The sequence below is a fragment of the Ochotona curzoniae genome, unplaced genomic scaffold (genome assembly GCF_017591425.1).
Source record: "Ochotona curzoniae isolate NIBS_2020 unplaced genomic scaffold, NIBS_Ocur_1.0 contig_4792, whole genome shotgun sequence".
In the NCBI taxonomy this organism is placed as follows: Eukaryota; Metazoa; Chordata; class Mammalia; order Lagomorpha; family Ochotonidae; genus Ochotona; species Ochotona curzoniae.
In genome coordinates, this window is record NW_024466389.1 from 4,529,694 (window position 1) to 4,586,142 (window position 56,449).

The following is a 56,449-nucleotide window of genomic DNA, read 5'->3' on the forward strand; positions in this document are numbered from 1 at the left end:
GTCCCAGGCCAAGCAAAAGGGTTCCTGGCATTGGTTCCAGGCTGGCCAGGGGCCGGAACACATTCCCCTCGCGTTTACTGATGACATCAGCATTGCACAGGGTCTGTAGGCCCCAGTACCCTTGTCCCAGTGCAGTGCAGCCCCCAAAGTGGAGACCCTCCCCCAGAAGCCTGGGGCTGGAAGCAGCACCCACCATGGCAGAAGACCCTCCAGCAGAGGCGCAGGGGCCGGGGCAGCGAGGGGCACCTCCGTCTCCCAGCCTGTGCAGTGTGACATCACTTCCCCCCTCACCCAAGACCAGGCTTTGGCCCAGAGTGGGCTGCTGGGACTCAGCCAGACACCTTTCTTATGCAGCTGGCATCCATACAGAGGGACACCAGAGGATGCTGTTCTGGGGACTTTGTGGACCCCCGAGGGTGGCAGGTTTCCCCGGCCCCAGCCACCTAAGCCCATCACATCATCCACCAGGGCCAGTGGCCGCTAGACCCCACCCCTGCTGGCTCCGTTTTTCCTCTTCAGAAAAGCTGAGCTTCCTTCACGTCCAAGTTCGACCTTCTGGATCCCACTCCAGACCAGGAGACAGAGCCCTCCCCAAGCACTCAGGAACTACTACTGCCTGGGGCCAGTGTCCCCAGAGGACACCCCACCTGGGAGCATGCACTACAGGGTCCCCGGAGGAGCCTTGCTGTTCCACAGGGTGATGGTAACCAGGGTGGGGGTCCCGGCTTACCCTCCAGCCAGAAAGGCTGCCTGGCCTTCCGCATGGCGTCCATGGTTCCGGGTAGCAGGTGCAAAGCCAGGGCTGGACACAGTTGTTGTGGAGATCCTTCAAAGCCTTCCTAAGGCCCTTCTGAAGAGCCATGCAGTTTCCTCCCGAAGCACGTCCACGCTTGGTGAGGCTCAGTAGGCAGCGTCTGCGACAGTGACCATCCCAGGCTGCTAACCGCTGACCGCTGCGGGCACCCGCAGCTGAGCGCTCCGCTTGCCGTCCTTCCCTCGCGCTGGCGCCGGCTGCCCCCAGCCCTTCACTGCAAGCAAGTCAAGTTGTCAGGACAAGGTGGTCTAAATAAAGCCGGGGACTCACTCGCTGCACCAATCAGCGCAGCCTGTGCGGTCCGGTGTCGGCGCGGGCTGCGCGCAGCCGCCAGGCGGCTGTCGGGACGCGAGCGCGGGCAGAGCGCGCCGGCGGCTGGCAGGCAGTGGTGCAGGGGCTCCGCAGCCACCAGCAATGCTGACTTGGCCGGGGCTGGCGGGCGGGCGGGGGAGGACCTGCAGCAGCTTCGGGCCCAAGCGCCCCTGCGCCAGGAGCCCGGGCGCACCCCGCAGCCCCGGGCCAAGACTGGGCCAGTTGGCGGGGGTGGGCGAGCAGAGGGTTGGGGCAAGGGCTCTGAGTCAGCATTGGCGGCGTCCCAGGAGTCCTGCGCACGGGACCAAAGCGGGCACCCTCCCGCGCGTCCCCAGCCGTGCGCCGCCGCCCCCCTCCCATTTCACCCTCCAGTTACTGCACTGCGCCCTGCCCATAGGACTGGGGGGGGGGCGGGGAGGGAGAGAGCCCTACCCAGGTCTATGGAAGCCCTGCATGTTACTGCATAGAGGAGGGGTCCTGGCACCTGGGCATGGGCAAGGACACCTGGGGAAGCTGGTGCTGGAAGTAGTCACCACAGCACTGCATCTGCTGCCTCTGCTGGCCACCCCTGCTCACCACTGCCCTGTCCTGCGTCCAGGCAGGGGCCGCGGGAGTTGAGTGTCAACTGGTCTTGTCCCTCCCTGTGGCTCTCTGTCACCTTGCCTGCTGCCCCTGCTGCCTCTGCCAGCCCCCACGTGGCCACTGTGGCCCATCAAGCTGGAGAAGCCAGAAGAAGGCTGGCGGCCGCCCCTCCAAGTGCATCTGTACCTTTCCTGTGTGGCTTGACCTGCCCATAGGCGACCAGGGGCTCGTGGCCGTTGGCGTTGGTGCAGGTTGCTGCCTGCAGGCTGTTTCCCTGGCTAATTGCAGGGTGAAGGGAGCTCGTCTGTCACCCAGACCAGGCAGGTGGAGGCCCTTGCCTGGGAATGCCAGCTCTCACCCTGAGTCCCCTCACTGTTAAGGTCACAGACAGTCTGCATCCTGTTGATGTGGCGTCAAGTCCACGGACAGCCGCTCCATCTAGCCTGGCAGCTTGAGGAGGGGGGCTGGGGTTGTGGCTGCTCAGGTGAGTCAGCCGGATGGCACCAGGCCACGCTGACCTCAGAAGACCCTGGTGCAGGGACCTACAGACAGCCTGGTGGACACACTGGGCTTAGTTGTTCACACCAAAGGTGTCCCTGTGGAACACCGAAGTTGCTGCTGTCAGCATTATTTCAAACATGAGGGGAGAGGAAGGGGGAGGTGGCAGGTAGGGAAAGCAGCCGAGGGGGGTTGCGCCTCACCTGGGGGAAGCTGGCAGCGTTTGACCCAGGGTCCTTTCTGCCCCAGAAGATGACTTGGTCTGAGACTGCATAAGGCAATTGTCTCCAGGCCGTATTGTGCCTGCAGGGTTTGGGACAAGTGCCTCCTTTGCTCTGCGGAGCTGGGGAGCCTCCCGCCAGCGTGCAGGCAGGTTTTCTGAGGGGGACTGTCATGCAGCGACCTGCAGAGGTCACGTCTTCCTGCGGCCATTGGCCGTCATCACCCAGAGGCTGTTGCTTGGGCTTACCTGGGACATTCATGTCAGATAGGTTTGCTGCACACCCTTGGAGTTCATTTATCCCAGACCCAGAATTGTGTGGTATTAAAACAAAAACAAACAAACAAACAAAACACCTTCTTGCCTTGGGGGCAGTGGTGGGATTCAGGAAAACATGAGGCTTCAGTGCCTGGGACCACCTGGGTAAATGCCCTTATTGGCACTGCAGGACATTGTCCCCATGCAGACCCAGCCCTGAGTGAGCACCATGTGCCCAGTGGTTGGTGCCCCTGGCTTTGTGGAGGCCCTTGGCAGTGTGCACGGGAGTCTGGGTCCCAGGACCTCAGGCTTTCTCCCCAGAAGGAGTGCCTCCCTGAGCTGTGTTCCCAGCTGCTCTGGGAGGGCCTCTGGGGGGCCAGCCCCTAGGGCAGCCCCTCTCCAAAGCATTTAACAACCGCCCTGCGCTCCTGTAATACCGCAGCCCGCGCCCATTCAGTCACAAATCATCCAAAGCTCAGCTCAGTAACCACCGCCCTCCTTGCCCATGAATAGGGCTAGGAGGCTGCACCTGCGTGTTTAAGATAGCGTGGAGACAGAGCTGAGGGCAGCGCAGTGCAGCCCGGCGCTGTCCCTGGGCTTAAAGAGCCAGCGAAGCCAACACAAACGCTCGTGGCAGGAGGATGCGCGCGCAGGCTGAAACTCCCCGGTAAGTCTGCGGTGTCCCCGCCCCCAGCTGCAGCGTGCAGAGAAACTAGCAGAAAGTGATGCTGCCTCGCATTTGCGTGGAGCCCAGCGCTCTGCGGTCCAAGGTCCCCAGCTAGCTGGACCCGTAGCGGGTATCCCCTGCTCCCCGACCTCCTCCTCATCCTCCCTCCCACCCCTCCCCTCCTCCTCCTCCAGCTGTCTCCTCCCGCGGCTGCTGCAGTCACTTGAAGGAGAAAGATTTCGCAGTACGGCATTCTTAAAGCCGCAGTGTCCAAATTCCCCTTCAACCCCCCCAACTGCCACCCACATCCACTCACTTACCAGGGTCCTTGGCAGCGGGTAGGAGGCAAGGAGGAAGGGAACCGGGGGCTTGGAGTCGTCCCAGGGGCTGGGGAAACCGACCCTCAGGCCCCAGCAAGGATAAAGAGAAGCAGAGACCACGCGGTGACAGCCACTGCAGTTAAAGCAGCAGGGACGGACCCAGCGGGGACTGCAATGGAGCCCGTGACTTTTTTTTCCACCTTTAATCACAAAATTCACAGTAAAATCTCCTCCACAAACTTACATCCTCAATGGTGCAAAGAGAAAACCAACATGAGAAAGCACCCCGGTTTTGTTTTGTTTTTTTTTTTAAACCAAAAGATTCCAAATGGTGTTTGCCCAGTATTTTTCATAAAGCGACTCCTGACTGCTGTGGGAAGAACGTGCTGGAATCCTGGAGCCCAGAGTTTTTGTAAAGTGCAGCCCCTTCTGCCCACCTGCCTGCTCCTTGGAGGAGAAAGCTTTGCAAAATCCAAAGCAAGGGCTCCCCCCTACACCAGGGGCATCCCCGGCTTGTGGGGGACGGGCAGAAGCATAGCATCGGCTGGTCCAGCACCCCAAACCCCAAGGCACCCCTCTCCAGAACTTACCTCCGAGGTCTCCAATGCCGGAGCCGGCAAGTTACGGAACTGCTCGCTGGAGAGGCAGAAGCCGAACTAAGAAGTGTCAGCTGGGTCCCTCCACCAGAACAGAGCCAGACGGAGGCTGCAGCAGCAGGGATGGTCGGCCCCCCTCCCCCAGCTTAATTTAAACCCCTAACACTGCAAACCCCACAAGAGGCACCTCTGCCAAGATCTGCTTCCCTCCCTGGCACTTCCAAGTCCACAGCTCTGCTCCACCTCCTAGACTGGTTCACCTCAAGATGCTTTTCTTGAAGAAAAAAAAAAAAAAAGCCTCCGCAGAACCCTTGAGCCGTCATTTTGGAGCAGGTGGGACTTGTTCAGAAGTTTGAGAATTCCAAGAAGGGACGGCAGAAGCCAAGAGCAACCCGGAGCATGGGGTTCTCCCATACCCAGGGCGGAGAGGCAGGGACAGGTTGAGCCCCGGCCACAGGCAGACGCTCCACTGTGGGTGACCTCCCCGCTCTCCTTCAAGAAAAGCCCACTTAGGACACTCTGCCAGCCTGTGAAATGTACAAGATGGCCCCTCAGGGCCCAGCGTGTCCTGCCCCTCTGTGATTCCAGTTTCTATACTGATCTATGGGCAGGTTCCTGTCATTTAAGAGGGAGTCAGGAGTGTGAGGGGGGTACATGGTAGCAGCCAGAAGTCCTGCACAGGTAGGTACGGTTCAGGTCATGCAGGCTCAAGTCAGCCAGCAGCGGCAGGAAGACGCAAAGCAGGTGCAGGCAGAGTGGGAAGATGGTGTGGGTGAGGCAGGGAGTCCCAGGCTCACATTTGGGACACACAGCAGAATGGGGTAGAGGTTGAGAAAGGGGGCAATGTGTGCAGGTTTTGGGGGAAACAGCGGGAACTAAAACTGCCCACCTAAATACCTGGCTCAGAAGGAGCAGTAGGTACCACCAGTTTCATTTCTCTACTGAAGTGGGCCAGGAGTGTGCTTCTGGGTGTCTGAAGTGCCTGGGACACAGGCAAGCTGCATTGCCCCGGGCCAGCCCTGGGCATGGCACCATGCTGGCTGCCCTCACCCTCTCTCCCTCCTTCCTCTCGGACACTGGCGGAGAGGTGAGGCTTGGCAGCACACGCTATGCTGACAAGGTCCAGGCTGCTGTATTCTCTTTCTGCTTGTTCCACCCGCATCCCTCTGGCTGCAGTGGAGGGAGGGCACCCAGATTCACGGGTGTCATTATGGAAGGCACCCCAGCGAGCATGTCATCAAAGCTGTTTCACCCATTAAGAAAACTAAGACCTGAGAGAGAGCCGGGCATCCCCCAAGGTCACCTGCCTGGTGCAATATGGCACCTGTGTTCTGTAGTCTTCTTTCCCTGACCTTGACAGACATCTGCCCCTTTGTTCCTCTCAGATGGAGGGAGGGCAACCCTTTGCCACCTGGGGCAAACCACCTGGAGCAGGACCAGACTCAGACACAGGCTTAGAATCCTAAAGACGTGCAATCAGTTGCCGCCACCGTGCATACTCAGGACGGTCCCCTGCACCTGCTTCTTAGGGCTGCTTATATACTGCCGTCACTGTGGGCCTTAAACAGCTGCAGTTCACTGTCTAAGTCCTGGAGGCCACGATTCCACAGCAAAGGGCTCTGGGGGAGACCCTGTCCCGGCCTCAACCCCCTTTCTGCTGGCGGTGGCAGCCCTCGGTTTGGAGATGATCACGTTCCTGTGTCCAGCTTCTCTGTGTGTGTCCTCTTCCCTGCCGTCCAGTCTGTTCTCGTACACACTTGCCATTGTCCTTGGTCATGGGACCATCTCATCTGCAGACCCCAAACTGGCTCACACCCGCAAGCGTCCCTTCTCCATCCAGGGGTCCAGCTGCGTCTTTCAGGGGGTCCCTAATCAACCCATGACATCACACAGTGCCCATTTCATCTGAGGATCATGACAATGAAAACAAATGCCCAATTCTGTCTGTGTCACTCAAAGCATCCCAGCCCGGAGTCCCTGATGCAGAGGGAGGGGGCGGTCCATTCTGCATCACAGAGAGACCTCAGGCGTCCTCTGCCAACCCCATCCTTGGCTTGATATACTTGGCTCTTGCAATAGTTCTGGTTTTGCTGTCCCCTTTCATAATGAAGGAAACTAAGGCCCATGTATCCAGCCCCGGCAGGATGGAGTCCTGCACCCTGGACCACATGCTCACCCAAGCCACGCACCTGCTTCATCGCGCTGCGGCTCCCGAGTCCGCACTGCTGACCTCACACCATTGATTTTCTACCCAACCCACAATACATATTGGCATCTTTTCCTGGCACTTGGCACTTCTGAGATGCTCACCTAACCTCGGGTATCCTTCTGTGCCGTCTGTTACTCAGCATTCTGTGCTGTGGTGGAAGACCTGGAGCAGAGATGCTTGTTTCCGCTCACCCAGAGAGGAGGCCCGAAGGGCACCACGTGGGCTCTTGGCAGGTCCCCTTGCCCCGTGCTGCATGGTGGTGGGATCAGACGTGTGTTTCCGATGGGTGACCCCTGTCTGTCTTCATCAGGACACAATCAGGGGCTTATTCAACTCTCTCTCCAAAGGCACTCCAACGCCATCATCAGATTAAGTTTCCTCTTCTTTTAAAATGTATTTATGTATTTGAAAGGAAGGGTTACAAAGAGAGGTGTAGAGAAAGAGGAGATCTCTCATCTTCTATCTGTTGGTCCATTCCCAGAGCCCACTAAGCCAGGAACCAGCCAGGCTGAGCCCCATCCGGACGGGTGCATGGTCTCGAGCACTCGGGAAGCCTGCTGCTGCGTTCCCAGGTGCATTAGCAGGTTTCTGGATGGGAAGTGGAGCAGCCAGGCCACGAATCTGCACTCTGCTATGAGATGCTGGCATTGCAGGTGCTAGCTTGATCCATTGTGCCACAATGCCAACCCCGAGTTTTTGTTCTCTTAGAGCTATTAACATGAGACATTAGGGACTAGGTTTCTGCATAGTAGGGAGGACAAACGTACAAACAGCAGCGCCCACCTCACCGGGCACGTCAGGAACGGGAATCGGCATGTAAGATCATCTGGGGTGGGGGAATGGGGAAGGGACCATCCCTGTGCATCTCTGCTGACTGGTGGCAACGAACAGAGCACTGACCAGAGCAGTCAGGAACAGGCCACAGGCCACAGGCCTACATTTTCAAATCAGGAAGGAAGGACACGGAGAAGTGTTGGGCTCAGAGATTAAGATGTGTGTGTTCCATGTTAGGGTACCTGGGTTCGAGTCCCACCTCCACTTCAGGTCCAATTTCTTGCTGATAACATCCTGGAGTGCCGCCCCTAGTAGCTGGGTTGCTGCCATGTCCCTGGGAATGCACGGCTGGCTCCTACTTTTATCCCGTGCTCAACCCTGGCTGTTGCTGCAGGTGTTCAGAGAATGAGCCAGTGGATAGAAGCTCTTTCTATTTCTCTCTGTACCCCCAGTAAATAAACTGTACAAGAGGTCTTCAAAGATCTCACAGTTCACTCTCATGGGTTTCAATGTCTTTGGCATTAAAATGGGCTTACCTTTCAGTTCCAGCTTTCATGAACTCCCTGAAGTGCCTGCATATGTTAGATTTCTTTGTAGTCTGCATTCTTGGCACTTTGGCACAAAACGACCGTGTCCACTTAAACCTCGACCAAAAAATAAATAGAAGTGTGGTGTCTCATTCCTTCCCGGGTCTTCTAAGCCGGCACCCGTGTGGGTGGGAGGCAGGTGCACACAGCACCTTTCCCCCCCTTGGGTGGGGCTCACACCGGACAGTCATGGCCTCTCACTTTCAGTACAGCAAGCAGAGCAATGGAAACGGCCAGGGAAGGACTGTCCAGAGCTGTCTGAGTGCACAGGGTGACCTCCTGGGCTGGGGTCAAGCTCTTTCTCTCTCTCAGCCGAGGCAGAATTCCTGCGTGGCCAGGAGCAGGGCCGCCTGGATCCCAGGGGTAGGCTGGATGAACCCACGACTGCCAGGCGGTGGCCCACATCTTAACGCGTGAGACATCCTTTGACCTTCTGACGTGGGGGGAGCGCCAAGTGGGCCGATCCCGTGACTTTGCCTTCCAGACGACCTCGGTGGCCTTGGCCTTTCTCCACCCACACAGCCCCACAGTCCGGGGATGGGAACAAGATGGTGGCTCCTGCCCCCGTCAGCAGCAGATAAAACCTCACCCTCCTCCTTGCCTGGGTCTCTTACGCAGACCACCTTGATAACTGGCGTTTGTTCCACCCTGAGCAACACAGTGTCAAAGCTAAGTGCATTCTGCGCTAGGAAGAAGGCTTCATGCCCCTCCTCTTCACCCCCTCCAGTCCTGCCTCCCCACCATCCTGGGCCCCTCACACCCCTGCAAGCACACAGAAGCAGACCCCAAATCTATGCCACCTTCCCCTGCTCTCTGATCCTGTGCACGGTCATGGACGATAGGGGCTGCCTGACCTCATCAGAGATTCTCGCTGAGGGGTTAGTGTCCAACAGATCAAGGACCCTCATGACCCCTGAGGGAATGCCAATGACAGGGATGGCAGACCCCTGCAGCCACAGGAAAGGTATCTATATTGCTGGGAAGTCTCCTGGAGATGCCTGACGGCCCCTAGCTCCGGGCTCCTGTCTCTGTCCCATATACCCCACATCTCTGGCCTGTGTCCCAACGTGCCCTGGCCTGAGTAGCAGGGCCCCCATGGCAGTGTGTAGTTGCATGGCCGCACTCCTGCCCCGCTGAGCTCCTGACTCCGGACATGCCTGGAATTCTGAATGGGGTGCATCTGCTTCCCCAGCTGCTTCGCTGGCTGCCATGGCCCCCGAGCTGTCTCTGGTCCACAGTAGGGCTCCATCAGAGCTGTGCCTGACACACAGTAGGGCTCTAGCAGAGTTTGTGATTGAGAGATGGAAGAATGGACAGCTGCCCTCACTTCTCATCCTGGGTCCAGTGGGATGGTTCATGGGCCGCAGGAACCTCAATAATGCCCAATACCTGAGAAATGTGGGTGCCCACCCCAGCTGCCTAACCACGAGGCCTCACACCCAACCCCAGCAGCCACAGGTTCACCATATGCTCGGTTTAAGATGGCAAAAGAGTAAGCAATCCATTCTAGAGAGATTTCCTTCCAAAATGGGTAAAATAAGGTGCCAAAGTTATCTTTTATAACAGATGTAATCCATAAGAACTATGTAAATAACAGAAGCCAGAAATAAATTCTTAAGCAAATTAGAAGTTTGTCTTGTACCTAACCACCTTATGGGGCTCCGAGGTCCCTGGTGGATGCCCACCCGGGGGTCAGCAAGGACCCGGCCCCTCCCACCTGCCTCCTCAGCCTTCCTTGGCTGTGGCTTCCACCTCGCAGCTGCCGCATGAGCCCTGGGAGTTGCTGCAGGCCCAGCAAAAGATGGGGAAGGAAGGTTATGAAAGCGGCACACGGCAGGCATCTGCGACAAGGTCTACCTGACAACTTCCGCTCATTGGCTACAATGCGGCTGCGTTCAGCTGGGAGAGGGGGTTGGGGATAAAGTATTATCATGCACACATTCGCAAGCTGTATCAAATTACAGGTCTGTCACTCACCAAGAAAGGGAAGATGGATATTGAAGAGGACACAGAGTCCTGGATTTTTCTGGTGGAGGAAGTTCGGCGCCAACTTCCGGAACAACACGTGTGATTCTACGGCACCTGCTATTCTGTTTCATCCACTGTGTTCATTAGGGTGCTAAGCCAATGATGGCACAATCTCATAGAACGGGGCGGGGGTGGGGAGCAGGGATAATAAGATGAAGTCGCAAAGTGAAATCTAATTTTTCCCTAAAGAATACATTCCTGGGCTCCTGCTATATATCCTTAGGTGGGAATTCAAATCAGGCTCTGGGCAGATCCCACTGAGTGGTGCCAGGCTCAGGTGTGTGTGTGGGGTGGGGTTGGGGGTGATTCCTGCTAAGGGAAGCAGGTGTGCCGAGCAGGCTGTCCTGCACGGTCAGGTGAGGTGGGGACAGAGGCTGCACCTGCTCTGCAGTCCCCACGAGGAGGCCGCCAACACTGTTGGCAAAACTGAGGCAGCAGGTGAGAACTCCCGCAGATGCACCTCGTGGGCTGCCACTCGTGTTGGGGAGCAACTTCCTGCACTTCGTGTGGTGTCCTCTGCCTCACGCGGTCCCGAGCATCCTGCTGGGAGTCTCCCATGGAGAACAGAAATCCCTGCCTTGCCTGTGTTCCTCTCAGAGAGCGCAGGGGCTCCTGGCTACAGCAGCCCCTGAGCGGCATTCTCCCCCTGTGGCAGGTGCGGGCTGGCACTGCCTGGTGAAGGAGAGGCCTCGTGCTTGACAGCTTGTCTTCGGGAGATGCCATCGCAGGTGAGAGAACCCCTGGGCCCCTCCACCGATGGGCCTCCTGTGGAAGGCGTCTTCAGAGACCATCCCTTGCACCAAGGCCGTGTCCTCTGCCAGTTCTCTGCTCATGGTCCACCAGTCCCTCCTCTGGGACCTCCATGTCGCCCGGCAGCCTGCAAGCTGTACAAGGCCCGCCCGGCAGAGCCCGCTTCTGACTGGACTTCGGAGCAGGAGGCCACAGGAGTCAGGGCTGGGCCAGGGGTGTGGCAACAGGCTCAGGCACAGCGGGCAGAGTATCCTCCAGCTGCTGTTCTTTGAAGCACAGATTAGCACCTGCACTCATTACTGCTCCATTCACACTTCCTGCCTCACCTCGGAGCACCTGCCAGGGTGGAGGCGGTTCTCCTTCCCAGCAGTAGGCATGGGGTGTGGATCTCCCCAGGCGCATAGGAGGAGGGGGACTTCGCACCCTCCTCACCCCACCCACGGAACTCACAGAGCCCTGTCTCTGGGGTGCTTCATCCCTGGAGGGTTAGCGGAATACCTGCAATGGGTGCCCCGGCCCTTGGGTTCCGGGAATGAAGTGTTTTGGAGAGCTTGGTACATACTTCAGTTTCTGTGACAGGAACGCTTGCCCACCACCATCACACACACACACACACACACACACACTGGATGTACACGGAAGGCAGAGTCTGGGCCAAGCAAAGCCATGATTTCCCTTTCTCATCAGGCTGCAGACACGACGGGAGTTGTGCTGGCACTGAGTGGGATGCGCTGTGGAGAACTGGCCCTTGCAGAGGCTCCTGTTCTTGCCGCGTGGACTTGGCTGCTGTCCCGGTTCTGTCAGACAGCAGCCTTAGAATCCCCGTGTGTCCGCCCCAGCCAGTAGGAGTGTGGAAGGATGCATAGTGGCCACCTGAGCTTGGGCAGCACGTAGGAGAGCAAGGAGCATCCTGGCCGGGTGGGACCACGTGAGCCAAGCCTGTTTCAGCTGTCACCCGTGGGAGGCGGACCCAAATGCGAGGGCCTTGTCTTTGCAGTGAGAGTAATAAAATACGCAGTACTAAGCCACCACTGTGATGCTGGCATCCATGGGCGAGCCAGTTCGAATCCCGGCTGCTCCATTTCCCATCTAGCTCCCTGCTAATGTGCCTGTGAAAGTGGAGGAAAATAGCCCAAGTGCTTGGGCCCCCCACACCCACATGGGAGACTGTGACGAAGCTCCAGGCTCCAGGCTTCTGACCAGCCTAGTTCCTGCCATTGAGACCACTTACGGAGTGAACCAGCAGATGGAATAGCTCTGTCTCTCCTCTCTGTAATTCTTTAGAATCAATACAAAGTCATATTTCAAGATAATTGGCACTTTGGTCTTGTTGAGTTCAGTGGTATCTAACATTCAGCTTGGAAGGGTCAGCACCACCGTCTTCTCTGGAACTTTCTCATCTATAAACACAGAAGCTCTCCCTCAGCCCTGGCTGGAATGTCTCACTTCCGGCCCTGCCCTGGCCCAGCACCAGCTACCAGGAGCATCTGGGGAGTGGACCAGCAGATCAGCACACTCTCTCCCCAGATTTGTTTATTACCTTGAAAGAGAAAGGGAGAAACAGAGACACATCTGCTTCGTCCTCCAGATGGCCACACAGCCAAGGTCAGGAACTTCTTCCCGGTCTGCCACGTGGGCAGCAGCGACAGAAGCACTTGGGCCACCTTCTGCTTTCCCAGTCCATTAGCAGGAGCTGGGTTGGAAGCAGAGCAGCCAGGACGTGAAACCTGTGCCCATGTAGATGCCAGCTCTATACCACAACACCAGTCCTGGCTCTGTTTATCTCTCTCTCTATGTGTTGTTGTAACTTTACGTAGATTACGATACATAAATAAGCATTAAAGATGAAAGGAAGACTTTGCACTGTGTAGGGGAAAGACACTGCACCTGCCAAGCACCTTGGGCCACATGGACATGACGCCTAGGAGGCCTTTCTCACCTGCGATCTGTGACTCCCCCGACCCAGCAGCCTTAGGTGAGCTGTGGTGACCTTGGGCAGGTCGAAGTTCTGCAGGGCGGCCGTGCTTTGTGGCTTTGCCGGGCGCATAGGCACCACCTGAAGACTGCCAGTCCTAGACACTCTATGTCACGCATATTCCATTTTCTGTCATTGTGGTGCAGTGGCTTAAGCCACCACTTGCCATGCTGGTACCCTATGTTAGAGTGGCTTGAGTCCTGGCCGTTCTGTTTCCAATCCACTTTCCTGTTAAAGCACCTAGAAAAAGCAGCAGAAGATGTTCCAAGTGCTTGGGCCCCAGCCTCCCACGTCGGGAACCCAGATGGAGTTCCTGGCCCAGCTCTGGCTGTTGGGACCATTAGGGGAGTGAACCAGGGGGTGGAAGACAGCATGTTACTTGGACTTTCAAATAAATACATAAAGCAGTTTTTAAAAAGGCAACCAGTCCACTGGCATCCAGTGCAGTAGCCTAGAGGCTAAAGTCTTGCCTTGAATGTGCCAGGATCCCATATGGGCGCCAGTTCTAATCCTGGTGGCTCCGCTTCTCATCCAGCTCCCCGCTTATGGCCTGGGAAAGCAGTTGAGGATGGCCCAAAGGCTTGGGACCCTGCACCTGCGTGAGAGACCCAGAGGAAGCTCTGGGCTCCTGGTTTCAGATCAGTGTAGCTCCGGCCATTGCAGCCACTTGGGGAGTGAATCACCAGATGGAAGATCTTCCTCTCTGTCTCTCTTCCTCTCTGTATATCTGACTTTCCAACGAAAATACTAAATAAATCTAAAAAAAAAAAAGGGCAACCACCGACATCACGACAGCCCTTCGTTGTATTTTGAAAGCTTTGCTCTTAAGATCGTCGCATGCTGCTGTCTGCTCACACAAACAAGGCTTGTTTCTAGAAGGATCGGTCCCAGACCATGGCAGCTCATGGAGGTGTCCTGGCCTTGGTGAGAAAAAGCCAGAAAGAGATGGGAATTGCAGGACTGCTGACGCCAGCACGTGATTGCTAAACAGGAATTTCTGCAGCCTGCAACTTTTTCCTAGCAACACATCTGTTACTTTGGGCGAGGTCACCATCCCCCACCCTCCCACCCCTGCCTACTCCCTGCTTGCTTGGAGCTCCCCCCTGTGAATTCAAGCTCAGCATGGCAGAGTCTCCTGGTCCCCAAGCCCCTCCTGTAGAGGGAAGAGCTCTCCCAGCAGTGCAGAGTCTAGGCAGAGGCTCTGACCTTCACTGTGACCCTGGCCACCTGCAGCCACACCCGAGCACACGCTGTTTCCTTGCTCTCCTAGTGTGTCAACCCCTGTTGGTGGTGCTTCCTGACCACCAGGTCTTCTCAGTCCTGCAGACAGTACAGGACTCCCTGGGAGCCAGCTCACAGGTGCAGTCCAGCTGACCAGACACCCCTCCCCAATCCCCACTCCCCCGGCCAGGTGCAGATGACCAAGGCAGCCCCTCTGAGCTCTGGGTGTGGTCTCTGGGTGTGAGCTCTGGGTGTGGAGCTCCCATGCTGGCTACTTGACCCTCTCACTGTGGGGGTGGGAAGTGGTGGACCCTTTAAGAGGAGGATCTAGAGCCCAGCATGATGGCTCAATTGGCTAATCCTCCCCCTTGCAAACACCAGGGTCCCTTACGGGCATAGGTTTATGTCCTGGCTGCTCCACTTCCCATCCAGCTCCCTGTTTGTGGCCTGGGAAAGCAGTGGAGAATGGCCCAAAGCCTTGGGATGCTGCACCCACGTGCAAGGCCTGGAAGAAGCTCCTGGCTTCAGATTGGCTCAGTTCTGGCCACTGCGGCCGCTTGGGGAGTGAACCAGTGGATGGAGGATCTTTCTGTCTCTCTTCTCTGTAAATCTGCCTTCCAAATTAAAAAAAAGAAGAAGAAAATAAAAAAGCAGAGGCCTAAAAGAGGTAAGAGAGGTGAGGGAGGTGATCACGTGCTTGGGGTGCTGCCACAGAAGGAATTAGGTGGTGAGACCCTCACAAATTGCAAGAAGGGAACAAACTTTCCCTACCCCTTTTTCTGGTTCAGTGTCTCACCACGTGGCCACCACAGTGCCATCTGCCCCCAGAGGCCAGTGGAAGCCATGCCAACACTGAGTTCCAGCAATGCAAAGTGACTGACAGCCCTAGGCCCCAGAAGCCCGGCCTGCCTTCAGCCTGTGAGCCGTGCCCACCTGCTCCGTCCCAGGGATGCTACGGAAGGGCTCCTGCCCACGTTTCCGCTCCCCTACCTCCCTGGCCCAGGCAAAGACCACATCCTCTCCTCAGGCTCTGTGTGCAGGGAACCAGCATTCCAGAACCACATCTGCTGTTTTCTAGGCCTTGCCAGAGCTGACGGCTGCCAAGGTGCAGCCCATATGTGCACAGACCCTGCCGTAGCGCAGAGCCCCCACGCAGCCACCAAGGGGCTCCTCTGCAGGCCCGAGGCCCAGGAGCCTCAAGGGAGAGAACAGACTGTGTAGTTCTCTCAAAAGGCAGAATGAACCTGCACTACCCACAACAGCCGCCACCAAGCTCCCCGGTCCAGGCCAGCTGGCTCCCTCCCAGGCTGCCACCTGCCCCAGGGCCTTTGTGTATGCTTTTCTCTCTGCTGAGAACGCTTTTCCTTCTGCATCAGCAGGACTGGCCTCTGGTCCTTTGGTTTCTGTCCAATGTCCCCACTGGGAGGGGCCCAGCTAGGATGTCCTTATTGTCCTGGTGGCGCCGTGAACTGCAGTTATTCACAGGCTGGTTACCGGCCTTGTCACCAGACACATCCCCTCAGGGTAGAATGCAGCTCTTTGAGAACGGGGCTGTGGGCCCTGTCGTGCCCCCCAGGGCCCAGTGGGGCCAATGGCTAAACACACAAGAACCCTCTCACCTGTATTTCCCACCTGGAGGTGGGAGGGCACACCGACATCCAGCTACAGGGCTGTCCTCTGCAGTGTCCCAGGAACTGCCGGCTCGCTCACCAGAGGCTGGCAGGCTCCTGGCCCCAGACCAGACGACTGCAGGATGAGGTCGGGGAAGGACCAGTGGGGAGCGGCCCCCTGCCACTGAGCTCCAGCTGACCAGCCCCATGTTTCCCAGCAAGGGTGCCTTGTCCTTCCCCCAGACTCCAGGTGGCTGCAGCTCTCAGCCAAGCCCAGGCTGCGCTTGCACTTGGCGTGAAGGAGGCGATGCAGCTTTTGCTGCTGCAGTGGTGGCTGGGGTGGCTGCCAGCTCTTTTATCTGCTCATTTTATCTCCTGCCAGGAGCTCTGCCCTGCTCCTGCCTGCTGAGCACCAGGCCGGGAACACCGACCTTGAGCACTGGGCCTCTTGCTCCCCTGTGCTGCACCACAACCAGGCTCCCCCCTTCTTCTCCCTGATTCTCCCCAACCCCCAGACAGCCCCCAGACAAAGCCTGCGCTCCTTTCCTGAGCTCACGGAGGTTGCGGCAGTAGCACTAGTGGTCAGCCCTTTGACCTGGGGGCACAATGGGGGCTTTGGATAGTGTCCAAGGGGCCACTTGGAGGAAACACTCTTAGCCATGACCCAGCGAAGGGGGCTCCAGCACCTGGACCAGGTGGCCTTGGTTGTGCAGGTGGCACCACATAGTCTTGGGGTAAACCCCTTTTAAGGACCAACATTTGCAAGAAGTGGAATCAATCATGTCCAACAACCACTGCTTGGATCAACAAAGTATGCACTGTCTATCCAATCAAATATTATTTAGCAACACGAAGGAACAGGGGCCCGACATGCCAGCATGTGGATATATCATGAGCACGGTATAGAGGCGCCCATGGCTAGAGCAGCCCTGCACAGTCCACTGGGGATATGTTCCCAAACCCTCACCCTCTACCTGCGCCTGAAGACAGGGCAGGACCAGAGGTTAAATGCCTTTTCCAGCTGAAAGAAGTGCTGTGGTCATAGGTTTTGCATAGGTTTAAGGCACAGTAGCCAAACCTGCGTAATTTCCTCATAATCCCGTGGATAGATTCGTTCTGGGACTAGTGTTATAGCTCAGCACGTCAAGCTGCCACACTTGGGATGCCAGCATCCCAGGCTAGTTCAAGTCCCAGTTAGTCCACTCTTCCAATCCAGCTCCCTAATGCCCTGAGAGGCAGCATGTGATGACCCACGCTCTTGGGCCCTTAGCACCCAGAGGCCTGGATGGAGATCCCGCTTCCTGGGTTAGGCTTGGTCCAGCTCAGGCTGTTTCCTTTACGGGAACGAACCCATTGAAGCTCTTTCTTTCCAATTTTACCTTTCAAATACATTTTTTAAATCTGTTTTTTTTTTTAATTATTTAGTTGCAAGGCAGAGGTAAGAATGAGGGAGAGCTCTTTCACCTGTTGGCTCAGTCTCCAGTGGCTGCTACAGGCAGGGCTGGGCCAAGCTGAAACCTAGAACCAGGACTCCACCCCATACATGTGGCAGGGGCCCAAGCCCTCAGCCCATCTTCCACCGCTTTTCCCAGGAATGGATCAGAAGCAGAACAGCCAGCATGTGAACCACACTCTGCTATGGGGTGCTAGTATTGCAAGCCATGGCTTAATCTGCTGACCTATGGGCTGGCCCTGCAAGAATCATCCTTTCCGGTAACTTCAACATACAAACTTCCACCTTGTCACATGAACGCAGCGGGCCTGTGGCCTCTCTGAGCCAGCAGCATCACGGTGCTTGCGCATCGCGGCTGTTGTTGACTGAAATCTGGGTCATGTGCACATAGAGCTCTGGTGCTCCAGCACGGCTGCTTAGCGTCCTGCTCGGGCAGCACGCGCCGTGTGGACACACTGGGAACAGGGATGAAGTACCACAGCCTGGACAGGGCACAGTGGGATGGCATGAGATTTGATTTTATTTAAAGGTGATGAGCTCTTCATTTCTAGAACTTTCTACTTAACATTTTCAGTCCACATTTAATGGTGGGTCACAAGGGGGGGGGTGGTTCTACTATGTGAGGATGCTTCAAACAGTGGGTGGAAAAGGACACTAAAAGATACATTTATTTTACTGCAAAAAAAGTCCTGAAACCCACACACAGAAGGCACTCTGACATAAAAAAGTCATGTATTGCCTGATTCACGTGTGAGGAACATCAGAGAAAACAAAGACACAGGGTAGTGTCTGGGGAGTGATCCCCTGTGTTGACAGTGACAGGGCTGGGCCAGGCTGCAGTCAGGGGTCTGGCTTCCCACATGGGTGCAGAGGCCCAAGTGCCCTCAAAGTCCTCAACAGGAAGGACCCTTCTGCATCTGGGTCAGAGAGTTGATGCCAGGAACGGAAGGGGCAGGACTCAAAGCACACACCTGGCACTGTGACATCAGAGGTGGAGAAAGGAGGCTGCAAGCCGGGGGGAGCTGGGAGTACCTTCCTCAGGAGCCAGTGAGGAAGCTGGGGGCGGGAGGCAGGGTAGGGTCCAGGCCCAGGAGTACAAAGTCCACAACTGGCTTCAGCAACCACCAAGGAAACAACTCCCCAGGGAGCCTCAGCTCTGGAGGCCACCATGTGGCCTGGTGCTTTAAGGTACCACCTGCAACAGCGGCATACCGTAGCAAGGTGCTGCCTTGAATCCCGGCTGCCCCATTGCTGATGCAGACCCCTGCTAATGTGCCTGGGAAAGCAGCAGGGACTGGCCGAGCACCTGGGCCCCTGCACCCAGGGCAGACCCAGATGAAGCGCCAGGCTCCTCTGGTTATTGCAGTGGGGAGTGAACCAGCAGATGGAGGATCTCTCTTTGGGTGCCACTGCCTTTCAAATAAAATAAATCATAAAGATAGATAGAGAGAAAATACAAACTAGCTCCGCCAACCTCTTACTTTAGGCAACAAGGCCCAAATCCTCTGACTTCCACAGATGTACAAGTTGCTTAAGATGCTTATGCTACGAAATTGTGGTGATTTGTTGCAGCCACAGTTGGAAACAGATCAGTCACCACTTCAGGTAGAGTTCATGAAGCCAGTTGTAAAAGCAGAGTGTTGAGGTTTGTCACACGGGGGGTGGGAGGGATTAACAGTCTGACCATGGCTGACCGTGGACGAATGACCGGTGCGCCCACCCTCTGCAGCCCAAACGCAGCAAGGAGCCAGCAAGGAGAGCTGGCACCCAGAGGGAACTTGGAAATAGAAGCTGCAGTGCAGTTTTATTCTAACCCCACGCCTGCCTGAGTCATTCATCTCTTTGGGTCTTGCTTTCTATGTCTGAGCAGCTGGCTGTGCCAACAACTGCTTAGGCCTCCCCATGTTCAAGGCCAAGCGGGAAATAGTCAGGAAGTAGTTGGAAAACAGGTCATTGCTAAAAACTGCCTCCGTCACAGAGCCCCAGGGTGGGAGATGAAACTTCCTTCAGAGTTTGGGGTGTACCTTGTCCCTTAGGCCGCAGCACTCTTGGGGTGCCTCAGAATGAGGATTCGAATGCTTGTTTTGGGGAGCTATGTTCTCACACCCGGATCATGGTAGTTCAGCACCGCCCAAGGGTTTTCACAATGGAGAGAAGGCAAGGGGGTTGCATGGAACAGCCCAGCTGGGGCACAGGTGGAGAGTAACGGACATGGAGGGGTGAGGTGTGGGAAAATGAGGTGGGGACTCCTGCTGGGGAGCAGGGGCTACACCCTCAGCCCACACCCAGCGCAGTGGACGTACTATGGGCTCCTTCCTGGAGCGATCACTGACCCAGGAGATCACCACAGATGCCCTCAAGGTTGCAGAAGCTCACCCTTGTAACAGCGCACAAAGCAATCCGGGAAGCTCCCCCACCTCTCCTGGCCCTGGCGCTCATGGCCCACGTGCTAGAGTGTTCGCTGTCCTGCAGGGAGGGACTAGGTGCACAGAGCCTGAAATTGTTGTGCCCAGATTCTGAGATCCCCAGAAATCACCAGGAGTCTGAAGTCAATCCAAGAGCACAAGGATGGTTTATTCAAGTTCAACACATCTGAGCCTGGGTTCTCGGTTGAGAGCAGGCAGCTGGCTGACCAACCAGCCAGCCAGGACCAACACCTCTTATCGGAGCATGGCCCCGAACACCACATTCATAGGGTTTTTATAGGGGCAGTCCACAATAGTGTGAAAAGGGGTAATTCACAGTAGTCTGCAAGGTGAGGGGAAATATCACACATTCCCAGCCTATCTCAGCTGGACAGCCCGTGCCTCCAGCATCTAACAGAAGCAGCCACTTAATTTCTCGGAGCCACCTGTGAGACTTAGGTGGGCCTTGATTCATTAAAGGTCACATAGGCTACTAAAGGTCACATAGGCGGTTTCTTAGTAGCAATGAGCCACCAACAAATGGTTGGGATTTTGATACTGAGGTTCTACTGTCTTGGTGAGATAGTCGAAGCTTATTAGTGGCATCAGGCTTTTACAGAGTGAGGCTTGCGTAGGGTAAGGGCAGAGGTGCTGAGGGGCTTACGTAGTTCCCATAAACCTCTCTATGGAAGCCCATCAATTGTTTCCACACCCATGTTTGAAACTATCTTTTTGTTTTGTACATGCCATCAAGTGTTCTCATTCGAATGGTATCAAATCAGTTATTCTCATAAAACGATATCCTATCAATTGTCTTCCTATGTTCGAGGTCCTTCTACGAATCACAATGTCCTACGATAGAGCATGGGAAATGCCCTAGATCTGGTCTTACCTCCCTCCCCCTGCAAGGGCAAGATACAGAGGAGACAGACCCAGGACCTACAGCCACAGCACATTTACTCAGAGTGAACCCCACAGCAGCTCCTGGCCAACACAGCAGAAAGAGCATGTTCTGGTGCAGCTGGGCGGGCTGGGGGCTTACGAAGCACATGCAGTAGGTAGGGCTTGGGCTGGGCTGGACTGCACTTCGGGAAGGCTGGGGCTGTAGCTGGGGCAGGGTCCACATCTGATCTTAGCCAAAAGGCCCAGAAGAGATTGGGGGCAGAGTCCATCGGATTGACAACAAGCACAGGCAGCTGGGATCTGCCCTCAGCCAAGCCGACAGGAAACCAAAACCCATCCAAGGCTTCTTGCCCCTTAGCTGACCCCTGCCTTGGCCCTTCTGGCTCACTCCCAGCTGTGGGTGGTGCCGGGAGGGCACCAGCTCCTCAGCTCCCTCCCCCAGACCCCACTCCACGTGATTCGAAGCCTTCCTGTGACCCTGGCGCTTGCAGCAAAGCCCTGTTTTCCCCTCCCTGTCTTGCCTAACATCCTATGTGGTCATCACGCTCAGGGCTAGCCACACTCAGTCCCGGGGGCAATGACCATGGCAGAGATCCTTCTGCCACTTCCTGACACCATGTCCCCTCACTTCGAAAAGAACTGTCACTAGTTCCTTTAAAAGGCTCCGTGGGAAGATCCGCTCCCGACTCAGCAGAAGTGGCCACGCCAGAGGTGGGTCTGAGAAAGGGAGGGCGCTGGGACCCCCTAAAGAGTGGGCATGCGACATTGGGCATTTTGGAGGGAAGAGCCCCAAGGGAGCTGGAGGTTTGGGAGCTGCGAGAGATGAGGCCCAGGCTGCAGAATAACGCAGGTGCAGACTGCCTCTCCAGGAGGGGACGCTGACCCTGTGGTCACCCTTATACACCCAGGCTGGATATCCTTTCCTGGCGCTTACAGCTATGGGGGTACCAGCCACCATCTGCCAGGCACAGACCTGGAGGCAGGGCTGCAGTCTCCCCTGACCCAGATGAACGAAGACTCAAAATCCCAAAGGTGACAAGGTAGCAGCAGAAACCGGAAAGCTGTCTGGTAGGAGGAGGGAAGCGTGTGGCACTAGCGTGGGCCATGACGCCTGAGTCACCATTCTTGGGCCGTGGAAATGGCACGGAACCGGCATCTCCTGCAGATGGCAGAAGGCGACAGGCCTGGGGAGGTCAGGTGATCGCTTCCGCGTCCCAGGGTCCCAAGACCAGGTCTCCTGCGGGACAAGGCCTGCTCCCTCGGCCACTTCCGGGAAGACCTTCCCCGAATGCCCCCTGCTCGGCCGGCGGAGGCCGCGGGGTGCGGGCGTGGCCTCCCTGCTTCCCCGCCTCCTGCGCGCGCCCCGGCCCCACCCCAAGCGCGCGCCCCTGGCGCCCGGGGGAGAGCCTCGGGTTGCGGTGGGCGGGGAAACGCAGGGTGCCCTCCCCTCGGGTCACCCCCAGGCCTTGGGGCGCCACCGAGCCGCCCGCGACGCAAGCACCTGCTGGAGGAGGGGGCGCAGGGGAGGGCCCGAGCCCGCCCGAGCCCGGCCGCAGCGCCCCGGCCCAGTCGGAGGAGCGCGAGGAAGTAAGCTGCCGCCCCTCGGCCGCCGCGGCTCGGCCCCTGCTGGCTCGCGCACCGCCTCCTTCCGTGGAATAAAGGCCCCTCGGCGCTCCCGGAGCGGGGACAGCGGCGGCACGGGTCAGGGTCGCGTCGGGGGTGGGAGGTGGCCAGGCGCCCTGCAGGGCAGCCCCGAGGGGCCGGCATGCCTGACTCCTAGGCCACGTCCGGCAAGAGTGGGAGCCGCGTCTGTGTCCCTGGCATTGGCCCATCCAGGGCCACCCCGCGAGCCTGGGAGAGGTTCCCAGGGGTCGCGTTACCCCGGGCCCAGGAACTTCTGCAGACGTCACGGCTTGCGTGGTCCACGCAACGGGCAGGATCGCGGACTCTGCGTTCCCCTCAGTGATGCATGGTTGGTGGGACCTGGGGTCCTTAGGGGGCGCATCTTCCGTTTCAGGAACTCACTTCGCCAGCGGCTTTTGGCGTCACGGTGTTAGGGGTGTGTGTGGTTGCTCCACAGACAACTGCAGGATGTGAACACGTCCCTAGCGGAGGGGGGATCGCTGTTGCCTGCGGCGTTGGTTAGGGCCCTGGCTTAGAGGCAAACCAAAGGAACTCAAAGCAACCGTGCTGTTTGGTGGCGTAGTAGCTTCCAACTTTTCTGATGGCAATTGCATGGGGGCGAAATATCAGTCCACCAGGCTCGGCTCTGCCTCCAGAGCACCTGCGCGGCCTTTCTCCCCCTGACCGGCCGGAGCTCTCTCAACCCATCTTCTCCCACCCACTTCCGCTCTGTGACCCACACATTAACATGCGATTGGTTGTCCCCATTTCACAGCCAAGCAAAAGACCCAGATCTGCCGAGAGAAGAGGTCAGGGCTGCAGCGCCCTTGAGAGCCATACCAGATGTTTTCACAGCCCCAGCCCCAGGGCTCCGCCCTTCGGGGTTGGCTGTTTGACCTTCTGGGGCTCCTTGTTCCTGTAGCTGCTGGTTCGATGGTTGAGATACAAGAGATAAAATAACAGCTCTGGCCTCCCGCTGCACCAGACAGCTTAAATTCAAAGTTCTCTCACTTCACCAGTTCTCTCAAGAGCCTGCCAGGTTTGCTTGCTTGCTTTCTTTCTTCAGTAAAGATTCTTCATTGTTTTGCTTATTTCATCAAGAAAATGAAGGAGGGAGAGAGATCTTCCACCTGCTGGTTCACTTCCTAAATGGCCACAGCAGCTAGGGCTGGGAGCCAACAATCCATCCTGATCTCCCACCTGAGCGGCAGGGGCTTCAGTACGCGGGGGCTCCTGCACTGGCTTTCCAGGCCCCTTAGCAGGGAGCTGGAACTAGCTCCCTGACATAGGACAGCCCCAGCTTACCACGCAGCATTGCAGTGGAGCCCGCGCCCTGTGGGTCTTGACAAGGCACCGGAGCCATGCACAGGATGCCTCCCGCGGCGTCAGAGACGAGAGTCGCTGTTCGGCAAAGCGATCACAGGAGGCTGAGGCGGTGCAGGCGGCCAGGAACACTTGACTTGGCAATGTGGAGCGCCCTCCCGTGAGGGTGGGATCCCTTCGGCCTTGAGCCCAGGCCCTGCTGTCTCAGGGGAGCAGCACCATTGCCCATGTGAACGCAGCACTTCCTGTTGGTCGTTTTGGGGATATGGTCAGACATCTTCCAGGGAGGGAGGGAGGCAGGAGGGAGGTGGGCTCTGGGACCAGCCTGCCCGGATTTCAAATCGCGCCCCCTCTTGAGCTGCCCGATTGAAGCGCTTAGTGCTTTCATCTTTTCCCACTGTCAAACAGGAGATGGTGCTGGTACCTGTGCCGTGGGGATGGGGTCAGAATTGAGTGGCATGGTGTGTATTTGCATACAATTCAATGTTCTCTTAATCAGCCTTCTTGTAGAATCATGTTGTTGTCACAAGTAACAGGCAGGTGCTGGTGTGTGCTGGGTCACAGAGCCAGAAATCGCCACTAGCCATTGGGTCATCATGTACAATTTTGAGAGATCCTGTGTCAGGGAGAAACCTTGTTTGTTCAGCAAATATTTGTAGAGGCCATTGGTGTGTTCTGGGCCCCATGTTGGATACCGGAAGTACCTGCAGTGAGCGAAATAACTGCCAGTCCCTGTCCACATCAGCTCGGATGTTCTTGGGGGGAGGAGTGGCGGATGAGGAGCAAGTACGTGGCACAGTGACCAGGTGTGTTAGCAAGTGGTGAGAGCTGTGGACGGAGATACAGCCGGAAACCAGGAGGCGCAGGGGAGGGACTTCACCGAGTGCTCCAAGCCGGTCCTGCTGGCAAAGAGGGAGCAGACCCATGGACAGCTGCACATCAGAGTAAGCCAAACAGAGAGAACCACAAGTACGAAGGGCCTGAGGCAAGGGACAGGCAGTGGGGCTTGGCGAAGGCAGGCCAGCAGGTGGAACGCCAGAATGGGGAAGCCTGGACAGGGACAACATGGTCCCAGGATGCCATACAAAGACACCTCTGATGCTTCTGCTGAGGATCGGGTACCGAGGGACCAGGCACAGCAGCAAGAGGCCAGTCCGAGTTGCTGGGGTCACTCCGAGGGGGTGAGGATGGGGGCAGGGCTTGTGAGCAGTGTTTGGGGTGGGATAAATAAGGTGGAGACTGGAGGACACATCATAGGACCCCAGGATCTTTTTGTAAGAGTTAAAGAGAGAGAGTGAGCGAGCTAACCCTTCTTGGGTTGCTTTATGCCTCCAAATGGCTGCAATGGCTGAGGCTGGGCCAGGTTGAAGCCAGGAGCCCAAAACTCCATCTGGGTTTCCCATGTGTGTGGCAGGGGCCCACGTACTTAGGGCCATCTTTTGTTGCTTTTCCTAGGTATGCTAGCAGGGAGCTGGACAGAAGTGGAGCAGCTGGGACTTGAACCAGCACTTGGCCAGCATTGTAGGTTGTGGCTTAATGTGCACCACAACATGAGCGCCACTCCCAGGTCTCTGGCCTGAACCCTTGAGGGGTGGTGTTGCCGTTTACTGACAATGGGTTAGGATGACTGCATTTGAAGCAGATAGGGAGAGAAATTGGGTCAATTTTGAACCAATTAAGTCTGGCAGCTATCCAAGGAAACTCATCATGGAGTAGCTCATGTGGATTTCCAAGGAGAAATGCATGTTGGGCATGGCAGCCTGGGCATGGAGGCAGGGCGTTGGGCATGGCAGCCTGGGCATGGAGGCAGGGCATTGGGCATGGCAGCCTGTGCATGGAGGCAGGGCGTTGGGCATGGCAGCCTGGGCATGGAGGCAGGGCGTTGGGCATGGCAGCCTGGGCATGGAGGCAGGGCGTAGGGTATGGCAGCCTGGGCATGGAGGCAGGGCATGCTGGTGAGTGTTTAGCCACGGACTCTGTGGAGGCGGAGATCACTGAGCTGGCTGATTGTGGACCCATAGCTGTGCTTGGAAGCCCCTTGCAGGCCAATTTCAAGTTCGCTGTTAAAGAGTGTCTTCACTTTATTGCTATTGGAGCTGTGAACCCTAGTAACACGTGATCTAGCAGTGAGAAAGTGACTGGGTGATGCTTTAAGATCTTGTTACTTTTATGTTTTTTTTTTTTAATCTTTTATTTATTATTTTTTTAAAGATTTATTTTTATTATGTTTTTATTGGAAAGGCGGATATACAGAGAGGAGAGACAGAGAGGAAGATCTTCCGTCCGATGATTCACTCCCCAAGTGAGCGCAATGGCCGATACTATGCCGATCCGAAGCCAGGAGCCTCTTCCGGGTCTCCCATGCGGGTGCAGGGTCCCAAAGCTTTGGGCTGTCCTCGACTGCTTTCCCAGGCCACAGGCAGGGAGCTGGAAGGGAAGCGGGGCTGCTGGGATTAGAACCGGCGCCCATATGGGATCCCGAGCGTGCAAGGCGAGGACTTAACCACTTGCGCCACCACGCCGGGCCCTACTTTTATGTTAAATAAACATAATCTCACTGAATTACAGAATTACAAATAGACATCTTGGATGGCTCCTATGTAACAGTAACAACTGACTTGAAACATTCTTTTTTTAAGAATTATTTATTTCTGTGAAAGGCAGAGTTACAGAGGGGAGAAATCTTGTATCTGTTGACTCACTTCCCAAATGACTGTAACAATCAGGAGGTTGGCCAGGAGGAAGGTAGGAGCCAGGAACTCCTCCTTGGTTTCTCAAGTGCCTGGCAAGGGCTGAAGTACCCTGGCTGTCCTCTGCGGCTTTCCCAGGCACTTTAACAGGGAGCTGGATCAGAAGTGGAGCAGCCGGACTCTGGGTCAGCATTCATACAGGATGTTGAAATGTGCCAGGAACCCCTAGCCCTCCCTGCCAAATTATTGAAAAGTTAGTAACTAAATTTTGTATACAGGTTCACCATGGCGCTGGTACCATGCTAGTTATAGTCCACCAGGATTGGCACCTGAAGGGGACAGGAATGGGGGTTCTCGGGGCGTAGGGAGGAGTAAGGACCCCGAGTCCTGTGTGGTGCTTCTACCACCAGTCTGGCCCCACAGAGCCAATGTGTGTTTATGATCGTTAGCAATGGTTCTTGCCTTGTGTCTCAGTGATGTGTTTGGCACAGGGAGGTCTGGGGAAGGGAAGAGGGCTGGGGCCACCCCAGGCCAGCTGCTGCAAGAACAGCCAGGCCCCCGCTCCACCCTGTGCTTTCAAATCATCTTGAGTCTGAGAACTTGTGGCTTTTTACATATAGGATTTTCTTTAAAAAAATTTTTTTTTTTTGCATGTGCTTGAGAAAGAAGAACGAGAGAGAGAAACAGAGAGAATGAGGTGAGATCTTCTATCTGCTGGTTCCCTTTCCAGTGGTTGCTACAGCCAGATTAGGACCACACCACAGCAAAGGAACCTTGAACTCCATCCAGGTCTCCCACATGAGTGGCCGGGACCCAAGTACCTGAGTACCTCCAAGTGCATTAGGAAGAAACTGGATTAGAAGTTGAGGAGCTGCATGGAGCTGGATGGTACTAGGATGTGGGATGCAGGCGCCCCAAGCCCTGGCTGTAACCCACTTTGCTTGCTTCTCGTGGGAGGACAGCCTGGAATCTTTCAGACTTGGAGTTACTGTAATGGCTGGAAGCTGAGAGCAGGCCCCTGGCTGTGTGGGAAGGTGACGCTCTTTCTTGGGGAGCAGGACAGCGGATGGGAACACCCCACCAAGGCCTTTGAGCTCCATCCTGTGTTCCCAGAGAGGCAGCTGAATGACTCGCTCAAGATTGTGGGCTTGAATGGGGCAGGAGTCAGCCCATAGTTCAGTTCTTGGCCTTATGCAGTACATGAGGGACTTTCTAATTGATGAAAACAAAGAAAAGATTTGTCATTGGATCAGTGATGAGACCAGGCCCCGCACTGCAGTTTGGCCAACCTTCTGTCGTCTGGGAAGTTTTGCTTCCTGTCCTTCCCAGAGCCAGCCAGGAGGTGGGGGGAGGGGTCCTTTGGAGAAAGGCCTCCGGACTAGCCACGTCAGAGAGGAGGCGGGTTGGGTAGGCGGCTGGATCCTGATCGGACCTGGGCTGAGCTGGGCTTCCAGGGGACTTTAGGGTCACCCAGACACCAGACCACCTGGCAGAACAGTGGAGCCACTGTGGCTCAACTGGGAGTTAGCTAGCGGCCAGTGCTTGCAGGGCTGTGGGCAGGAACAGCTACTATGGGCCGTGTTGGGCTCCCTGGACTTGCTGATTCAGCATTGCCTTGTCTTGGTGAAGTGGCAGAGTGTGGGTGCCTGAATGAGCGCATTTGGATTCCAGCCCCCCTGTTCTGGGATTCTGGACTCTGTTACCCAGGGTCTGAATATGCTGGTGTGGCTGACTGTGGCCCCTGAGACTCCTGTATCAGAACCTGCATTATCACAAGTTCCTTGGGAGAGAGAATGTGGAGATGGGTGTGAGTAACTCGGCCAAGGTCAAGAAGTCACGGTCATGACAATATGTGCACGCCCATGCCACCAGGGGCTGACGGAGGTAGCTATTCTGTGAGCTGTTTAGCAGAACCACAACAGGGTTGAGACACCTGCTATCCTCCAAGTGCAAGGGGCTGGGGGGCCATGAGCAAGGGGCGGGCAGTCGGCCTGGGACCTGGGAAGTCAGAAGCTCGAGTGCAGGGGTTGTCTACAGTCCTTCGGGGCACCTCCACCTGCTGGTCCAGGGCTAGGAGGTTCCCAGGCCCCTCCCCTTGTGCCAGGTGCATCCGGAGCCCTGGCTGGCTGGCAGGACGCGTCAGGAGCTGTGGGCTGCAGCCTGCCAGCTGGCAGCTGCTCCTCCTGCAGGCTGCTCTCAGGGCTTCAGATTTCGCACTGCCTCCTCTCCCGCACTGACCTTGCAGCTTTTCCTTTCCTCTGGGCAGGGGCACCTACCAGTGGAGAGAGCAATGCTTGCAGGGTGAGGGCGGGGGGTTGCAAGGCGGAGGAGAGGGGAGGGCTCTTGTGGTGTGTGGTTGGGGGTGCATGCAGGTATGGGGTGGAAGGGGAGAGGAGAAGGGTTGGGGACTTCATACAAGCTCCTTTGCTCCTGCAGTTACAGCTCTGGTTGTGGAGACCTCAGGTGGCCCGTGGACAGGGCCACCAACTCTGGTGTTCAGGGGTGTTGGTGTGGCTGGGTAGCAGGAGAGATGCAAGGAGGGTCTGATGTCAGTCAAGCTGGAGGTGTGGTCTCCTCTGGGCCGGGCAGCCGGTTTGCTCTGCAGGGCCCTATTATCCCTTTGGACCTCCTGTTTTCCTTCTCTGCACAACCACCCACAGCCTCCGGAGGTGCTGCAGATCCTGGCTGTCCCTTGCCCTGCATGTGAGGGTGCTGGCACTGTCGCTGCAGTCTCTTTCCCACCTTGGCCCCCTCTGGGCCCCTTTTTGCCCTATCTACTGCTGGGGACCCCGCGGCTGGCCGGTATTCCTTTCCTTGCCTTCCTTCCAAGCGTGGGCTTTGGTGGGAGATGGGCAAGCCAGACAGTGAAGGAGGCAGAGTTGAGCACCGTGACCCCACAGCCCTGGCTGGAGCAGGGGGCCGGAAAAGCAACAGCCCCATGTGTGTCTGTGCCCCAGCCCGGCCTCCTGCCGCTCCAACTCGCCATCTGCTTCCGATTAAGCCAAGAGCCAGCCTCGATGGTCAGCTCGCCCTGGCGGAGATCGTAGCAGGCAATCAGTGCATGCTCCACCAGGAGCCAAGGATCCTGGCGCCAGTCCCAGGCCCTCAGCCCTTCCCACTGCGGGCCTTTACCTCTTCCTCTGCTCTAGGGGCTTTAGTTGACTTCAGCCCATGTGGCTCCTTCCAGATTCAGTGAGATCTGCTGGGCAAGAGGACTTGGTTCAGCACACGGCACATGCCAGCATTAAGTGTTCTGCCATGGGCAAACAACGGCTACCACCCCCGCAGTGCTTCCTAGGCACAGGGACTGTTGTCCTAAGTGTATCATTTGCATTAAATTTGTACTGTCGTCGTAAGCATGCTGAGGTGGGAGTGCCATCTCTCAGGGGCGGAGCTGGCATCTGTGTGACCACTGCGCGTGCTGTTGGACTCGTCAGTCTGTGTTGAGTCCCACAGATACGGAAAAGTCAGGAGTGAGAGCGGGGAGCAGGTGATCAGAGTCCTCCTGCAGTTCCAGCGGCGTTCTGGGGTCCTGCTGGTCTGAGCTGCCAGTGTGCACAGATGACACTGGCCTTGCACAGGGGTTCCCCGTGGCACGTGCCGCTACTTTGCCATGTCCCTCTAGCAGGTGGTTGGTGGCTTTCCCAGGCATGGTGCCTGCTGCAGGGCAGGCTGCTTACCCATGAGCCTGCTGGAGCAGAAGTTGAGCTGCCCTGTGGGGAGGCGAGGCTGTTGGCCTGAGCATTCTCCCAAGAAACACATGGCCGTTTCTTGCCAGGTAGGAAATGTTGGGCGTGCTGGACGTATGTTGGTTTCCCTTTTTGAATCACATCTGATGCTTCCTGCTTCCTTGTCTTTCTCTCCCATGTACCTAGGTGCCCAGGTGTCTGGACCATGCTCACCGTGGCCATGTATGTGGCCCTTCTGGGCTGCCTGCAAGCCCAGGCGCTGCAGGGCCACGTCTCCATCATCCTGCTGGGAGCCACTGGGGACCTGGCCAAGAAGTACTTGTGGCAGGGGCTATTCCAGCTCTTTCTCGATGAAGCAGAGCAGGGCCACAGTTTCCGCTTCCACGGGGCTGCTCTGACGCCCCCCCAGCAGGGCCAGGAGCTCATGGCCAAGGCCCTGGAATCCCTCTCCTGTCCTGAGCACATGGCCCCTGGCCGCTGTTCAGAACTCCAAGCCCAGTTCCTGCAGCTGAGCCAGTACCACCAGCTGAAGACGGCAGAGGACTACCAGGCCCTGTGTGCGGACATCGAGGCCCAGGTCCGGCAGGACGGCCTCAGGGAGGCTGGCAGGCTCTTCTACTTCTCGGTGCCACCCTTCGCCTATGCCGACATTGCTCGCCACATCAACAGCAGCTGCCGCCCCGGGCCAGGTACCTGGCTGCGTGTTGTTCTTGAGAAGCCTTTTGGCCACGACCACTCCTCAGCGCAGCAGCTGGCCACTCAACTTGGGAGCTTCTTCCAAGAGGAGGAGATGTACCGGGTGGACCATTACCTGGGCAAGCAGGTGCGCCTTGGCTCAGAGTACACCACTCACTGTGGGCCTGGATCCCTGGGTGCTGGGGATCTTAAACCACCCCGGCCCCCTCTTCCTGCAGGGGAACAGGAGGGGACGGGGCCAGTGAGCAGTGAGCAGCAGGCAGGACCACTGAGCGTCGTCCACATGTCCCGCCAGGCTCTGTTCTGATGGCTCCATTGGGCCCGGCGTCCACTGCAGAGATGGTCCTGGGCCCTGGTGTCTGGGCTTGGCTCCCTATTGAGGATGCTTTTCCTGTTTCCATCTGCCTTTTTACAAAAGCTGAGTTCTGTTTGGAGCCACAAGGCTAGAGACAAAATGCCGATACCCAGTAGGAGGGAACAAGCTATTGTCTTGGCCAGGCCCTGGGGTAGGAGCTCCGGCAGACCTCCTGGGGGAGGAGGCTGAGGGGGTCCAGGCTGCTCTGGCCTCGGCTCTGCAGGCATCTCCCTGCCGGTTGATACCGAGGCCACTGAGCCTGGACACAGGCTGAGTGCAGGCTGATTGCCTGGAGGAGGGGCATCATTTATTTTTATTTTTTTAAAAGATTTATTTTTATTATTTTTTTTATTGGAAAGGCGGATATACAGAGAGGAGAGACAGAGAGGAAGCCAGGAGCCTCTTCCGGGTCTCCCATGCGGGTGCAGGGTCCCAAAGCTTTGGGCCGTCCTTGACTGCTTTCCCGGGCCACAGGCAGGGAGCTGGAAGGGAAGCGGGCTGCTGGGATAGAACCGGCGCCCGGGTGTGCAAGGCGAGGACCTTAACCACTGTGCCACCGCGCCGGGCCCCGAGGGGCATCATTTTTCTTCCAAACCCCAACAGCAGCCCCAGGTAGCGAGGACAGTCCCGGGGAACAGGGGATTTAGGTAGAAAAATATACCAAATGTGTCTAATCAGAAGCTCTCCTTGATACAGTTCTAGCCGGGTTTTGTTGTTGTCATTGTTTTTGTTATTATTTTACTTAATTGGAAAGGAGGGGAGAAGCAGAAACAGAGATGTTTCATCTGCTGGTTTTCTCCCAGACGGCTGCAATGGCGAGAGCTGAGCTCATCTGAAGGCGGAGTGCTTTTCAGCTCTCCCACATGGATGCAGGGTCCCGAGGGCTTGGACCATCTGCCACAGGGAGCTGGATCAGAAGTGGAGCGGCTAGGACTCAAATCAGCACCCATATGGAATGTTTACATCGCACCACAGCACTGGCCCTGGCTGGGATGTAAAATACCATTTTATTAAAGGTTGATGGTGTAGTGCATTAAGCTTCCTTTTGCTGTGCCAGCGCCCCCATACGGGTGCTGTTTCTTGTCTCAGCTACTCTGCTTCTGATCCAATGGTCTAGGAAAATGGAGGATGTCCCAGGTTCTTGGGCCCCTGCCATCCAGGTGGGCGACTCAGAAGAAGCTCCTGGTTCCTTGCTTTGGACTGGCCCGGCTCTGGCTACTGTAGCCATTTGGGGAGAAACCAGCAGATGGGAGGTCTCTTTGTGTCTCTCTCTGTAACTCTGCCTTTTACATAAGAATAAAATAAAATTTTATGTAAATTGGATAGTGGACAATGGGTGATTTTATGTTTCTTTCTTGGCAAAACATAAAGCTGGTAACCCAGTGAGGGGTCTCCTTAGAAGTTTCTAGAGCCCCTCTGGGCTGTGACACTGAAGTCATCACTGGAGGGGAAGGGGGCTCGCTGGCAAGCAGGCCCGGAGGAATCCATGCCCTGGCTGCTTCCTCACTCATCTCCTCCCTGACAGGCCGTGGCTCAGATCCTGCCCTTCCGGGCTCAGAACCGCCAGGCCCTGGACGGCCTCTGGAACCGGCACCACGTGGAGCGGGTGGAGATCATCATGAAGGAGACGCTGGATGTGGAAGGTGCGTGCGTGCGTGGTCCAGCTCGGGCGCCTCAGCCTTGCCTGCCTGCGGGATGCCCACTGCACGGCGGCGCCCAGCGGCTTCAGCCGCTGCAGAGGGGAGCATCTTGCTGGGGACTGGACCAGGTTGACCCAGGGTTGTCACTGTCTGTAGGGAGCATCTTGCTGGGGACTGGACCAGGTTGACTCAGGGTTGTCACTGTCTGTAGGGAGCATGTGGTACAGTGAAACAAACTAGGCGTTGACCTTGAAACTCGCACCAGACTGCCCAAAGTGGAGGCTACTGCAGAGAGTTCAGGTGCAGTGGTCACGGGCAGGGCTGGGCGAGGGCTCCACCGACATCTACCCCCCATGACCCAGCCATGCCCCTTCCTGGAGCCCTCCCTCGCCCCCCCCACCAGGCACCTCTCTCTCTTCTGTCTTCTGTGTTGACAGCCTTGACCCCCACCAGACTGTGGGTTCCAATCCTAGACAGCCGAGCCAAGAGCATAGCTGGGGTCAGGAGTGTGGGTCCACCTGTTCTGACAGTGGGGGACCCGGTCCCCTGCCCTCGCCTTGTGTGAGGTGAGCAGGTTGCAGCGTGCGCACTTCCTTGAGCACCAACTGTATGCACGTGCACATAGGTTCCTCCCCAGCTGGGAGGAAAGCAAGTCCTCTCTGTGGCTTTAGACCCCAGGAGCCACACGGGGCAGGCTGTCATTTGCTACCTGGTACAGTCTGGTCGTTCCTGGGAGTAGGGGCTGGTCCCACAGCCAGGGAAGAGCAGTGGCCTTTCGTGTCCAGCTCAGCTGCTGCGGAGGACTCCCGGAAGCCGTTGTCCCTGCCTGCGCCCGGCAGTGTGCAGCAGGCTGCAGGTGGAGCCCCCCAACCCGCCAGTCATTTCCTGTTCTTTTCCCTCTTGGTTCTTCTCCTGCCCACCCTGAGCTTGTGTTTCACACTGGTGGCTAGGAGTCAGGCTGCAGGGCTGCAGGGAGGTGAGACTCCACCCGGAAGCATGGAGGGTGGAGGTGGGATGAGAATAGCACCCCACCTTATGCCAGGTCCACATCCAGTGTGCAGCTGTGGCAGGTGGTGCCAGAGAGGCCAGGAGACCAGGCCTTGGCACCGCAATGTTCCAAGATTGCACCACTCTACTACCCACATTGGCCCTGCAGTGAGCTTTTGTGGGCTTCGACCCTTTCCTGGTTGTCCGCAAGACTCAGGCTGCAGCTGTGCTGTGTCTACTGTCCTTGTCCTGCCTCCCTGTGGACAAGGGTTGCTGAGCTGGCATGGAGAGCGGGGAGCAGACCAGGGCACATCCACCTGACAGGGCTGGGAGACAGGTCTCTCTTCTTTTCTCCTCCTCCTTGCTCTTCCTGGCAGGTCCTTCCTGTGCCCAGCTGAGCTGGGGAAGAGCTGTGATGTTGGGGCTCCCCCCATTCCACTTCCTTCTTGGCACCATGTGTCATCTGTGGGTTCTTCGCAGGGTCCCCGTGCGGCAGGGCTTGGCTGCAGCCCCACGCCTGACTACCCTAGCAGAGCCACCTTTTGCCTTTTAGGGAGAGGAAAAGCAGATTGATAGAAGGACAGGCAGAGGGCCGGACAGGTCAGCTTGCTGTGGCAAGTTCAAGTCTGAGGCAGGCAGGAGCTTGAGTTTGAACCGCAGCACAACAGTCTGTGCTGGTCAGCCTTGGGGTCACAGAAGAACGGGTCTGGGGCTCTGTCTTCAGGCTGCCCCATGGGACCAGAGTGAAGTCCAGCTTGGCCTGTACCGTGTAAACACAGAGCTTTGCCATGCTTCTGGGCATGGCGCCTTCAGCCCAGAGCAGGACAGACGGTCTGAGATGCACCAGTCCAGAGGGGCCTGAGTCAGCAGGGTGTGGCCAGGTGGCACTGGCTCCGCCCTTGTCCTGGCAGAGGTGGCCAGCAAGCCTGCTGTCCTGGGCTCTGTGTCTCCTGCTTGGGCTGTTCCTCGGCTGTTTACACACAGACCCAGCACAGCCAGCACAACCTGGATGAACACTTGCTGTTGGCCACGTCCACAACACACAGAGCCCTGCAGGGAGGCATGATGCCGGAACAACCAAATGAGCTGCGGGCATGTGTGTGCCAGGACAGCTTCTGTCTGCTGGAGTCCTGGCTGGGCTCTCCTTGCAGCCAGTCCCTCAGTGGGCCCCTTGGAGACCCTAGTTCAGGCCGAGGAGCTTGCTTGATCTAGAGCTGCGGCAGGCTTGAGGGGATGGGGCTTCTGCGCTGTACTCTGCCCGCCCCTCCACCACGATCCTCCCACGTCCAAAGGCGCAGCAGCAGCTTCCCCAGTCCATGGGGTTTTTCTGCTGCAGCCTCTGGCCCAGCGGAGTTTGCTGCAGTCTGGGGTGGGAGGGGACAGAGAGCAGGAAAAGAAGTGGTCAGGCCCCAGAGCTTGGCTCCCTCGCAGCCTGATCTGGGGTGTTCCTCCTTGGAGGCCTGGCCCCTGAGAGTCCAGGGTCCCCCAAAGCAGGAGCAGGTACCGTGGAAGGAGTGGCCTTGGAGAGGTCGTTCTGCACCTGTATGGCTATGACCCCTCAGTGTTGAGTGGAAGTTGGGGGGCTCTGCCAGCAGCATGGTCGTCGGAGCCAGGGGCCAGGCTGACTGGAGGGTGGGCATCTCAGCCAAGGGACTCAGACTTCTCATTGCTGTGTCTGTAGTGGATGTGCCCTGGCAGCCGTTTCTGCTGCCTCCATTTCCCTGCCTGCCCCTGGCAGGAGGCTACTTTCAGCAGAGGGAAGGAGGGGGGCTTCTGAGCTGTCCCTGCCCTGGAGGGTCCTGGTAGTGACTGTGGTGACAGGAGGGCTGGGCTAACCGCTCTGGGCCTCTCACCTGGGGCCCGTCTCCTGCGCTCTGGCCAGGGGCTGCTGTGTGCTGGGTTCCCGGTCCAGCCATCTGCAGTGCCGGCTGCTGGGGGAGCTCTGGGCGCCCTGGCCCTCTGCTGTCTTTGTTTTTAGTAGCCAGGACAGTCCTAGAAAGGACTGCAGCTGGCTCCAGGCATCTTTTTTTTATTTGTAAAGATTTTTCAAAAATCTCTGATTTTGCTGGGAAAATGCAGATGTCCTGGGTGCAGGAACTGTGTGTGTGTGTTTGTGTGTCTGTGTGTATGTGTCTGTGTGTGTATGTGTTTGTGTGTCTGTGTGTATGTGTCTGTGTGTGTGTATGTGTCTGTGTGTGTATGTGTGTGTGTGTGTGTGTGTTTGTGTGTCTGTGTGTATGTGTCTGTGTGTGTATGTGTGTGTGTGTGTATGCCCCACAGCTCGCAGAGTCCCGTGTGCTTGCCTGGTTCTGTGGACGCCGCAGAAGGGGTGCGATGCAGCCTGTTTCTGCTGTGCCTATTCTAGCTGTTTCCTGTGCTGCTCCAAAGAGCACCTTGTGAGCTTTGTAAGGGGTTGAAATCAATTCCACATCCCATGTATTTCTCCTTTGTAAAGCAAGATTTATTTAAAAGTCCAAACAACACACATAGAAAGAAAGCAATGGGAGAACTGATCTTTAGAAAAAAATAAGATTTAGGGGGCCCAAGAGTGTGGCATGGCAGGTACAGTCGGCATCCCGTGTGGGCGCTGACCTGAGTCCTGGCTGCTTCATTTCCAATTCAACCCCTTGTTAATAACCCTGGAAAACCAGCAGAGGCCGACCCGAGGGTTTGGGCATCTGCTGCACACATGGGAGACCTGGATGAAGCTCCTAGCTTGACCTGGCTCTGGCCTGGGGAATGAACCAGCAGCTGGAAGAACTTTCTATCCCTCCCTCTCTCTGTTGATGCGTTGATTTGAGAGGCAGAGTGACAGAGAAGGATCCTCCATCTGCTGGTTCGCTCCCTGATGGCCATAAGAACTAGGACTTCATTAGGCCAAAGAAGGAGTCTGAGATTGCATCTTGGGCTCCTGCGTGGCTGGCATAAGTCCTTGGGCCGTCTTCTGCCTTCCCAAGGATTATCAGGAAGCTGGATTGGAAGTAGAGCAGCTAGGATTATTCAAAAGGGTGCTCTGCTATGGGATGCAGACACGGCACACGCCAACCTAACCCATTTGTGCTAAAATACCAGCCTCAGAATTGACCATTTTGAAGTATATGACTCAGTGGCTGGCGCTATGGCATAGTGAGTAAAGCTGCCGCCTGCTACTCCAGCATCCCATGGGGCGCCGGTTCATGTCCCAGCCCCTCCACTTCCGCAGTAGCATTGCTGGGCACAGGTTAAATTGGAGTTCCCATCAGACTGAGTGAAGTTGTAGCTCCTCTGCCAACACCCAGTAGCACCCTGCTGGGACTGGCGCAGACTAGTGTCTGTTTTGGGGGTTTCTCTCTCCCCTTCTTTAGTTCGCTTCTGCTTTCCTTTGGTGGATTTTAATCCTCCACGTTGAACCTGGGAAAGGCTACCAGGAGCCAGCGTCGATAGTTCTTAGGAAACAAATCCAGCCAGGGTAGCTGGCAGCAACTACACAGAAATGAGCACCCTTCTGCACCCTCTGACCTTCGGACCCTAACCTGCAGTTCCCGCAATCCTGGCTCCTGCAGGGGCGTGCAAATGCCAGTGGAGCCCACACACCTACAGGTGGTCTTCCACGTGGCAATGGCAGCAGGGCGATGGGTGGGTGGGACGGCACCCCCTGGATCTTGACAGGAGAGGGTAAAGGAAGCTGTGTTTCACCCAGCAGACAGCAAAGCTGTAGCAGACATCCTCAGGAGAACCAGAAAGAGGATAAAAATAGGAAAAGGGCCACTCTGGGATTTGCAAAACGAGCGATCCTGGGCTCTTAAATGCTGTGCTGTTTTCTCCATTGAACATTCACCTGCTCTTAAAATGTCAGCTTTCTTTACGCTGAAATTTGGGAGCTCACTGATGCCAGGAAATAGTTTTCATGTTCTATTTCCAATCTAGCTCCCTGCTAACGGCTTACAAAACCAGCTTGGGATGGTCCAAGCTCTTGGGCCCCCACGCCCACACAGGAGACCTGGAAAAAGCTCCTGGCTTAAAATTGAACCAACTCCAGCCTTTGTGGCCATTTGTGGAGTGAATGAGTGGATGGAAGATCTCTGTAACTCTGGCTTTCTAATAAATACGTGATGCTTTAAAAACCAAAAACCAGTGGTTCCAGGGCCCATACTCCAGACCCCACGATACAGCCTTCCACGGATCTGGCTGGGACCAGGGAGTTCATGTCCACTGTGACTCTTTCAGATAAATACATAAGCCTTGAATAAATTAATTCAAGTGAAATCATGAGATCATACTGAATGCAAATGCTTATACTTTCCAGAAAAACTGGAAGATTTGGTCACTAGAGACAGAGTTTGACTCTGGCCACCCGCTCCCAACAACTTCCGTTCCCCCGAGGGACATAACCCCGCTCCATGCATTTTCTCTGGCCCCTCTACTGTTTTCCCAGATAGAAAGCAGAACTGCCGGGATTAGAACCTGAACCCACAGGGGATCCCAGCACATGCAAGGCAAGGACATTAGCCACTAGGCTACCACGCTGGGTCCCTCTACTGTGTTTGAATGCAGCTCAGGATTCATGGGCCAGAAACTTGATCCCCAGGTTTTTGCTAATGGTGTTTGGGGTGGAGCCTTTGGGTCTTGGGGCTGGGTTCCCATGGTGACATCAGTGGCTTTCTGCTGCGTCACCATGGGGGGTGGTGTGCACTAGGCAGGCCTTCACCGCCTGCTGACCCCTGGGTCCTTGCTTCTCAGGATCTAGGACTGTCCTCAATAAATAGCCTGCTCTGTGGTGCCCAGTCACAGCAGCAGAAAATGGGCTAAGCCCGTCTCCTGTGGGCCCTGCCCAAGCCCCGTCCCAGCTCTTCTACATTTGGGGTAGATTATTCCCCAGGTTCTTTTTTGTTTTGAGTATTTCTGATTCCATAAGCACTTATTCCATTTGAAAGGCAGGGTGAGAGAGAGAGAGAAGGAGAAAGGGGGATCCAGGCTCCCTGACGTGGGATCCAGGCGCCCTGACATGGGATCAGGTGCCCTGACGTGGGATCCAGGCGCCCTGACGTGGGATCCAGGCACCCTGACGTGGGGTCCAGGTGCCCTGACGTGGGGTCCAGGTGCCCTGACGTGGGATCCAGGCACCCTGACGTGGGGTCCAGGTGCCCTGACGTGGGGTCCAGGCAGCCTAGGCTGTGACTTAACCATGACTGCTCGCTGGCCCTCATGTGGAGTTTCCCATTTCCAGTTTTGTTTTCTTTGCATTGAAGTGCTGCTTGCTCTGGTCATTGCCTGTCTCATTTGCAGGTGCAAGCATGTTTTTCTGTCACAGCATCTGTGATGGTGTGTGTGCCTGTTTAATCCCTGTGCTGCCCACCTGTGGCTGTCATACTGTGGCAGGTGCTGGGCGCTGTGGTGATTAGAGTCCAATGAGACTTGAGGTGCAGAAAGGAAGGGATCAAGGCAGGTACTGGACCACAGCCAGGGGACTGGGAGAGGATCTGGCCCCTGAGGAGCAGAGACTGCGAGGGTGAGCTGCAGTTGGCCAGGGGAGGCAGTGACCCCATGGTGCAGGACCTCCTGTGCACTGACTGTCGCATCCATGCAGTGAGTGGAGCTGGCTGTTTGCAAACTGGTGGCAAGTCAGCTGTACCACGTGACGTGCTGTGCACTTGAACCCTGGACTTGGAGCCCTGTGGCCTGGCCCTCAGAGTGGCAGAGATGGGTGTCGCTGTCAGGACTCTGCCATCGCAAGCCCTGGCATTGTGTCCCCCCTCTGGGCCGAGCAGCCCTTCTTCTTCCGCTGTCCCTGTCATGGCCCCTGCTGGCCGACCCGCGGCTCAGTCCTCAGCTGTGCTCACACGTGCCCCTCCCCTCAGCGTGTCTGGTGGATTCTGGCCCCCAAACGACTCTCGCATCCCCTGTAGCTGGGTTTTGTTGTTCCCAGGGCATGCTGGGCATCCATGCTGAATAGAACTTGTGTCTGCTTCACACCATGGCTTTCCCTGGAGTTAGAACAAAGCACAGTACCCTTGCTTGGTCCTGAGAGACCCCAAAGCCCTGGCTCCCCCCAGCTATATCCCATCCTGCCCCCTGCTCTCCCACCCAGGTCCTCCAAGCACCTCTTTACCCCAAATACACTCTCCCTGGCTTCTCCTGGGACTGCCTCTTCAGGTCCTAGAGGCACTTTCTATTTTTCTTTGGAAGGCAGAGAGGGATGTCTTCCATTTGCCATTTGCCATTCAGCAAATGGCTTCCATGATTAGGGCTGGGAGAGGCCAAACCAGGAGCTGGGAGCCTCATCTGGGTCTCCCATGGGAGTGGCAGGAGCCCAGGGACGTGAGCCATCCTCACCGCTTTCCCAGGCTCATCAGCAGGGATCTGGGTGGGAAGTGGAGTGGCTACGACTTGCACGTGTGCTCCGATTGGGATGCTGGCATGGCGGGTGACTCATCCTGTTGTACCACAACACTCACCACCTCATTACTTCTTAAAGGTGCCCCACCGGTCAACACGGCTGCACTGGGGCCGAGCATCCAGCACACAGATGCCGGGGCTGAACGTGTGACAGCTTCATCAGTTCAGACACCTGGGGGTGCCTCTGGGGTACATCTTTGGACTGAGCTGTGAAGATGCCAGGCAAGGGTGCTGGGTGGGGGTCTCTGTGCACCACGCTGACCCTCTTCCCCTCCTCCCTCCTCCGTTGCAGGTCGCACCAGCTTCTATGAGGAGTATGGCGTCATCCGAGACACCCTGCAGAACCACCTGACTGAAATCCTCACACTCGTGGCCATGGAGCTGCCGGCCAACGTCAGCGCCTCCGAAGCTGTGCTACAGCACAAGCTCCAGGCCTTCCGGGTGCTGCGCAGCCTGCACAGGGGCAGTGCCGTGGTGGGCCAGTACCTGGCCTACAGCGAGCAAGTGCGCAGGGAGCTGGGCAAGCCGGACAGCTTCCGCAGCCGGACACCCACCTTCGCAGGTGACGCCCAGACCCGTGTGCCCTTCGGGGTGGGCTCAGTGATGACGAGGGGTGGGTAGGCACTGCCCTGCCCTTCAGTTATTCTGCCAGCAGCAGTTCACATGGGCCATGCCCATGGCAGGCGACCATCTCAATGCCAGCCACAGGGGGAGGTTCGGGCCTGGCTCCTGTCCCCAGGGAGCTGACACCTGCCTTGTCTGTGAGGCCTCACAGCTCTATCCAGGCCAGCTGGAGGCAGTGCTATGAGGCTTTGTAGATCTCCTCTGGACAGTTCTAGAAGTTCAGAGTGACAGAGTTAGGTGTTGAATCCCTACAGGCCCGTACGCCTGCAGTGAAATGGACCATGAGACCCCGGCTCGCGGGGGCAGAGCTGGGCTGAGGGGCATGGCCAACAGTTGGTTCCCCAGCTGTCCGTCCACGCCATTGCTGTCTGATCTCACTATAGGCATCCCCAGAAAGAAGCAACGTCTCCCCCTGTGGAAATCCCAGCATCACCCTGCTCACCCTCTTGGGAGACTTCTGGGGGGCTAATGGGAATGGTAAACATCAAAGCCGCAGCGATGGTCCCCGAGGCTGGCGTGGAAGGGTCGGGAAGAGGAGAGGGACAGGGCAGCTGCCCCCCTGCTGCGGGGTCACCCTCTGTTGTCCTCATCGCAGGCGTCCTGGTCCACGTGGACAATCTGCGCTGGGAGGGTGTCCCCTTCATCCTGGTGTCCGGCAAGGCCTTGGACGAGAGAGTGGGCTATGTGCGCATCCTGTTTAAGGACCGGGCGTTCTGTGCACAGAGCGAGGAGCGCCGGGCCCCAAGCCAGAGCCCATGCAGGCCACGCCAGGTCATCTTCTATATCGGACACGGCCCGCTGGGCCAGCCCGCCGTGCTGGTCAGCAAGAACCTGTTCAGGCCCTTCCTGCCCACCCAGAGCTGGAAGGAAGTGGAGGACAGGCCCGGCCTCCAACTTTTTGGCCAGCCCCTGTCTGATTTCTATGCCTTCAGCCCCGTGAGAGAGCAAGATGCCTATTCCCTCCTCCTGTCGCACATTTTCCACGCCCGCAAGGAATCCTTCGTCCCCACGGAGCACTTGCTGGCCTCCTGGGTTTTCTGGACACCGCTGCTGGACAGCCTGGCCAAGGAGGTCCCACGTGCTTACCCAGGAGGTGCTGACAGCGGCCGGCTGCTGGACTTTGAGTTCACAGGTGGCCACTTGGCCTTCTCCTTGCAGCAGCCGGAGCAGCTGGTGCCAGGCCCTGCCCCGCAGCCCGGCGACTTCCAGGTCCTGGGGGCCAGGTACCGAGACAGCCCTCTGATCTCGGCCTGGCCCGAGGAGCTCATCTCCAGGCTGGCCAGCGACATGGAGGCGGCGGCTGTGCAGGCAGTGAGGCACAGTGGCACCTTCCACCTGGCACTCTCTGGAGGCTCCAGCCCCATTGCCCTGTTCCAGCAGCTGGCCTCCGGCCACTATGCCTTTCCCTGGGCCCACACACACCTGTGGCTGGTGGATGAGCGCTGCGTCCCACTCTCGGATCCCGAGTCCAACTTCCAGAGTCTGCAGGCACACCTGCTACAACACATCAGGGTCCCCTACTACAACATCCACCCCATGCCCGTGCACCTGCACCAGCGACTTTGTGCCAAGGAGGACCAGGGCGCCGAGACCTATGCCGGCGAGATCATGGCCCTGGTGACCAACAGCAGCTTCGACCTGGTGCTGCTGGGCATGGGCACCGACGGGCACACGGCCTCTCTCTTCCCGCAGTCGCCCGCTGGCCTGGACGGGGAGCAGCTGGTTGTACTGACAGAGAGCCCCTCCAGGCCACACCAGCGCATGAGCCTCAGCCTGCCCCTCATCAACCGGGCCAAGAAGGTGGCAGTCCTGGTCATGGGCAGGATGAAGCGGGAGATAACCCTGCTGGTGAGCCGTGTGGGCCGGGAGCCCAGGAAGTGGCCCATCTCAGGTGTCCTGCCCACTTCCGGCCAGCTGGTGTGGTATGTGGACTATGAGGCCCTGCTGGGCTGATGGACGGGGCACCTCTGCCCGCAACTCATTCCTATGCTTTCCATCCCCCTTGCTCCTGGCCTCTCACCTGCCCAGTGCACCTGCTGCCTAGTCAGCATCCCCCTTGCTCCTGGCCTCTCACCTGCCCGGTGCACCTGCTGCCTAGTCAGACCCCGAAGAGGAGAGGGTGAGGCCCCAGCCCCTGAGGCGGTCCCATGCTACCTGGCTGTGGCAGACAGACACGAAAAGCAGGCAAAAATGGGATCTCCTCGGCCCGCCAGCAGCAGCCACAGCACAGAGGAGGTGGACCAAAAGTAGCCATGCCAGGAGGGGGACCAGGGAACTGCCCGGAGAAAGCCAGATGGAAGGGGAGGACAGGGCAGGGTGGCTGCAGGCCATCCCCACGCTGTAGGTCTGTCAAACCCCTGCCCCTCCCTCAGACTCTGCACCTGGAACCCGCAGCCCACTCCTCCGGCCTGCCTCTGGGTCCTTCCTGAGCAGCCTGACAGCAGAGCTGCCCCCTCCCGGGAACGGCAGCCAACATGAATGTCAGAAGGGCTACTGCCCTTTGAGAACCACCATGCCTGGAGGGGAGCGGTCTGGGCCCCAGTTGTGCCATCTCCTCTCTGGCCAGCTTCTCACTGCCAATACACACACACACACACACACAGCTGGGCCATTCTGGGGAGCCCTAGCCTGGGAGAGGCCGCCAGGTGGGTATCTCCTGCCCTCTGATGGTGACCACCGTGACCTCAAGTGGTGCTGGGGCATCCAGCGGCTCCAACCAGCAGACAGGAGCCTGCCAGGAAAGCCACAGAAGCTCCTCATGCTACCTCGTGGCGGCCTGCAGCCTACGACTGCCTTGCGCAGGTCCCTGCCTCCCGCCACCCCTGCGCACCCTTCCTGGCGTCCCTGGGAGCCGAGCTTGGGCCTCTGCGCCCTTGCTAGGGCTGTCCGTATCCTGGAACCTCCTGACCCCACCCGAGGGGAGCTCTGATATTTTTGAAAGAAAAACCAGCAACAAAGAGAGATCCCAGGACAGATATGATGTCTGTTTTCAACTTCTCAAGTGGCGGAGCCGCCGAGGGGCTGAGAGGTGGCCAGGGTCAGCGGCCGCAGGTTGGGGTAGGAGGGTGGGAGTGTAGGAGTATTTGCTTGGGGTTGCTACACTTCCTCCATGGCCTTCTCTTTTCCCCAGGAGCTGCAAGGGCCAGGGGCTCTCACCTGAGAGGCTGGTTTGGTAAAATGCCATCCCCTACGTCTCCGACAATCCAAGCCGCTCTGGAGGTGTTGGAGTTCCACCTGTGGTCACGTGGGGCGCCCGCACACCGCCCCTACCTGGGCCTGCCGGCAGCTCCTCCTGCATGAGCAGGTTTTAGCCCTTCTGTCATCCCTGGGGCTTTTGGGTTCCTCAGGCGTCCTCCCTGTCTTGCCTCTGTAGGGCCAGTGTCAGGGGCAGAGGCCTTTCTCAGAGGCCCCTGAGAAGAACAACCGGGATACAGTACCCCTACCCAGCCCATGCCTGCTCCCCACCCTCCCCCTGGTGTGGGGAAGAGAGATCGCAGCCCCGGGGCCACTCTGGGGGCCCATGTGGCCTCGTCCTGAGTTTCCCAGAGGCACCCTGCCCCTCTGCGCTCTCTCATCAGAGTTTGAGAAGCAGGGCTCCCTTCCTAACTCCCACCTGCTGGCAAACCGGGGCATCGAGGGGCCCTACAGGACCTGAGGCTTGGGGCTTTTCAGGAATTCCAGAAGCTCAGGCTCCCTCAGGGAAGTGAGGAAAGCCTTGGTACACTGTGTCACAGGCCTGGACTCGCGGACATTCGGCCCTGGGGCTGGCTCAGGCAGGCGGGAGATCGCCATGGCTGAGGTGCTGGTGAGGAGGCTCGGGCCGAAGCCTGCAGCTTGCCTGCTTGATTCCTTGTTGAAAGATGTGTTTATTTATTCATTTATTTATTTGAAAAGCAAGGTAACAGGCGGCTGGACTGGAGCAGAGCAGCCGGGACGCGCACAGGTTCTCCCGTGAGGGATGTTGGCGACTCGGGCGGCCGCTGTGCCACCTCGCCAGCCCTGCCCGTGTGATTTTTAGGTGGCCTCCCTGGAGCTGGGCTAGATTCTTAGGCCCTGCTAGCTGCTTCCTCACCCTTGGGCCTCGTGCAGTGGGGGTGACAATCGCTGCTGGAGCCCAGGAGTCAGTGGGCAGGGCCTGCCCGTGCACCTGCATATCTGTAAAGTGCAGCACGGTCCTCCCTCGGCAGGCTGGCCCTGTGTGGCGGAGAAGCAACCAAGGACTCCCGGATTCTTGTTGCCAGATTCCGATGAGAATTCAGACACGCGTCTGCTCCCGTGCCTGAGGACGTCTCTCGGCTTCCTGTTTCTTAATGTTCGTTGGCGCCCCTCCCCTTCCCCCCCCCCCCCAGAGTTCCTAGAAGAGCCATTTAACCAAAGCATCTCGGGGGACGAATATTCCAGAATATTCCCTCGAGGGTTTCCATCCACACATTGGCATCCCAACCCTGGGAGTTCCTCTTAGGGAGTTCCTCTTAGCTCTGTCTTCGTCCCTCCTTCCCCCTCTGTACAGGAATCCGGGACAGCAGGACAGAGCAGGGACAAGCAGCTGTCTGAGGCAGCCTTGCACAGCTGGGTTTCACCTCCAGGCCCACAGGTGGACACTTTGGCTCTGTAAGCTCAGGGCCAAAGGGGGAAGAAGTTGTAGGAAAAGCCCGTGGTGACATGAGGCGAGTGGCCACCGTGCCAGGTCAGCGTAGCCAGCACCTGTTCACTGTTGTCAAGGAAACTGCAGAAGGGGAGAGGGTAAAAGAAGGCCGTGCCTCCAAGGCTGGACCGCGCCAGGGTGGCACAGCAAGCTAAGCAGCCGTCTGTGGTGCCAGCATTCAGTGAGCACTGGGCAGCAGGTTGGGTCCTGGCTGCTGCGCTTCTGATCCAGTTCCCTGCTGATGTGCCTGGGAAGGAAGATGGCCTCAGGGCTTCAGACCTCAGCACACATGGGAGTCCGGACTGAGTTCTAGGATGCTGGTTTTGGTGTGGTCTCATTTCTGGCCGTTGCACCCATTTGGGGAGTAAACAAGTAGTTGGAAATTCTCTGTGTGTTTCACACGGAAAAATCAAGGGGTGCCTGGGTGGGTGTAGCTCGGCCTTGGGAGGTGCCGCGTGTTTCTGCTGCAGTCCCTGGAGTCGCCTCACCCGACTGTACATTTGTGGTCTGAGGTAACAACCATTCTCACTGCACACCGGTGATGTGACAGGTGGAAGTGGCACTGTCGTCTGCATCTTTTTTTTTTAAGGTTTATTTCATTTTTATTTGAAAGGCAGAGTTACGCAGAGAGGTCTGCCACCTGCTAGTTCACTCCCCAAGTAGCTGCATCAGCTTGAGCTGAGCCAATCAGGAACCAGGAGCTTTTTCCCCATATGAGTGGAGGGGTGCCAGGGGCTCAGCACTTGGGCCATCCTTCACTGCTTTCCCAGGCCATAAGCAGGCAGCTGTGTTGGAAGTGGAGCAGCCAGGATTTGAGCCGGTAGCTATGTGGGATGCCAGTGCCACAGGCAGAGGATTAGTTTGCTATGCCTGTGTACCGGCCCCACTGTTTCTTAAGCTGCTGCTGCTGTAGGCATACGGGTTGGACATGGTGTGTTCTCTGCTTTGTTGTGTACCGTGCCATCTTCCTACCCCAGAGCAGAACCCACCCTCCCCTTTATATCAGACCTATCACATGCCTACTGCCGTGTGATATGGCAGGACCCCAAAGCAGTTGAAGCTCCTGGGAGGATAGCAGACCTCCTTCAGGAAATCGCATGCAGCCCACTCCCCTGGCTCCCCAGGCTCCTGGTTCCTGGGGTGTGAGAGAAACGCAGGGGACTCCCTGAGCTCATGGTAAAGCAGGGAACATTCCAGAATGCTGCAGCAGCGTGAGGCATGCACTCCATGACAGGGGATGCAGTTCCTGCAAGCTGGAGGCTGGGGGGCAGGGAAGGGGCCCTCTGGTGGAATGCCCTCCTTTCCCAGCTCTGCAGGGGAGGGGTGCACCGGTATGCACAGAGATGCCTGTGCGACCCAGCGTGGGCAAGGGGGCAGGTGGGCAGCACAAGGCCGGGGACGTTTCTGCGGGATCTTGGGTTCTCAGGCCCAGCCTTTAATTCTGTATCCTTTCTGCGGAGGGATGGGCCCATCTCCCAGGGCTGAGAGCAGCAGGGCTGCCTCCGAGCGGCCTGCAGCCGGCATGGGCAGACAGACCTGGATGTCAGGATCGGTCCTTCGCCTACTCTGCACAAGTGGCAAGGGGCCCCAGATCCGCTTGAGCTCAGAACCTGGGGTGGGGGTCGGACACCTTCTCTCCAGGACGAGATACAAGCGGGTTCCTCCCCCAGGACCCAGCGTGAGGGCCTCTGCAGGTGGACGTGAGCATCTGAGCTGCAGGTGCCTGGGCCTAGAGCCAAGACCTGCGGAGGTCTGGGGCCAAGGCTCTGTGGCGCCATGTGCTCTGTCCTCTGTCCCATGGTAGTGAACTCAGGTTTGGGGCCCTGGCCCAGCCAGGGGAGGACGGACCACCCCAGGGCAGCATTGCCAGTGTGCCCTGATTTTTCCGGGGCCCTGGAAGCACACCCAGAACTAGTGCCTTTTGAAACTTTTCAAACTGTTTTATAAAAGCATTTTTGTATGTCAGGTATAACATTTATTTTTTTAAACAATAAAATTATTTTGCCCAAGTCTGTGCTGTCCTTCTGTCTGAGGGAGGTGCCATGAGTCGCGGGCCTGCTCTTGTCCTGTGCTCGAGCTTGGAGGAACAGGGTGCCTGAATGGTCCATTTACAGGGGAGACCTGGGGTGGGTGGTGGAGGGGCCTGAGAAGAGGCCCCATCGGGTGGGGAGAGGGTTCCCCCACTGGGAGTGCCAGGCCCAAAGGAGGGTGGGCACTGCAGCTGCTTGCCTTCTCTCCCTGGCCAGAACCCCTGTTCCCACTGTGTCTGTGTTCCCAGGAATGTGTTTCAGGAAAGTCGAGTGGACTGTTGTGGTTCCTGGGTGAGGAAGACGGGGCAAGGTGGCTGGGGGCCCCACGAGGAAGGCCCTCCTTGCCTCTATGTAGCCCAGAACTGGGGGAGGGGGTCATTGTCCCCTCTCTGACAATCCGTGCTGACAGCTACTGCTCCCGTCCTTCCAGGGATGTGGCATGTGGCTGCCTGCACCCCGTTTTGCTGGTCCCCCCTGGCTGGGGGAACCCTTGGTGGCCATTCCCCGTTGGGAATCAGCCAGTATTTGGGTGCTGCATTCTGGGACTGCTAATGGCAGGAGCAGACACCCCAGTTCCAACTTCCTGCCAGGGCAGACTCCCAGAAGCAGCAAAGGATGGCTCAAGCGGCCAGACTCCTGACACTCACGTGGAAGAGCTATCTTAAATAAATGAAGTATATATATATATGCACATATGTATGTTTACAAATACATAATGCTTTTACTTCAGATTAAAGGAGCTACAGGACTTGGAGACAGCACTTAGCTACACAGTGACTGCACTCCCCACGGCTCTTTGTACACTGGGGGCAGGGGGTGAGGACTGCAAAGGGGCTGGCATCCTGGGTGGTTTTGAATGACCCCCAATTCCCCAGCTCCACCACATCTGGTCTGCTGGCCTTGCCACTGCGGACCTAGGCATTGTTTGTTCTTGAAATTCACGTTCACCTGGTGGCAGTGTTGCTGATTGGCCTGGCTCTGCCTCCTGTACATGACAGCGGCTCTGCGGCCTGCAATGCCAGGCAAAGAGAAGGCACTGGGCTTTGTCTAGGTCAGCCTGGCAGGCTCTTGGCCAGGGTTAGTGGGAGTCATTGTGGTAGCAATGCTAGGACTGGCTTGGGACCTCATGCCTTCCCTCCCTCCTCGACCCTGCCCACCAGTGTCCCTGCTAGTTCTTAGGCGTGCCAGTTGATTGCTTCTCCATTGCTCTCAAGGGCTGAGCTAACGCAGCTCGCAGGTGGGCATCCCATGGGGCATTGATCTGGAAGGGGCCAGAGCCAGGCATGCATGCAGGAGACGGTTCAGCGGAGAAGGTGCAGGTGCAGAGCCACGTGGATCCATCCTGTTCGGGAGCGTGGAGCACCTGACAGTGCACCTGCAGTCCCCCGGGAAATGGGGCAGGCTCCATGATCACCTGCAACCCAGAGGATTCAGCCAGAGTTTGTCTAAGCATGGAGCTAAGTTGGAAGTGGTTCAGCTTCCCGCAGCCTCAGGGTGTCCGCTTGCTGCCCTGCCAGGGTCTGGGCAGAGCTGCCAGGGGAGGGCCCAGGAAGCCTCCCTGAGCTCTGACGCATGCACCCAGGCTGGGCTGCTTTCCTTGGCTCCCCGCAGCAACGGCTAAAATTACTTCGTGTGCCTCAGAAATTCCGAGGCTGCCACAGCCTCTGCATTCTTAGCCACGGCTTGATTCCTAGTAAATATTATGACTTTGGAGGCAGTGGGAGGTGGGGCAGGGAGAGGATTTTGTGTGAGCCTGAAACAGAGCAAGCAGGCTGAAGTACAGGGGGCTTACCCCGGCCTTGCTAATTGGCATGCCAAGCCTATCTGGGGGTCACTGAGCCGACTGGAAGCTATTGCGGCCATGGGGGCCTCAGGTGACCCAGAGGCAGCCCCCCCACAGGAGAGGGGGGACAGCGGGCTCCAGCTATATCCTCCCCTGAGGACATTGTATGCCAACGTCTGCCCAGCCACTACTTCCACCCTTCAGAGAATGTTTTGCTAACTGTCACATACCCGGGATTCAGTCTGTTTCCTTCTGGCTATTTCCTCCTCTCCCAGACCCCGAGTCCACTCAGCAGCTCTCTTCAGGGAAGCCCTCTCCCAGCTCAGCTCGGCCTGGCAGGGAAGTGGCTCAGGGACCCGCTCAGGGAGCAGTGACCGTGGCATTGGCCCCTGCAGTCCCCCTCTGCTTCTCCAGTTCCAGCTCCCGCTGTCTCTCCATAAGAGAAAAGACGCCTGAAGCTGCACCTACCAACGCAGCTCCCAGGGCGTGGGGGTGTCTTCTGTCCACCCATTAGCTGCCCCCAACTCCGCTGTGACCTGGCCTCAACCAGATCTGGGGTGGGTCTGTGCCAGCACCCCGCTTACCCCCCTCGGGCCGACAGGATGAACCTATTGATGAATATGAGTGGCGTGGGCTGTTGCCCCGACAGGCTGCCGTCCCCACGTGGCTCCAGCACCTGCTTCCTGCCCTCAGTCCTTCAGGCAGCCCCAGGGGGGCATGCCACCCTTCCGTGGCCTTCTAAAGGCCTAGACCTTTGTGGTGGGACCCTTTCTGACAGCTCCCTATCCTTAGGTGATCCTAGCTCGGTGTGCAGCAAACCCTGTGATGTGCACTCACGGAACTTTCTGGATTTTTTTTTTTTTTTACACAAGACTTGCTAGGGAAGATGCTGTCTTTCCTTTGATTCAGAGCTGTTCCGCAGTTAGAGTCTGGAATCAGGATGAAGTGAGTTCCAATGATGGCCCTGTTGTGTGGCTGAAGGGCCACTGTGCCCCCTGGGCCTTGGGTTCCTGCTGTATGAACTGTGATACAGTCTGTGGTCCTTGCTACAGCCATGGCAACGGTCCAGTGCCTGTGAGTGAGAGGCCCAGAGTGCCGCCCCCAGCCGAGGGCACCCTCCCCTTGTGGAGATGGGCTGTGCACATACACAGGATAGGCTCGAGTCTGCCACAGGCCAGGTCCTTGTGTGGCTCAGGGACCACTAAGACAGGAAGTGATGGATGAGGAGTCAGATGTTGGGATCTTGTGAGATGACTTGGGACAGGGCCCAGCGAGGCCTGTGCGGGGTGGCACTTCTGTTGGGGGTAGGGAGGAGGCACTGGAGAAATCCTTCTTTTGAGAAATTGTACCTGTGCTCCGGACTGACCTCCCCGGCTCCCACAGGCTCCAGCATGCTCCAGGAACCAGGGAGACCCTGGGAACAGGGTGCTATGAGGGTACCTGCTGGGACACCCTGGGGAATGGCGTCTAGTGAAGCTCCATCCTGAAGGAAGAAGCAAGAAAAGTTGTGCTGTATGGCCCAGGCCAGTCCCTCTACTCGCCAAGGTTCCTCTCTGCAAGTCAAGGGGATGAGAATCTGGCAGCTTTGATGGGACAGCCAAGAACCCCCTCGTCCCACTCCCCCACGTCCCACTCCCCCCACGTCCCAGCAGCCTGAAAATGCTCCAGGAGCTCCAAGTCCTTGGGGCGTGAACTCTCAGCTGCAGTGGGAGCCAACACTTGCCTTCACCCCAGAGGCAAGCCACTCCATCAGGAAGACTTTCCTTTGGCTCATGCTTCTGCATCTTCAGGACTGAGGGGCCACCTTTGGCGATGGCCTGGCTAGCGGTCCCTGGGGCATGTGGAGAGAGACAGGGAGAGGCAGAGAGAGACAAGGAGAAGCAGAGAGAGACAGGGAGAGACACAGGGAGAGAGGCAGGGAGAGACAAGGAGAGGCAGGGAGAGACAAGGAGAGACAGGGAGAGACAGGGAGAGGCAGAGAGAGATGGGGTGAGGCAGGGAGAGACGGGGTGAGGCAGGGAGAGACGGGGTGAGGCAGGGAGAGACAGGGAGAGACAGGGAGAGACAGGGGAGGCAGGGAGAGACAGGGAGAGACAGGGAGAGACGGGGTGAGGCAGGGAGAGACAGGGAGAGGCAGGGAGAGACAGGGAGAGACAGGGAGAGACAGGGGAGGCAGGGAGAGACGGGGAGAGACGGGGAGAGACAGGGAGAGACGGGGTGAAGCAGGGAGAGACGGGGTGAGGCAGGAGCAGCTGGTCTCCCTCCCCGTTCTTGTAAAGCCACCAAGAGGATTCAGTCAGGGGCTGCCCACCGCCATGACCTCATCTCACCACTCTCCACAGGCCCCACCTGAGCAGGAATCAGGTCATGCTCCCATCTTCAGATAGCAGATCATAAGACTTGGAGAGCAAGGGGCTATGGCAGGCAGGTTCACCCATGACACAGCCTAACCCCCTGTGGCTGCATGCGCCTGGGCCCGCTGCCAAGGTTGTGCCCAGTCTGGAGCCCCCAGAACTCTCCCAGGGAAGGCAGAGATGTTCTCTGAGCCACAGAAGCATCTGTGCACCTTACGTGGTGGGTCCGTGAGGCCAGCTCTGACATTCAGCTGTGAATGTAGCTTCCAGGCAGCGCTTGGCCCCATCTTGGCAAATGCCACCTGCCTGGGTGGTCTGGTCTCTGACTCAAAGCCAGAGACCAGCAAGATTCCAGGTTCAAATTGCTACCCACTTCCTGAGCATCCCTTCAGGAGCTGCAGGCCTAGCCACCAGCGGAGCAGAGAGGAAGCAGACCTGCACTTAAATCCAGATGTTGGCTGGCGAGACGGCAGCCGTGCCTCCCTCCTGGGTCAGCACCCCACAGGGTCAGCACAGCAGACATTGCAGAGGAAAGTACGTCTCAACTGGCACCTAAAAATATTGGCCTGTGCCTGTCCCTTAAATAGAAAGCCACACCTCCTCCTCTGGCTTCTGAGTGGGTGCCCAAGGACCCAACTCAGTCTCCTGGCCCCCGCCCTGGGCACCCCTGGCTCAGAGCAATGACGGGGACGGGGGGTTGCATGGCCCCATGAGAGGTCTTTTACAGTTGGTACTTGGCATTTGAGCTCTGCTGCATTGCTTGTTAGAGAGGGAAGATCTCTCACGAACTCACCAGCACCCATGGACCCTTGGTGCTCAGAGAGCAAGAGGGACAAGGCTGAAGTTGACCGATAGCAGGAGAACAGTGGAGGTGCTGACGTTTTATCCAGCACTGCCTGGCAAACTGAGGCCTGCCCACCTGGGCCTGCGGGGCCTGAGAGGCAGGCGGATTGGCGGGGTCAGTGCCGGGGTTCCGTGCTTGCTTTGGGCATGGGCTCTGCTCCCGGGTCCCCGTGCCTCCCAGACACAGAGGGAAGAATCTCCCACTCCCCAACCCCAGAGCCTCGTGCCGCTCTGAGACCTGACTCAATTCTGAGGCGCAAATGTGCCAGAGACCCTGGGCCCAGAAGGGAGCCATTTCTGAGGCTGACGGCTTAGGGAGGGGGCTGAAGGGAGGCAGGCGTGGGGTGCAGGAGAACACCCAGGGGCCTGGGAAATCCTTGCCTCTGGACAAGGTGGGGGTGGAGGAAGCCCTGAGTTTGTCTATTCTGCTGGAATCTCCTTTTCTTAATCTGATTTGCATTTCAACCGAACTGATGCAAAGGACCCCTACTTCTGTAGCTTTTGCCCTCCTGGAAAGCAATCATTGGGGTCGTAGCCCCCTGAGGAGAGGGGGCCCTTGGGAAGAAATGAGCTCGGGAGTCGGGGTAGGGGTGGTGTTCAGGAACGCGTGCTTAGGGGAGAGACTGAGCAGCAAAGATGTGACGTGAGTGAGGTCATGACGCAGGGATGAGAACCTCACCCGAGGCTGCCGCCTTCACCTTGAACTTGTAGCTTTCAGGGCTGGAAGAGAGAAATTTCACCTCACAGCAACAGTCTTCTGTCTCTAGCTCATGCCCCACATGGCTGCGATAGCTGAGGCTGAGGCAGGCAGAGACCACGAGTCCAGGGCTTCGTGCAGGCTCCCCACCTGGTTGACAGGCGTCCAAGTGCTTGGGTCCTTAGCGAGCAGCTGGACCAGAAGCAGAGCAGTGTGTTCTGGTACGAGATGATGCAGCACTGGCCCTTGGTCCCGATGGGCCCAGGACGCACGCAACTGCAAGCGAAACAAAAATACCATCAATTTCCTGTTCTACCCTTCCCGCGCCTGGTCGCTGTACCCACAAAGTGGCAACCACTTGAATTTACACTTCTCAACAGCCTGTTTATATTACTGCCCACAATAGTTTCATTTTTGACATTACCAAAATATCTACAATCTAAGTGGTTAATGTAGAATATCGGCTAAGAACTGACTTCTGAGCTGGATCACCTGGGTTTGAATCCAGCCCCTGCGGCTAGGCGTTGAGGTGCAGGCGAGGTTGCATCAACAGCACCAACTTACTCAGTGATCGGAGAAGGGGGTGGGGGGTGGCTCACACCTGCCAGGGGCGGAATCACAGAAATGGGGCAGCAATACTCCAAGAGATGGGAAGAAGACTCACGGAATTCTGGGGAAGGGGGCAGGGTAATTCTCAGCATTGAGGTGTCACTTTCTCTTTCTCCTTGTAGGATGTCCTGGCGGTTGCCATGGTGATCACCAACCATCAGTGCAGGTGGGAGCATCCTTCAGCGTGGAAATGAGATGACGGGGCATTGCGGGCAGCGTAGAAGCCCACCCAGACCACACAGACCCTAATATGAGAAAGTGGCTCGGGTGATATGTGCGTATGGACCCTGCGTGGGGCCAAGCACAACCCTTTGATTAGTGCCGGTGCCCTGTCCTCCCCCTCCTCATCCTCCTCTATGAGGAAGAAGGAGCCACACTCTTCTCCAACTCCACGTGACCAGCGAACGTCCAAACTCTCACGGAAATACAATGCAAGGTAAGTTTAGACTCAGAGAAGAGAGAAGGTGGGGGAGGGGAGAGAGACAGGCTGCACTGGTTCACTGCTCATGGCCCTACGATGGCTGGGGTGGCTGGGGCTGGGACAGGGCGAAGGAGAGACCCAGGGAGGCAATCCAGGTCTCCCAAGAGGTGTTGTGTAAAGGTTTATTTCATTTATTCGAAAGGCAGAGTGGTAAAGAGATGGGAAAGAGACAGACAGAATCTTCATCTCCTGGTTCACTCCCCGAATGGCCGCAATGGCCACAGTTGGTCCAAGCTAAAGTCAGGAGCCAGGAGCTTCTTCCATGGCCACGCCCACAGCAGGCCACGGCCACAGCAGGCCAGGGCCACAGCAGGCCAGGGCCAGGGCCACAGCAGGCCAGGACCATGGCCATGCCCATAGCAGGCCACGCCCACACCCTCGACTTCAAACACCCACTCCCGAATTTCAAAATGTGTTATCATCAAAGCAACTTTAACTTCTAATTATATTTCCCATGAGCTATTTGAAATACCTTTGTCTTTCACAATTTTTGGTTAAACCGACATCACCGTGCCCATGACCGTGCCTCTGAGAAAGCTGTGTACAGCTGGGTCATCAAAGAACTGGGGTCACTTTCCCCTTCTGGTGTGCGATGTCGGTTTTGTTTTGTTCCTCCTATGGCTAGTTGCTGCCTGATTTTTAAAATTTTGTTAAGATTTATTTATTTATTTGAAAGGCAGAGTTACAGAGAGAGAGAGATCTTCTATTTGTTGGTCTAATACCCAGATGGCTGCAATGGCTGGTGCTGTGCTAGGCCAAAGGCAGAAACCAGCACCTTCTTCCTGGTCTCCTATATGGCTGGCAGGGACCCAAGCACATGGGCGTCCTCTGCTGCTTTCCCGGGTGCATTAGCAGGGAGCTGGGCTGGAAATGGAGAAGCCGGGACTCAAACCGGTGCTCAAATGAGATGTTGTGTGGCAGGCAGCTTTGCCCGCTATGCCACAGTGCAGCCCTTTGATCTGGATTTTCTATTGACTATTCCTGCTTCTCATGAACTACCCTGTCAGTTCAGTCAGTTCCACTCCCAGAGCCTCCTGGATCCTCTCCAGACTGGGGTTCCCCAAGGACAAAAGCCAGTGAGAAGTGCAGCCTGGTCCTAGGTCCTAAATCTTGCAAGAAAAAGGAGTCAGGGCTCCTGGGGGAGATGGCTGCTTGCAGAGCTGGGGCCAGGACGGTGTCATGGGGGCCTGGGGTGATGTTGCAGAGGCAGCTTGCAGGGGGCCCACAGGCCAACTGGGCCACCGTGTGAACGTTAACAGAACTAACCGGCCGAGTGGATCGACAGCCTGTGAAAGGGGACTCCATTGTCCACACTGCTGCAAGAGACAAGGACAGTCTGAGCATCACCTCTGCGGGCCTACCCAGAAAAGACCTCCTAGTTCTTTGGGCAGCAGTGCCACCTGTATGGGACACAGCAGAAACAGGTGCCATTGGGCAGGAGACAATGAGGTGAACGTGGCATCACTTCCCGCTGGGCGCGAGGTCGGCCACGGAGATGCGTCCCACGGACGCTCGTTGCGGTAACCAGCCTGTGCTCTACAAGCAGCCAAGAGGGACGGTTGGCATCTGGAGTTGCTGCTGGAGACGAGCCGACTGCAGGTTCTTGTTCCGTGCACACAGAGCAAAGCAAGGCAGCAAGAGGGTGGGTGCCTCTCCAGGAGGAACCCGAGACAGGAGGTGCTCTTCTCAGACCGAGGGGGGCAAGGGGACACGGCTGACCGAGTGGGGCAAGGGGACACGGCTGAACGATTGTTGGCTTCCTATCTAACGGGGCTTTCCCTTTATGGGCGCTAAGGAGGGTCCCCAGGGAGGCCAGGGACACACTGGGGGATCGCTCCCAGGTTACACCTGTGGGATGAATGGGACATGACATCTGGGCCAGGGGTTTGGCAAGCCAAGAAGGAGCTTGATCAGCTCTTCCCAGCTGTGCCTCTTCTTGTTCCTGGTTTCCAGAAAGAGGAGGCATTAGTCTAGTGTAAGTCCAGATCGGGCTGGAATTGGAGCCGGAAGAAGAGGAACGCGGTCCACTCAGCCGTCCTGCCTACCTTCACTGGGTTCCTTTGGGAGTTGAGAGCAGGGCTCTGGGTCCCAGGAGGTCCTCAAGCACTCCCCACTGGGCGATGGGGGAGAAACCACAGTGGCAGCTTGGGGATCCCCAGGGAGGGTGCCTTGCACCGGAGCCCCCCTCTGCAGCCACTGGCAGGATCAAGTGTGTGTCACTCTGCAAGGGTCAAACTCTAACCTTGGCAGAGTCCCCTGGAGAAGCTGTCCTGAAGGCCCCACACCCCAGGCTGTGAAGTCTGGGACCGTCCACTTGCAAAGTGGCCACTTCCACGCGCCACTGTCCCTTTGTTTCTGAAGTTGGCTCAAGCAGTTCTGTGCATTGATTCAACAAATATTGATTGAAGACAGTGGGAGATTATGTTGTTCTTAAGAAAATATTTACTGCCCTCGCCCCCCACACATACAATTCCACAGCATAGCAGGTCTCTGACTCTCTCTATCCCGCGGTGGCCAGGAGCTTGGCCACACATCTTAGCCACTGGGCAGTGGGCAGATGAAACCCAAGCAGAAACCGAAAGTTGCACTTGTGCCCTCCAAGCTCCTCCCACCACCAGGGTAAGAGCTGACCTGAGTGCCCACCCTTCGCCCTACTTTCAGCCCAAGCCCCCAGCTGAACACACGCAGAGCTAATCTGTGGGTGGAGCTCGGGCAGCCCTACAACCCAAGTCCTGGGTTATTAGTGGGTTGGGGTCTTGTAGCTTGGAGACCCTGAATTTGGAGGTGACTGGCTGGGCGGAGGTGGCTGACCCTAGAGCCTCC

The 56,449-nt window shown here is 57.3% G+C and overlaps 1 protein-coding gene across 3 annotated transcripts; it reads left to right on the forward strand.

Moving 5' to 3' along the window:
• Positions 1-20,744: 20,744 nt before the first annotated feature.
• H6PD (hexose-6-phosphate dehydrogenase/glucose 1-dehydrogenase) lies at positions 20,745-42,226 on the forward strand. Of its 3 annotated transcripts, none has more exons than XM_040987863.1 (5): positions 20,745-20,893; positions 29,694-30,330; positions 32,084-32,201; positions 39,853-40,122; positions 40,780-42,226. In XM_040987863.1, exons 2-5 carry the CDS (start codon positions 29,713-29,715, stop codon positions 42,135-42,137), a joined length of 2,364 nt encoding a protein of 787 aa, XP_040843797.1. In that variant the 5' UTR covers positions 20,745-20,893; positions 29,694-29,712; the 3' UTR covers positions 42,138-42,226. The 3 variants fall into 3 exon arrangements, with proteins under 3 accessions (XP_040843797.1, XP_040843796.1, XP_040843798.1); XM_040987862.1 differs by lacking the exon at positions 20,745-20,893 and adding an exon at positions 21,116-21,769; XM_040987864.1 differs by lacking the exon at positions 20,745-20,893 and adding an exon at positions 21,786-21,883.
• Positions 42,227-56,449: the final 14,223 nt, after the last annotated feature.

What these genes read in the sequence shown, in the direction of transcription:
- H6PD (XM_040987862.1), top strand. Translation starts at nt 21,471, where the DNA reads ATGCCCCCTGCTCGGCCGGCGGAGGCCGCGGGGTGCGGGCGTGGCCTC. An exon ending in AGTCGGAGGAGCGCGAGGAA is followed by an intron (nt 21,770 to 29,693) that starts GTAAGCTGCCGC and finishes CCATGTACCTAG; the next exon opens with GTGCCCAGGTGTCTGGACCA. An exon ending in GGAGACGCTGGATGTGGAAG is followed by an intron (nt 32,202 to 39,852) that starts GTGCGTGCGTGC and finishes CCTCCGTTGCAG; the next exon opens with GTCGCACCAGCTTCTATGAG.